Below are 72,089 nucleotides of genomic sequence, written 5' to 3'. Positions count from 1 at the left end.
TCACTTGAGGGGGGAATTCTGCTTTTCTAGCACTTAGGGGCTCTGTATTTGGATTCCGAAAACTATTCTAGGAAAATCTGTGCTCCTGGAGGCAAATAGCTCTGCGTCCCTCTCAAATCTTGCCATATGGCTAAGCAGTACAGCCACATATGTGATATTTCTACATTCAACAGAAAATGTGGGACAAAGTTTGGTGTCATTTTTACCCATTTCACAGTGTGAAAATATAAAAACGGGCCAAAACTAAATCTTGGTGGTAAAAATGTAATTACTTTTTCTTCACTGCCCAATGGTATAAAATACTGTGACACATCTGTGATCTCAATATGATCACTGCACCCCTAGATGAATTCATTGAGAGGTGCAGTTTATAAAATTGGATCACTTATGGGGGATTCTGCTGTTCTGGTACCTTAGGGGCTCTACCAATGTGACATGGCACCCTCAAACCAGTCTAGACAAATCTGGACTCCAATAAGGCGCTTCTTCCCTTCTGAGCTTTGCACTCTGCCTCAAAAGTAGTTTTTAACCACATATTGGGTATCGGTGTATTCAGGAAAAATTGCACAACGATTTTTGGAGTCCATTTTCTTCAGATCAATGTTGTAAAATTTTGTGAAGCACCTGTGGGTTCAAGGTGCTCACCACACATCTAGATAAATTCCTTGAAGGGTCTAGTTTCCAAAATGTGGTCACTTGTGGAGTGGAGTTCGTCCACTATTTAGGCACACCAGGGGCTCTCCAAACGCGAACATTCCATCAAAATCTGTCACTCCATCTTTTCTATGCCTTGCTGTACGCCCAAACAGTAGTTTTCTGCCATATATTGGGTATCTGCATGCTCAGGAGAAATTGTGCAACAAATTGTATGGTTCATTTTCTCCTTTTAATCTTGAGGAAAAAAAATTAGGCTAAAAGAAAATTTTTGTGGGAAAAATGTGAATTTTTTTATTTTCACAGCTCAACATTATAAGCTTCTGTGAAGAACCTAGTGGTTAAAGGTGCTCACCACACATCTAGATAAGTTTCTTGAGGGGCCTAGTTTCCAAAATGGGGTCACTTGTGGTGGATTTCCGCTCTTTAGGCACATGAGGGGATCTCCAAACATAACATGGCGTCTGCTAATGATTCCAGCACATTTTGCATTCGAAAAGTTAAATAGTGCTCCTTCCCTTCCAACCCCTGCTGTATGTCCAAGCAGTAGTTTCCTCCACATATTGTGTATGTGCATACTCAGGAGAAATTTTGCAACATATTGTATGGTGCATTTGTAAGCAGAAGGACCGGGCTGGAGGTACCTTTCTTGCACCTGGTCCGGAACTGTCGGGGCTATCTCCTCTGTTGTCCAGGGGAAAGTTAAAAGAACTGGACCAACCTTTGCACTTAGCAGCATGGGGCGTGTCTGAGGTAGAAAAGCAGAACCACACGCAGAAACGGGGAGACTTGGCGGGAACTAACAGCATGCAGCTGGGTGTGGTGAGTGCTCCGTCCCTCGAGCACCGTAGCAGCGCAGGCCCGTGTTCCAGCAACCCTGCTGCAACCTGCAGAGACTGTGAACTAAGACACACTGTGTGCCTGTTGGCCCCTGTAAAGCAAGGTGCCAAACGTTCCTGGCTCGTGACTACCACGTGCGTGCAGCCTAAGAAGTACTGGGTGTGTGACTGTGAACTGAATACTGACCCCCCAGTGCATGTTTGTCAGGCCATGTTGGGCTCCGACATTGCTGTGGCCTGTGCCTTACCCTCCACAGCACGCTCTGGACTAAGGACTCCACAGGAGACACCAGAGACTCACCACTGCCAGAAGGATGCAGCTCGTCGCTGTCTTCAGGACTACACTGGAATAACCCCGTGCTAACTGTTAATGGCGCCAACGCTTGTTTCGTGAACTCTTCAGTCTGGAAGTCATCGAAATGGATAAGTGATATCTTCAGAACTGCTACCTTCATTGCCCCTCTGCATTTTGTCCAAACTGCATACCCGTTATTACCTACTACCTGCATTATCCCTGTTTAACCCCCTATCTCCCTGCATGGAGTACACATCTGTTAAAGTAAACTACGTTAACCCTTGCTCTCTCTCCTGTCCGTCACTGCATCCCGCAACCTGCTCACATATTTTTCCTGTTATCCTTGTGAAAGTAAAAAAATTGGCAATAAAAGAAAGTTTTTGTGGGAAAAATGAGATTTTTTATTTTCACGACTAAAGGTTTCAAACTTCTATGAAGCACCTGGTGGTTCAAGGTGCTCACCACACATCTAGATAAATTTCTTGAGGGTTCTATTTTCCAAAATGGGCTCACTTATGTGGTGTTTACACTTTTTAGGCACCTCAGGGGCTCTCCAAACACAACATGGCATCCGCTAATGATTCCAGCAAGTTTTGCAATCAAAAATTTAAATGACGCTCCTTCCCTTCCAAGCCCTGCCGTGCACCCAAACAGTAGTTTTCTTCCACATATGGGGTATTGGCATTGTCAGGAGAAATTGCACAATACATTTTGTTGTCCATTTTCTACTGTTATCCTTGTGAAAATAAAAAAATTGGGTCTAAAGTAAAAACATTTTTAAACAGTTAAATGTTCATTTTTTTCCCACATTCCATTAATTCCTGTGACACACCAGGAGGGTTAATGAACTTTTTGAATGTGATTTTGAACACCTTGAGGGGTGCAGTTTTTAGAATGGTGTCATTTCTTTTTCTCAAAGTCGTTTCAAATGTAATGTGGTCCCTAAAAAATGGTTTTGTAAATTTTGCTGTAAAAATGAGAAATGCCTGGTCAACGTTTAACACCTAAAACTTAAAACTTCATAAAAAAATTCTGTTTCAAAATTTTTTATTTATTAACTATATTGCATGATATAACTCTTTGATTTAAAGGCATAAAAATTAACAGTTTAATAATTGCTATATTTTCATAATTTTTGCCAAATTTCTGACATTTTCACAAATAAACACAAGTCATATCGAATAATTTTTACCACAATCATGAAGTACAATATGTCACGAGAAAACAGTCTGAGAATCACTAGAATCTGTTGAAGCGTTTTAGAGTTATTACCACATAAATCGACAATGGTCAGAATTGAAAAAATTGGCCTGGTCTGGAAGGTGAAAACAGGGTTGGGGATGAAAGGGTTAAAACCCTTTGGCTGTCCTAGTCCTCAGGCTGCATCGGAACAGAGAAAGGGCTGCACGCGCCGCACTTTGCTCACGTACGGTGTATGGTATAAATAATATATTTTCACAGATTAGACTTTTACTTAAGCAGCAAAGGCAATACTATAACATTACACAAAATACATTTGTAATAAATTGTCACATATGGGAATGGTAAATTGAGTAGGAAGGTAGTGTATGAAATTTTTACCTTATATTTTGCAGTAAAAATGAGCACAAAGGATGTGCTTCCTCACAATAACAGCTAATAATAGGGGCCCAAGCAGTGAGCCCACTTTCCCTATTAGCTTACGTGTTGGATCTTTTCATCCAGATAACAACTATATTATTAAACCCATCTGTTCCATAGATAATAAACAGTGAACAGAAAAAAAGCACAATGTGAAAATAATTCTAAAAATAATTTTATTACTCCACATAGAAAGATTTTTTTACATAGCAAAAAATAACAAAAATAATAACAAGCTAAGGTAACCTCCGTAGTGGGACTCATTAAGGCTATAGGCTACTTTAAATACATCAATATCAGAAATCAAAAAGCACTAGGTACTTGCCCTTTAAATCCTAATAGCTAAGGGTTAATTGTACATCAACCTCCTTTATATTGCACAAAGCCCAACCAATGCCATAGCTCATATATAACAAAATGAAATGGAGCAGTGAGAATATCATCCCCAAAAGCTAGGGGCAAGTACCTGTGATGAGCAATTCATTAAAAAGAACTTACATGTGTGGAGCCTTATGCCACTCCCCTCACCCCGACGCACAATTTGTCCTCTTCTTCAGGGAGCGTCCTGAATTGTTCATCACGGTTACTTGCCCCTAGCTTTTGGGGATGATATTCTCTCTGCTCCATTTCATTTTGTTATATGTGAGCTATGGCTTTGGTCGGGCTTTGTGCAATATAATGGAGATTGATGTATAATTAACCCTTAGCTATTAGGATTTAAAGGGCAAGTACCTAGTGCGTTTTGATTTCTGATATTGATGTGTTTAAAGTAGCCTATAGCCTTTCTGAGTCCCATTATGGAGGTAACCTTAGCTTGTTATTATTTTTGTTATTTTTTTTATGTAAAAAATAGAATTAATTTCACATTGTGCTTTTTTCTGTTCACTGTTTATTATTTATGGAACAGATGGGTTTAATATTATTGTGTGGCACATTGATATTTTTTGGATCTTTTTGTTGATTATAACTGATAATAACTATGTAGAATGTTTGATGCAGATATTTCTGTGACTATCTTATTCAAGTAAATGAGGTTTGTTAAAATCCATACTCATAATTCAGGAAATGACCCCACTTTCTGCAATAAATCTGCCATGTGTGAAAATAATCTTACCTGTAATCATTCTTTTAGCTATTGGTACAATCTTGTAAATGGAATCTGTCTCTAGGCTTTACCTATTGTAGCTGTAACTACCACATTTCAGTCGCTTTTAAAAGCATTCATCCAATATCTTCATGAGCAAAGTAGCCTCACATACCTAAGAAAATAGCTTTTATAATTGTCCTGCACCATATCTTAAGCAGCATGCCATTGCCACATAATGTGGTACGTTCTGAGACATTGTGCCTGTTCCAAATTAAATTGTAAATTTCAAATACATGCATGGAAGAGACCCTCAAATACATTTAGAATCAAAGCAGATATCTCTTTATTACCTACAGTTGTGCTCAAAAGTTTACATATCCAGGCAGAATTTTTGCTTTCTTGGCCAAAAAAAGGCCAAGAATATGAACGATAACACCAAAACTTTTTCTCCACTAATGGTTAGTGGTTGGGTGAAGCCATTTATTGTCAAACTGCTGTGTTTTCTCATTTTAAATCATAATGACAACCCAAAACATCCAAATGACCCTGATCAAAAGGTTACATACCCCATTTCTTAATACTGTGTATTACCCCTTTATCATAAATGACAGCTTGAAGTCTTTTGTGGTAGTTGTGTATGAGGTTCTTTATTTTCTCAGATGCTAAAGCTGCCCACTCTTCTTGGCAAAAAGCCTCCAGTTCCTGTTAAATCCTGGGCTGTCTAGCATGAACTGCATGCTTGAGATCTCCCCAGAGTGGCTCAATGATATTGAGGTCAGGAGACTGAAATGTCCACTCCAGAACCTTCACTTTGTTCTGCTGTAGCCAATGACAGGTCGACTTGGCCTTGTGTTTTGAATCATGGCCATTTTGGAATGACCAAGTACATCCCATGCGCCGCAGTATTTGCTGATAACATGCCACATTCATCTTTCCTTCCACTTTGACCAAGTTTCCTGTGCCTTTGTAGCTCAAACTTCCCCAAAACATCAGCAATCCACCTCCATGCTTTACAGTAGGAATGGCATTTCTTTAATCATAGGCCTTGATGACAGCCATGTATAAAAGGCAGAAGGGCGTCGATTACGAACACAGAAGGCACCAAGCGCAGTTAGGAGACAGCCATCAGACCGGACAGCGATTATTAGCATAAGGCTTAGGAGAATGTGCACTCTTCTAGTCTGTTACATAGTTTTGCATCTGTAGATTGAGAGAATTGCATGGATATGTGGCTTGTCAGATCTAGTAATCCAACCAGCTTCAGAACCTTATGAGCATGCTCTAAAGCTTAGAGCAAGCGGTGCGTGCTCCTAACCTAGGTAACTCGCCACTTTGAGGCTACAGGGTGGCTGTTAAACTAGTTAACAACTTGTACATTAAGAATTAAAAATCCATTTTTGAGAATGGAGAGGATTTATAATAGGAGTCAAGTTGCAAAGTTTCAACTTTACAAATGTATTTATTTTAGAACTTGAGACAACCCTTAAAGGTAGTTTTTGATACCTATTTTTATGCAAAGACAGGAATGTATCCAAAATTAAAGAAATGCAAAAAAGGAAACACTTTTATACATTATAGATGTGCTCTCTAATAGATCAAATATATCAGAAATGTATATAGAGATAAAGCAAATTTGTTTTGAGTGTGTACTAAACAATCCCATATCAGCTACATGTGAGTTTATCTAATCTAATATGCATCATGTGTATGAAAGTGAACTTTTATCTTAATACCAGATCACACATCCCACTGTTAGGGCCCCATCACACATAGTAATCTCGCTAGCGAGATCGCTGCTGAGTCACAAGTTTTGTGACACAACAGCGATCTCACCAGCGAGATCGCTGTGTGTGACAGTGATCAGCGACCGGCCCCCCTGCCAGTATCGCTGATTGCTCTGGGAAACCTCTGAACTTTTCTTTGGTCGCTGGTCTCCCGCTGGCCAGCACGCATCGCTGCATGTGACAGGCGGGAGACCAGCGATCTGCTGGTAACTAACGTACACATCGGGTATCCAAGAGACGTGCGTCCCTTGGATACCCGATGTGTACGTTAGTTACCAACGCGCTGATGCAGGGAGCTGGTAACTAACGTACACATCGGGTATCTAAGGGACGCATGTCCCTTGGATACCCGATGTGTACGTTAGTTACCAGCTCCCTGCATCAGCGTGCTGGTAACTAACGAACACAGCGATGCCGTGCGCTCGGCGTCGCTGTGCTGATTGCTGGTGAAGCTGTCTGTTTGACAGCTCACCAGCGATCATGTAGCGATTCACCAGCGATCCTGACACGTTGATATCGTTGTCGGGATCGCTGGTGAGTCGCTATGTGTGATGGGGCCCTTACACTGGGATTATTCCTGGCAGCTATATATGTAATCTAAACAAATTCATATCTTTTTTCAACCTTGCTATTTTACTAGGAAAGATGAATATATATCTGGTCACATCATATGATACTGTCACGCACAGTGTAGGATAGACTAAGTGCAAACCAAAGGGATTATAAAAGAGGACCCAATTACTAGGGAAGGGGGAAGTGGAGACCCCTAGACTGATCTAACATCACCCTATCTGTACTACTATCCCTATATAGGTTCCGCACCTATCGCCGGGCAGGATACCTAATCCCTATGTGACCCTGCTGCTAAGCCGTGCACCAGGAAGGGCAGGATGACTGCTAGTCAATCCCACTAACACTAAAAGCGGTAAGAATAAAGGAGACCAGGGGGACACAGCTTGAGTAGACTCAGAGAGAAACGCAGATGCCCTCCAAACTCCAAGAGGGCACTAGCAGACTGCTACAGCTCCAAGCTTCAACAGAGAAGTGCAAATAGGAAATAACACCCGTACTGCCCAACAGGAAGTAGGGAGTTATACACACCTAGGTCCAGGTGTGGTCATTAGCACCGCAGGAGTTGGCCACTACTCTGCAAAGAAAACAAACAAGACCTTCTGCAGACAGATGCAGGGCAGTTAACTCTTAGAAAAATCATACACATAAAGGTTCACTTACTTTTCCCTTCAGCATGAATGTTTACTCATTGAAGCATATTTATTAAAACCATATACTGTATATACTCATGTATAAGCCAAGATTTTCAGCCCATTTTTTTGGGCTGAAAGTCCCCCTCTCGGCTTATACACGAGTCATATACCTGGGGGTCAGAAGGGGGAGGGGGAGCGGGGGTGTCACAGATCATACTTACCCCCTCAGCATGGTCTCTGCAGCCCCCCTCTTCTCCACGGTCTCCCTTCCTGCCTTCAGTGGTCATGTGGTACCGCTCATTAAACTCATGAATATGTGCATATTCATGAGTGTAATGAGCGGTATGACGTGACCGCTAAAGACAGGAAGGGAGACCGTGGAGAAGCGGGCTGCAGAGACCTCGCCAGGAGGGGGTAAGTATAGCGATATTCACCTGTCCCGGGTCCATCGCTGCTCACCGCTGTCTGCTACATCCTGTGTCAGTGACGTTTAGGCAGCATGGGGCACGGTGACGTGGTTAGTGCATGCTGTGCCCTCTGCTGGCTGAACAGTCACTGACACAGGAAGTGCAGACAGCGGTGAGCAGCGATGGACCCCGGGCAGGTGAATATCTCAGGTGCCGGGTCCTGAGCAGGAGAGATGAGTATGGCATTTTTTTTGCAGGAGCAGCATATGGGGGCATAATATATGGAGCATCATATGGGGGCAGCATATGGGGGCATATTTTATGGAGCAGCATATGGGGGTATAGTCTATGGAGCAGCATATGGGGGCATAGTCTATGGAGCAGCATATGGAGGCAGCATATGGGGGCATATTCTATGGAGCAGCATATAGGGGCATAGTCTATGGAGCAGCATATGGGGGCATATTCTATGGAGCAGCATATGATGCATATTCTATGGGGCAGCATATGGGGGCATATTCTATGGGGCAGCATATGGGGGTATAGTCTATGGAGCAGCATATGGGGGCATATCCTGTGAAGCAGCATATGGGGGCATATTCTCTGGGGCAGCATATGGGGGCATAGTCTATGGGTCAGCATATGGGGGCATATTCTATGGAGCAGCATATGGGGCATATTCTATGGGGCAGCATATGGGGGCATATTCTATGGGGCAGCATATGGGGGCATATTCTATGGAGCATCATATGGGGCATAATCTATGGAGCATCTTATTGGGGCATAATCTATGGAGCATCTTATTAAGGCATAATCTATGAAGCATCTTTTGGGGGCATAATCTATGGAGCATTTTATGGGGCATAATCTATGGAGCATCTTATGGGGGAATAATCTATGGAGCATCTTATGGGGCATAATCTATGGAGCATCTTATGGGGCCATAACCTTTATGGAGCATTATATGGGGCATATTATACTATGGAGCATCTTATGGGGCCATTATTAACCTTTGTGCAGCATTATATGGGGTGTATTTTGTATGGAGCATCTTATGGGGCCCATCATGAATTGTATGGAGCATTATATGGGGCTCCTGATTCAATATGGATATTTAAAAACATTTAACCTACTGATGTCTCAATTAATTTTACTTTTTATTTGTATCTATTTTTATTTTTGGAATTTACCAGTAGCTGTTGCATTTTCCACCCTAGGCTTATACGCGAATCAATACGTTTTCCCAGTTTTTTGTGGCAAAATTAGGGGGGTTGGCTTATACACTGGTCGGCTTATACACAAGTATATACAGTACTTTTGAACAGTCCATATTCACCTCAGCTCTGTAATGTGCCAAATTTATCAGTGCTGTATGATAAATTTCCAGCATCTTTAAGCTCTAAAGTCTAACTTTGCACCAATGAATTGTTGGCTGTCATCTTGCCAGAAATTTGCACCAAAATCTGGTGCACAGCTTAGTAACTTAAGCCAAGCCTTTTCTCGTCCAAAACTCTCCCCTTTCCTCCTAAGCTTTGCTCCATTGTCACGCAAAAAGTGTCCAAAACACAAAATAAATTTAATGCAACACACATAAGACAGTTTCATGGTGCATTTACCAAAGTGAATCTGTCTCAATAAAAAAAATGAACAGTACAACTGGTTGTGTTGTTAGAGTAGACTGTGTTCAATTACATAATTAAATAATATTAACACAACAATTTTTTTTAGCAATGAATGCAGAAACCCAGGTCATGCCAAAGTGTTCACTTACTTTTTCCCCCCAACCGTATATGTACGGTATATGATGAGACACAAATAAGACATGTGGTGGGAGTGGTGAAGACTCTTCCATATGGGACTGTGTTGGAAAGAGACTTGCCCCTGTTCTGAACCCTGTGGGAGACCAGGTTTAACCATCCCAAGGTAAATGTTATTCCGGGCATGGAACCCGAAGATCCAGAGTCGGGGATACCTGCCGTAGGGGTCGCTAACCTAGGGACAGAGTGTAAGATTTCCCCTAGAGGTATTGGCAGGAGAGGTCGTGGAGACCCCACCGATTCCAGAGCTGGAAGTGTCTCCTTGTAAGTTCAGGACAGCTCAGCTCCAGGATTCCACCCTTGCCCGGGCATGAGAAACTTTGATAAAGATTAATGGAGTGGCTCAGCAACCGGGTGCCGAGGCAGTTTTTCCCCACATGGCTATCCACCTGGATTTGTTATACAGGGTGGATAAAATTTGGGATGAGGTGGTGGAACAGCTGGTGGTGCCCCAATCCTTCCATCAGGCAGAGCTTGATATGGCCCACACATACATGCTCGGAGGGCACTTGAGGGCCAAAATAATGCAGGAGTACATACTGCAGCATTTCTTTTGGCATGGGTCTACGTGGAGGTCCAGAGGCATTGTGACACGTGTCTGGAGTGCCAACTAACCTCACCCACCACGAACTACCGGAGTCCACTGGTACCTCTGCCTATCATAGAAGTACCATTTGAGTGGATAGCAATGGATCTGGTAAAGCCCATAGTGAAATCCGTCCGGGGCCATCAACATGTTTTGGTCATAGTGGACTACGCCACGCGATACCCAGAGGCGACACCTCTCCACCACACCTCGGCAAAACTAATAGCCTGTGAGCTGTTTGCCATGTTTTGTTGCCTTGGGCTGCCAAAGGAGATTCTCATGGGTCAGGGGACTCCTTTCATGTCCAAAGTAACCAAGGAGCTATGTAAGCTGCTTTGGATCAAACAGCTACGTACGTCGGTGTACCACCCTCAAACCGACAGCCTAGTGGAAAGATTTAATAAGACCCTTAAATTCATGCTTAAGAAGGTGGTCTCCAAGGACGGGAGGGATTGGGACATGTTATTGCCCTGATGTTCGCTATCCGTGAGGTACCCCAGGCATCCACAGGTTTTTCCCCTTTTGAGCTATTGTATGGCAGGCATCTGAGGGGGCTGCTCGATGTAGCTAAGGAGATGTGGGAACAGGAAACAACTCCACATTGGAGTGTGATTGAGCACGTGGCGAGCATGCAGGACCAGATTGCGGCAGTCAGGCCCATAGTCAAGGAGCATCTGTTGGATGCCCAGTCTGCGCAGAGCTGCACGAATAATAAGAGACCCATAGTCAGGACCTTTAAAGAAGGGGACAGGGTTTTGGTACTAGTGTCCACCCCAGAGAGTAAGCTTATGGTCATGTGGCAAGGGCCATATGAGATACGGGGGAAGGTGGGAGAAGTGAATAATAGAGTGTACCAACCCGGAAAAAGAAAACCCGAGAAACTGTACCATGTCAACCTGCTAAAAGACTGGAAGGACCGGGAATGTTTGGTCACTGCCAAAGACACAACTGGGGGTCAGGTAAAAATAAATGATGCTCTCACCAAATCGCAGCGACGGGAGGCTCGGGTTCTGGTGCAATAGAATACGGATTTATTCTCAGTGCTGCCGGGGCGGACCTCGGTGATCCAGCATGACATAGTCACTGAACCCCGGGTAAGGGCACGGATGAAACCATACTGAGTGCCAGAAGCCTGGAGGCAAGCCATCGCTGCAGAAGTGAAGCAATTGCTTCCATTGGGAGCCATCAAGGAGTCCCAGAGTGAGTGGGCTAGCCCCATTGTACTGATACCAAAGCCACATGGGTCAGTACACTTTTGTAATGACTTCAAAAAAATTAAATGAGGTGTTACAATTTGACCTCTAGAAAGTAAAACTATTCTGGAGTTCTGTAAGAGAACCATAGAATGTAAAAAAAAAAACCTGCAAGGAGTAGGATGGGGTTGTGATGTGAAAAAGGATATCTTTCCTGTAAGAGTTTGTTCACATAACAATATTTTTGGTCTACAAGTTGTCCATAAAAAAATGGACAGCACTCTGACCAATGTTATTGAATGGAGCAGTGCAGATTAGTGATCTTTTAAGGGGGCTTTACACATAGTGATATCCCTAGCAATATCGCTAAAGCGTCACCGATTTTGTGACGCAGCAGTGATATTGCTAGCAATATCGCTACATGTGATACTTACCTCCGACCGGCTACCCCGCTGGCTATCACTGATCGCGCGAGATCGGCCTGGGCCATTTCTCATCATCGGCTTCCTGGTGGCGCCGATGAGCAAACCATGGGTGCAGGCGGAAGACGGACACCCTCGCCGCTTCTGAAAAGTAATTGCCCGCCGACCGATGCTGCATCGCTAGTGAGATCTGCCTGTTTGGCAGCTCACTAGCGACCATTTAGCGATGCACTAGCGATCCTGACTGGGTCATATCGTGGTCGGGATCGCTGGTGCATCGCTAAATGTAAAGGGGCCTTTACAGTGAAGCTTCTTCTGTAAATCAGATGAGACTCACTAATTGAAGTCTATTGGTGTGTGAAGAAAACGTTAGATTTTTATGGATAAATAGCAGCTCTGTAAGATAGGAAACTAGAAATGGTCTTGTAGATGATTAACAGCAGCTGATTAATGGATGGATGACAAGTGAGAAAAAAATCATCTAATTTTTCTGGATGAAACTCTCAACGTGTTTTTTATTTGCTTGTGTGAATCTATCCTTTAGCTTGTAGGCACAAAGCAGGGTGCAACTGATTGCGGAACAATTAGTTGCTGATGCTGAAAATTTTTTTTAGGATTGATTTTTGACTTTTTTTATTAATTATTTTATTCTTTTCTTTAAGAACCTAAGAACCCCTTTTACAAATATGTACGGGATAACACCATTTTTACATGGATTGGACTCTGAATGTTCTTTTGTACATGTTAGGATGCTGTGCACCGAGAAATCCCTTCAGAACCACCATTCTTTTTTAGAAAACATAGAGCGATTTGACATTTAGTAATTCAGATCCGTTTAGCACACGTAAGTTAGAACCATGATGGATTTCTAAAATACTTCCATTCAAGTAATTCTGGCAACCTACTGCTTGAGTTATTTTACTGTCTCTCAAGACTGACACAACTTCATAGATCTTCAAAAATGAAACCTCAATAATTTACATTAAGAATATTGCAACCATTTGACTGTGATTCTTCTACGTCCTTGTGTCAGAGATCTCCTCATTTCACTGTTCCTGAAACTGTAGACAATGGGGTTCAACAAAGGAGTGGCCACATTGTAGAAAACAGATACAAGCTTGTCGCGTTCTGGTGAGTAACTATTTTTTGGCCGCACATAAGTGAAGCTTCCGGTACCGTAGAAAATGTTGACTATTATTAGATGTGCTGCACATGTAGAGAACATCTTCTTCCTTCCTGCTGCAGATGTGACTTTAAATATAGTAAGAACAATGTAAAGATATGAGACAAGAATAAGAACAAGTGGCCCCAGTCCAACAAATACTCCACTTACTGCAAAAAGAACAATCTCATTCAAATAGGTATCTATACATGATAGTTTCAGTAAAGGGGGAATGTCACAAAACAAGTGGTTAATGGCATTATCACAGAAGGGCAGGTGACTAATTAAAAATGTGTGTAGAGCTGAGTGTAATGTACTCCAAAACATTGCCGTAAAGAGCATTTTAAAACATTTTTTCCTGCGCATAATGATACTGTAATGCAAGGGATGGCAGATGGCTGCATATCGGTCATAGGCCATAATGGCTAGAAGAAAACACTCAGCTCCCTCCACAAGAATCACAATAAATAGCTGTAATATACAAGCCACAAAAGAAATACTTCGGTTGTGTGACACCAGAATGACTAACATTTGTGGCACAGTAGCAGATATGTAACAAATGTCAATCATAGACAAATAGCCTAAGAAAAAGTACATTGGATTCTGAAGGTTGGGGTCCAGCTTTGTTAAAGTTATGATTAGTAGATTCCCAGATAACGTAATCACATAAATAGTCAAGAAACATGTAAATAGTATTATTCGAGTTTCAGCATTTTCTGGGAACCCCAAAATATTGAATTCTGTTATTCTAGTTGTGTTTAACATTGCCGTTGCATTGATTCTGCTTCCTGAAAAGGAGAGTAATGAGCACAAAAAGAATAAAGTCTACGGAACTAGAATATTAACATAGTTGGATTTTCTATATCTATATACAGTATATATCAAGAGAAATAAAGTAGTATGATGGTTATGGTGTGTTAGCTTTTTTTTTTCCACAGTGTCTGCAAAGTGAGATTCTCGTTTGGTTTTTTTGTCATCTGGCAAGGCTCGTTAAAGGGTCGATATTGGCATTTAGGATTTCTACTTCCAATAGATGGCATTAGAGTTCTAGTCCTTTTCCTCTCTGAACAGGCAATTTGCATATTTAATTTCCCTATCAGCATACATGGCATTTAAATCTCCTCACTCTGATTTGCCATGCCTGGCTTGTCACTCTCCACGAGGAGAAATGTTACCCCTTAGATCCAAGTTTTTCTATTCTAATAGCATTGTGACCAGTCACATGATAAAGCCATTTGGTAAATTTATTCTGTAAATTCCAAAGGTCCAACAATAAAATATAGTGGTGGTAGTATGATAGTCTGGGACTGTTTTGCTGCTTCAGGACCTGGAAGACATGTTGTGGTAAATGGAACCATGAATTCTGCTGTCTAAAAAAAATTCTGAAGGGGAATGTCTGTTCATTTCTTCATGACTTCAAGCTGAAGCGCACTTGGGTTATGCAGCAGGACAATGATCAAAAACACACTAGCAAGTCCACCTCTGAATGGCATAAGAAAAACAAAATTAAAACTAATTTGTTAGAAGGTTTTTGCTAAGTAAACTACAAGCATTGTCATGTTGCCACTGTTAAACTGATTGAAGTGATACCTGGAGTGAAGACATCGATTTTGTGGTTCCTGTGTAATCAGTGTTAGGCCGGGATCACACTACCTAGAAATACAGCTCTGGTCCTGAGTGCCGGTGGCAGTGACGGGTGTTGATGCTAGAGACTTGTGGGAGTTTCTCGCATCACACACGGTAGTGTGATCCCAGCCTTAGAAGTTTTCAGTTAATGATATGACTGTGCTCCTGGACGGGACTGTAGGCAGAGTCTTAACTTCCTTCTCTAAGCCAGAGAAACCAAGGAAAGACTTGCCCACTGGCCCGCCCCGAAGCACAAGAAGTGTGTCACTCTCTCTGTCTCTATAATGAGGAACATGTTTGTGCTTCATGGTGGGCCTATGGGCTGGTCTCTTCTTAGTTTGTCTCGCTCAGAGCTGGAAGATAAGACTCTGCCTATAGTTCCGCCCCACATGGGAATATCATTAATTGAAAACTTCAAACACTGATTACACAAGAACCACATGACAATGCCTGAAGTTTCCTTATCAAAATCCAGCTGACAGATTAAGGCCCCTTCTCACATAGCGAGATCGCTAATGCATCACCGATTTTGTGACACAAAAGCGATCTCGCCTGCGATCTCGCTACATGTGACATGCAGCAGCGACTGGCCCCCCTGCTGGATATCACTGATCGCGCAGGAATGTCCTGGGCCATTTTTTCAGCGTAGGCGTCCCGCTGGCCAGCGCACATTGCTGTGTTTGATCGCTGGATGGTTGCTGCGTCGCTGAAGAGATCTGCCTGTTTGGAAGCTTACTAGCGATTATTTAGCAACGCATCAGCGATCCCTACAGGTCGCATCGTTGTCGGGATCGCTGATGCGTCGCTAAGTGAAACGGGACCCTTAGCCTTAAGACTTTGGAGTGGCCTAGTCAAAGTCCTGACTTTAATCAGATTGAGATGCTGTGGCATGAGCTTAAAAAGGTGGATCATATGCGAAAACCCTCCAATGCGGCTGAATTACAACAATTCTGCACAGATGAGTAGGACAAAATTCCTCCAGAGCATTGTAAAAGCTTTGTTGCCAGTTATCACACATGCTTGATTGCAGTTGTTGCTGCTAAAGGTGGCCCAACCAGTTATTAGGTTTATGGAGCACACACTTTTTCACACAGGGTCCTGTAGCATTGGATTTCTTTTAATAATAAAGTCCTTAATTTAAAAACTGCATTTTGTGTTTACTTGTGTTATCTTTGTCTAATATTTAAATTTGTTTGGTGATCAGAAACATTTAAGTGTGACAAGCATGCAAAAGAATAGAAAATTAGGAAGTGGGCAAAAACTTTTTCATACAACTGTATACTCTTAGCAACAAGAACCCCATAAATATAAGGTGATATGGAAGCAAGGAAAAACACCCGCTCCAACACCATATGCACAAGCTCAAAAGCTAACATGAATACAAGGAGAAACATAAGAACATGTGATCAATTATATGTATAAAAATATCCGAATTTTATTAAATATCAGTAATACAAAAAAAGGTAACAAGAAAGTGCTCATAAATAGATGCGGACAGTATGTCCCATGGGACAACCCCTCAGCCTACCATAGATGGAACAGACCTGGCAAAAACACCATTAGGGGAAATATAGCACAAATGGTATCTAATATCATAATGCCCTATTGTCATACAAGGGCCAGATATAGTGCAAATGCTCATTGTATTACTGATATGTAATAAAATTTGGATATTTTTATACATATAATTGATTGCATGCTCTTATGTTTCTCCTTGTATTCAACTGTATACTCTTGTGTATGGTGATTTGTATCCACATAAGCATCCTTGAGAACTAAAGCCCCAACTCTGACCCCACTTGGTACCTCATCAAAGCCACACACAATAAAAGAAACTTATTGGGTGTTTTGCTCCCATTCATGTGACTGCTCAAGCAGAATCAGGGCTGTTAAAGGAGTTATCTGGTCTCAAACTACACGTCTGCAGTCACTCTATGTGATTGCAGTCTTGTGAATTCTCACATCTCGTGTACTGCGTGCCGTGAGGACTCTCCAGTGCTGGTGACCGCAAGTGCGCGATTTGCATGTTCCTTGGACACATTCCAACTAGATGGAGTGGCCTCGCACAATGCATGTATTGAGTAAGGCCAGAAACAGTCTAGTCAGATTGTGTCCAGTAGTATGCAGATACCATACTTCAAGCACCGGAGAATCCCCCCCAGCATGCAGTGCACAAGATATGTGGATTCACATGTCTGCAATTACATAGAATGATTTCAGACTTGTAGTTTCACACCAGACAACGCCTTTAACGATTATGCACCAGATAAAAGCAGGAAATGTAATAAGAATCTGCCAGCTTCTTTTTCCATGTTACCCCCTAGCAAATTTATACAGCGATAGCACACTTACATTCTCCGGCTGAAGAATTGCTGACTTGTTTATGGTAATTTTCGTGAAAGAGTAATTATTTCTAACAACTTTTTTTAACAAAATTCGATAGATTTACAAATCCTTGTTAACTATTTGTCTTCCCTAGTTCACACTACCTACAGTATTAGACATGTTACATTGCATCAAAGTTTTGTCATATTTTTCATGCTCACTTTAGATCACAACTTTTATTAACAGGCCACAGCCCTTTTGCAACACCATGGTCCCTTGTCAATCGAGGTGAAAAAAAATTGTCTAAAATAGAATGTACATAAATGTGGCTCTCTGCTTGTGCAACAATTGTTTTTTTTGTGTTTTTAATTAGGTTAGAATTCTTAGTAAACTCCCCCAGTGTTTTATACCAAACTGGGTCTTTAACATTGGAAGTCATGTGATTCATTAATCATGTAATTCTTAGATTCTTCTTAGAATTATAGGATTTGTAGCCTCAGCCTGTAGTATAATGAGACTTATTATACAGTAGTGATATTGATTAACAATTAAACTTTAACTATTAAATGCACAGATGTAGTTTAACCTTTAAAATCTACTCTGAATATCCTTATCCTAGTGGTAAAAAAATAAAACTAAATATGTCACTAAAAATACATTATAGATTAGCAAAGGTGTTTTTAATGAAGGTCTGATGGAGAAAAACACCAGAAACTGCTTTACAAAGTGCTATACATAGAGCATGCTGTGAATTTGAAAAAGAAAAAAGCCAAATGCAAAAAAATGTTATCAAATATCAATTGGGTATTATAGGTATATTATAATGTCTGCTATAAGAAATCCTTAAAATATGTAAAATATTTTTTTTCAGAGATTTCATGTCAATAAAAAATATTATTTTGGTTTACCTACCTTTCTTACCTTTTGTACAAAGATCGGTGTGAAGCAATTCCTCCTAAAAAAGTTACTGCAATATTAACTATAAAATATTACATAGTTTGATGTATTCAGTTCATTCCAGCAGCATTAACCTTCATATTCATATACTACATTTATATACCATAATCCTGTCTCTAGTGACTTGATACATTTGTCTCAGGAGGTGATTTCACATGGGACTAATTAAAAAGACCGATTTCTTATTAAACCATCTATTTTAATGGGAACTTCACAAAATCAAAAGACAAGTCTTAATATGCTTCTAAAAGCTGAGGAAAACTCTATTTTGCTAGGAAAACGCACTTAGATTAATGTTGGCTGAACACAACAATTACGCCAGTTCCAGATGGCTACCAATGTGTATAGGAACCTCTGGACTCTCATACAACAGATGTCTTATGAGAGAAGGATCAGGCGTGTTTAATTTTAACACCCCAATTCTTTTGTAAGTGCAGGACATAAAAAATTGTCAAAATTGTCTGGAAGCGGCTTTCTCCCTTTCATTAAAAACACACTTATGCTTAGATGAACTGAGCATAAGAGAGTATGAGGAGGACGGAGGGTCAGGAAAGATTGCTGCTGCATTAATGGACTAACAGCTATCTAGGGTGGTAGAGTTGAGTAAAAATAAATTGCAAGACTCAGGTCCAGTGTCCATGCTGGTGGCTAGAGCATTGCAAACCTCCTACTACCTGCTGAGTCCATCCCATTCTCTTCTGATTAATAGGCTCCCATGATATCATCTGTTCATTGCACTGCAACAATGATATTGCAAGGCCTACTAATCAGGAGAGGCACCAGGGATGTTGCCGGTAGTAGAAGGTTCTTAATGCTTTGGTACTGTGACGACCATCAGGGCCACTGGACCAGAGTCCTGAAAATCTTTTCCCTCATTTTTAGTGTATGAGCACATTTAGACTGGTTTACTATCAGATTTAAATTTACAAAACTACTGGTTGATTTGAGATTTGCTATGACTATTAATTTAGCAGCTTTATAATACTCTTTATTACATAAAATAAAATAATCCATTATCTGGACTTATCTGGACAACGAGACAAAGTTGGCAAATAGAAAATGCCCATTTAAATTTGTCCATGGGCTCCTTCAAGGACTATCTTTTTGTCCTACTCCAATCTGGGACTCTTTACAGCTTGAGAAGAATCTACAGTGATTTTATTGCAATGTAAGACTTAAAACGCACTTTGGCTTACTTGACGAGATGCCCACTAACAAGACACCCTCATCTGAAGGTCCTCCTGTTGTGGAAACCTCCATCACCACCCTAAGCCTGCGCAACCCCAGTATCTTCAACCTACCCCACACACATCATGCTACCAAAACCTTCATCAATCTCATTAGCAGGGAGATCCAGCTATGTAATGAGAAACATAGAGAAGGTCTCCCCACCCACCATAACCTATGTAGAGTCGAAAAACAAGCTATAGACTCACTTAAACACAATAAGAATTCTGTTCAGCTCCTAATTCTCTATACTATGCTGTCCATAGATTGGACTGCATATACAATGCGATATTTTCTCCTTAAGAATTTTTTCTGTACCTGACCTAATAAAAAAAATTGTTTCAATAAACATATGGAAAATTCTTTAGTTTGCAAATTAAGATGGACCTAAAAGAGTACCAAAGTATCCTTCAGTGGGACTAGACACAATAATGAGGTCCAAAGAGGCCCAAGACCCCCATTTGGAACTCAAATTAAGAATAAGGTTTAGACCATACAGACATGTGCAGATTATGTACATTAGTATGGTTAGTCATAGAAATGGGCAGAGAGAGAGAGATTTTTTTCTTTTCTTACCAGTTCGGGTATCCATTATTTTGAATAGGGTTCAGGTTCTGGTGGAAGTTTGGGTATTGTTCTGGTTCTTTCCAAAAATTTTGGCTCTGGTACCAGAACCCAAACTTGCACAGGTCCACCCATCCCTAGTTATTCAAACATGTGGAAGGCAGATCTAGTTAACCCCTCTGTGCCATCCGAAGTACTATTCCATCCATGTGGCCTGGGACTTAATTCCCATGGACGAAATAGTATGTCATGCCTTTTAATGCGGAAAAGGTTTGGCGTGCACTCAGGTCAAAAGTTGGGGTGCTGGTGAAACTGACTGTCAAAGTCCCCATAGAAAGAATCAAAAAATTCACCGCACTCTCAGATGGATAATATGCAAAACACAACGTGGTTTATTAGACAAAAAAAAAATCCAAGCAGATAAAATGGTGCCACAAAGTATAGGGTCAAGAGAACATAATAACACTAATAGCCAATGTTTCGACCCTCCAGGGTCTTACTCATGGGGTTACTTGGTTGTATGAGATATATAGTATAGAAGAAGTGGAAAAGAAGGCAGAGACCCTTGTCATGGGTTCCCCTGGTGCTGCATTGGTGACGTAATATGTATCCCATAGTAAAGGTTGTAATCCTTGTTAGAGTAAATCTGTATTGATAGTACATCCAGCCAGGCGCGGGAGAGCAGCTGTTATGTTCTATACCACACCACCAATGCAGACTTATTCCTGTATGGAGTACATATTTTACTGAGGAGTGCATGTCATACTACCAATACAGATTTACTCTAAAAAGGATTACAACCTTTACTGTGGGATGCAAACTACGCCACCAATGCGGCACCAGGGGGGGAACCCATGACAAAGGTCTCTGCCTTCTTTTCCACTTCTTCTATACTATATATCTCATACAACCAAGTAACCCCATGAGTATGACCCGGGAGGGTCGAAACGTTGGGTATTACAGTGTTATTATGTTCTCTTGAACCCTATACTTTGTGGCACCATTTTTTCTGCTTGGATTTTTTTTTTGTCTAATAAACCACATTGTGTTTTGCATATTATCCAACAAAGAGTGCGCTGAATTTTTTGATTCATGCCTTTTAATGCGACACTGTGACCAAATTTGCGGTGATCGCATTAAAATTACGGCACCATCTTACCTCAGGAAAGCTGGTGTCAGCATCCCTGGGGGTATACACACACACACTCACCATTGCTGTGATTGGCTGTTCAATTCTGAACAGCCAATCGCAGCTTCTCTCATTGTTTCAGCCAATCAGATTGTCTGAAACAGTGAGGTCCCAGCCAAGGATTGAGTACCAATGTAGTCGATCCTACACCATGCCTGGCAACGCCAGACATCTGCAAAAAGCTCTCAGATTGGTGCGATCGACGATCACATCAATTGTGCCACTCACAGGGAACAGCCGCGGTGTTACCGCGCTGTGCCCTGCTGGGACCAGCCTAGGATCAGTACTGTAAGAGAATGAATCCTAGGCCAGTGCCTAAGGAAAGGCCTGCAGCTACTAATTGGCACAATCAATGTAATCGCTGATCGCGCCAATCACAGGGCACTGCCGTAGTGTGATCGCGCTGTGCCCTGCCAGTGACCTGCTACTCTGTGACCTTTCTGTCACCTGTCTGTGACCGCACTGCAGGTCCTCACACTAGCTGAGGATTCCTGCAGTATGGTCACACAGCTAGATCTCCTGTGCTGGGACTTGTGGTGCCACAGAAGCCTGTGACACCACAATCCCTGTTGAAGACAGAAGAAAGAATGCAGAAGAAAGAAGAGAGACTACAACCGTAAGTGTTGATCCCTGATCCCTGCTGGATCTCACTTCATCCACCCCAATTCCCCCCATCCCCCTTACCTTTCCCCCTCTTTTTACCCCCTCCACCCCCTTTGTGCCACCTCCATGTGCACATTTAGCAGCCGCTGAGCGTTAATTGGTGATGCAGTTCACTGATGAACACTCGTGCTCGCTTTTCTTTCTCACCCCCGTTTGCGCCACCTCCGTGGGCACATCCAGCAGCCGCCGAACTTTGATAAGTGACGCAGTCCACTTATCAGAGCTTGTGCCTGCTGTTTTAGACACTTTTCTTTTCCGCCACCCCCACGCGCACATCCAGCAGCTGCCGATCTTTGATAAGTGAAGCCATTCACTTACCAGAGCTCGTGTCTGCTGTTTTAAACACTTTTATTTTCGCCACTCCCGTGCGCACATCCAGCAGCCACCGAACTTTGATAAGTGATGCAGTTCACTTACCAGAGCTCATGCCAACTGTTTTAGACACTTTTCTTTTCTGTCACCCCAGTGCGCACATCCAGCAGCCACCGATCTTTGTTAAGTGAAACAGTTCACTTACCAGAGCTCATGCCTGCTGTTTTACACTTTTCTTTTCACAGACATTTTTTCTCCCTGGTTTGTTTTTTCTTTTAGCTTTTTCTTTTCAGAATAATTTGCAGCAAGCACTATCCCCCCTACACATACACAAACAGTTAAAAATAAGGTACTTAACACAAGCACCATACTCAGAAAAAAATGTCCCGCCCGTCACGTTCGGCCCAACAGTGCTACTCAGTGGAGGAGGCATATGCTTTCCTTGCCTTCGACACTGATAGCGAGGAAGAGGATCCCGTATTTCTTTATTTTTCAGTTTCTTTATCCTCATCTTCTTCCTCCTCCTCATCTTCCTCCACGGGTCCTGCGGAACCGCCAGACGTCCCAGTGCCCACCATGCCAGAACATGAAGATGAACCGGCGCATTCCACTGCGGACTCCATATGGACCTCGCCCCCTGAAAATTAGGAGCCACTGATTCCTGATTTTGTGGCAAAATCAGGAATCAAGTTTGACACCACCCGCCTCACAGAAAAAGACTTTTTCATAGTCTTTTTCTCTGAGGATTTTGTTAACCTCATGGTGGACCAAACTAATTTATATGCTCGTCAATTTTTGGCACAAAACCCCGGTTCATCATATTCTAACTAGTCTCCTGTAGACGCAGTGGAAATGATGCAGTTTTGAGGCCTGGTCCTTCACATGAGGATTCTGAAGAAGCCAGAACTTTGGCAATATTGGAGTGTTGATATTTTATACAGCACTCCAGTATTATGAATGGTCATGGCCTGGATACGTTTTGAGGCCATCCACAAATTCCTGCATTATACTGATAATGCACAGTGTCCCCCACAAGATGACCCCAACTTTGACCGTTTGTCATCGAACACTTCAGCAAAAAGTTTGCTGAAGTGTTTGTGTCCCGAAGGGATATCTGCATGGATGAGTCCTTAGTTCATTTTAAGGGAAGGTTCAGATTCCGTCAGTACCTGCCCAGCAAGAGGGCCAGGTATAGAATGAAACTCTACAAACTGTGTGAGAGTACCTCAGGGAACACCCACAGGTTTAGAGTTTACGAAGGAAAGGACACCAGGATTGAACCCCCTGAATGTCCCCCAGTCCTGGGAGTGAGTGGGAAAATTATGTGGGATTTGGTGCACCCACTGCTGGATAAAAGTTATCATCTCTACACTGATGACCTTTATACCAGCATCCCACTCTTGAAATCCCTTTCTGCGTGAGGTACCACAGCCTGCGGTATTGTCCACAAAAATCAGAGCGGCCTCCCGAAAACACTACTTGGGCAGATGCTCAGAAGGAGTGACAGCAGAGCCCAATGTAGCGACCACCTGCTGGTGGTCAAGTACAAGGACAAGAGGGATGTCCTTCTCTTGACCACCATACACGGTGATCGCAGGGCCCTCAGCATTGTATGAGGTACCTCTACACAGGTCAACAATTCGAACTGTGTACTGGGATACAACAAAAGCATTGATCTCTCCGATTAACTCCTCCAACCATACAATGCTTTGAGAAAGGCCAGGGTGTGGTACAAAAATTTGGCCGTGCACATTGTACAAATGGCAATGCTCAATGCTTTCCTGCTGTCACGATGAGCACGCCACACTTATACATCATACCTTCAGTTACAGGAGGTAGTGGTTAAGGTCCTGAAATTTGGCACTCAGGAAGGAGTACTTTCGGAACTGAAAGTGCTCTCTATTGTACCAGGTCAGCATTTCCCGGGGGGTGGTCCTGCAAACTGGAAAGAAAGGTAAGGCGCAAAAAAGGTGCCGAGTTTGTTACAAAAGGGGAATATGCAAGGACACCATTTGTCAGTGCGACACCTGCCCCGAAAAACCTGGCCTGTGTATGAAAGATTGCTTCAAATTGTACCACACCTCCATGCACTACTAATTTACTTAGATTTACAGGAAACAGTAGATTAGTTCCAAAAAGGGGGAACATCTAGATAAGTTTCTTGGGGGTCTAGTTTCCAAAATGATGTCACTTATGTTTTTTTTGTACTGTTTATGCAAATTAGGGGCTCTGCAAATGGAATATGATGCCCGAAGACTAGTGTTGAGCATTCCGATACCGCAAGTATCGGGTATCGGCCGATACTTGCTGTATCGGAATTCCGATACCGACTTCCGATATTTTTTCAATATCGGAATTCGGCATCGGAATCGGAAGTTCAAAGTTGATTGACAGACTGACGTCATCATGATGCGCGGTGTGTGCGCATCATGATGCGCCGTCATTTCGGGCCTTCCGGGGGTCTCTGCTGGCCTGCCGGGGGGCTGTGCCGGCCTGCCGGGGGGCTGTGTGGACTGCCCGGGGTCTGTACCGGCCTGCCGGGGGGCTGTGCCGGCCTGCCGGTGGTCTGTGCACCCTGTGGGGGTCTGTACCGGCCTGCCGGGGGGCTGTGCCGGCCTGCCGGTGGTCTGTGCACCCTGTGGGGGTCTGTACCGGCCTGCCGGGGGGCTGTGCCGGCCTGCCGGTGGTCTGTGCACCCTGTGGGGGTCTGTACCGGCCTGCCGGGGGGCTGTGCCGGCCTGCCGGGGGGCTGTGCTGATGTCCGGGGGTCTGTGCAAGCATCGTCCGATGGGACTACAAGTCCCATCGGGCGATGCCTGCTACCATGACAGTGATTGACACATTAGCCAATGATGGGACAGTAGTAGTCCCATCATCCGGCTAATGTGTTAAATGTTAAAAAAAAAAAAATACTACATACATACTACATGCATGCTACATACATACTACATACTACATACATACTACATACATACTACATACATACTACATACATACTACATACATACTGCATGCTACATACATACTACATACATACTACATACATACTACATGCATGCTACATACATACTACATGCATGCTACATACATACTACATGCCACATACATACCACATACATACTACATACATACTACATACATACTACATGCTACATGCATACTACATATATACTACATGCATGCTACATACATACTACATGCTACATACATACCACATACATACTACATACATGCTACATACATACTACATATATACTACATGCATGCTACATACATACTACATATATACTACATGCATGCTACATACATACTACATGCTACATGCATGCTACATACATACTACATACATACTACATACATGCTACATACATACTACATATATACTACATGCATGCTACATACATACTACATATATACTACATGCATGCTACATACATACTACATGCTACATGCATGCTACATACATACTACATACATACTACATGCTACATACATACCACATACATACTACATATATACTACATGCTACATGCATGCTACATACATACTACATACATACTACATGCTACATACATACCACATACATACTACATACATACTGCATGCTACATGCATGCTACATACATACTACATACATACTACATGCTACATACATACTACATATATACTACATACATACTACATATATACTACATACATACTACATACATACTACATACATACTGCATGCTATATACATACTACATACATACTACATACATACTACATGCATGCTACATACATACTACATGCATGCTACATACATACTACATGCCACATACATACCACATACATACTACATACATACTACATACATACTACATGCTACATACATACTACATATATACTACATGCATGCTACATACATACTACATGCTACATACATACCACATACATACTACATACATGCTACATACATACTACATATATACTACATGCATGCTACATACATACTACATATATACTACATGCATGCTACATACATACTACATGCTACATGCATGCTACATACATACTACATACATACTACATACATGCTACATACATACTACATATATACTACATGCATGCTACATACATACTACATATATACTACATGCATGCTACATACATACTACATGCTACATGCATGCTACATACATACTACATACATACTACATGCTACATACATACCACATACATACTACATATATACTACATGCTACATGCATGCTACATACATACTACATACATACTACATGCTACATACATACCACATACATACTACATACATACTGCATGCTATATGCATGCTACATACATACTACATACATACTACATGCTACATACATACCACATATATACTACATACATACAATACATTCATACAATACATACATAGACATACAGTACATATAACATAGAGTAACATACTTACCAATACTTGTCACATTGTTCCCCGAAGCCATTGTCTTTTCCGGAATAAATATTAACATAACAAACCACAAAAATACTCACCCACGATCCGAAGCAGTCCACGAGTGTGTCCCACGACGATCTTGGGTAGAGAACGGCAGCATCAGATGATGCTGCCGTTCTCTACGGGCTGCAGGAATCCAATGACGGAAGGTAGGTATCCTTCCGCACTGTATTCCTCCGCCACTTAAAAAAAAAAAAGTCCCTAGTCTCACTTTATGCCATTGCTGCGTGGGAAATTCCCACACAGCAATGGCATAAAGTGAGACTAGGGACTTTTTTTTTTTTTAAGTGGCGGAGGAATACAGTGCGGAAGGATACCTACCTTCCGTCATTGGATTCCTGCAGCCCGTAGAGAACGGCAGCAACAGCTGATGCTGCAGTTCTCTACCCAAGATCGTCGTGGGACACACTCGTGGACTGCTTCGGATCGTGGGTGAGTATTTTTGTGGTTTGTTATGTTAATATTTATTCCGGAAAAGACAATGGCTTCGGGGAACAATGTGACAAGTATTGGTAAGTATGTTACTCTATGTTATATGTACTGTATGTCTATGTATGTATTGTATGAATGTATTGTATGTATGTAGTATATATGTGGTATGTATGTAGCATGTAGTATGTATGTAGCATGCATGTAGCATGCAGTATGTATGTAGTATGTATGTGGTATGTATGTAGCATGTAGTATGTATGTAGTATGTATGTAGCATGCATGTAGCATGTAGTATATATGTAGTATGTATGTGGTATGTATGTAGCATGTAGTATGTATGTAGCATGCATGTAGTATGTATGTAGTATGTATGTAGCATGCATGTAGTATATATGTAGTATGTATGTAGCATGTAGTATGTAGCATGCATGTAGTATATATGTAGTATGTATGTAGCATGTAGTATGTATGTAGCATGCATGTAGTATATATGTAGTATGTATGTAGCATGTAGTATGTATGTAGCATGCATGTAGTATGTATGTAGCATGCATGTAGTATGTATATGGTATGTATGTAGCATGTAGTATGTATGTAGCATGCATGTAGTATATATGTGTTATGTATGTGGTATGTATGTAGCATGCATGTAGCATGCATGTAGTATGTATGTAGTATATATGTAGTATGTATGTAGCATGTAGTATGTATGTAGTATGTATGTAGTATATATGTAGTATGTATGTAGCATGTAGTATGTATGTAGCATGCATGTAGTATATATGTAGTATGTATGTAGCATGTAGTATGTATGTAGCATGCATGTAGTATATATGTAGTATGTAGCATGTAGTATGTATGTAGCATGCATGTAGTATATATGTAGTATGTAGCATGTAGTATGTATGTAGCATGCATGTAGTATGTATGTAGCATGTAGTATGTATGTAGCATGCATGTAGTATATATGTGTTATGTATGTAGCATGTAGCATGCATGTAGCATGCATGTAGTATGTATGTAGTATATATGTGGTATGTATGTAGCATGCAGTATGTATGTAGCATGCATGTAGTATATATGTAGTATGTATGTTGCATGTAGTATTTATGTAGTATGAATGTAGCATGTATGTAGTATGCATGTTGTATGTATGTAGCATGTAATTTTTTTTTTTTTTTTTACATTTAACACATTAGCCGGATGATGGGACTACTACTGTCCCATCATTGGCTAATGTGTCAATCACTGTCATGGTAGCAGGCATCGCCCGATGGGACTTGTAGTCCCATCGGACGATGCCTGCACAGACCCCCGGAGCCTGCACAGACCACCGGCAGGCCGGCACAGCCCCCCGGCAGGCCGGCACAGCCCCCCGGCAGGCCGGCACAGCCCCCCGGAGCCTGCACAGACCACCGGCAGGCCGGCACAGACCACCGGAGCCTGCACAGACCCCCTGGCAGGCCGGCACAGCCCCCCGAAAGGCCCGTACAGACCCCAGAGAGGCTGTACAACGGCAGGAAAGGGTTTTTCTTATTCCGATACCGGAAGTCCCATAGACTTGAATGGGACTTCCGGTATCGGAATCGGCGATACCGATACTTTTTTTAAAGATCGGCCGATACCATCCGATACGATACTTTGAAGTATCGGACGGTATCGCTCAACTCTACCGAAGACCATTCCATTAAAGTCTGCATTCCATAACATCACTATTTCCCGTTCGAGCCCCGACGTGTGCCCAAACACTATTTTTTCCCACATACCAACGTACTCAGGACAAATTGGACAACAACTTTTGGGTCCAATTTCTCCTGTTACCCTTGGGAAAATTAAATATTGGGGACTAAAAGATCATTTTTGTAGGAAAAAAATAAGATTTTTTTATTTTCATGCCCGGGCATTATAAACTTTAGTGAAACACTTGGGGGTTCAAAATTCTCATCACACATCTAGATAAGTTCCTTGGGGGTCTAGTTTCCAAAATGATGTCACTTGTGGTTTTTTTTACTGTTTAGGCACATCAGAGGCTCTGCAAATGGAACATGACGCCCGCAGACCATTCCATCAAAGACTGCATTCCAAAACGTCACTACTGTACTTCCCTTACGAGCCCCGACGTGTGCCCAAACAGTATTTTTTCCCGCATATGTGGTACCAGCGTACTCAGGACAAATTGGACAATAACTTTTGGGGTCCAATTTCACCTGTTACCCTTGGGAAAATAAAAAATTGGGGACTAAAAAAAAATCATTTTTGTGGAAATTTTTTTTCACGCCCGGACATTATAAACTTTAGTGAAACACTTGGGGGTTCAAAGTGCTCACCACACATCTAGATACATTCCTTAGGGGATCTAGTTTCCAAAATGGGGTCACTTGTAGGGGGTTTCCACTGTTTAGGCATATCAGGGGCTCTCCAAACATGACATGGTGTCCGATCTCAATTCCAGCCAGTTTTAGTTTGAAATTCTCAAATGGCACTCCTTCCTTTCCGAGCCATGCTGTGCGCCCAAACAGTGGTTCCCCCCACATACGGGGTATCAGCATACTCAGGACAAATTGGACAACAACTTTTGGGGTCCAATTTCTCCTGTTACCCTTGTGAAAATAAAAAATTGGGGACTAAACGATCATGTTTGTGTAAAAATATGATTTTTTTATTTTCATGCCTGGGCGTTATAAACTTTAGTGAAATACTTGGGGGTTCAAAGTGCTCACCACACATCTAGATGAGTTCCTTGGGGGTCTAGTTTCCAAAATGGGGTCACTTGCAGCTTTTTTTTACTGTTTAGGCACATCAGGGGCTCAACAAATGTGACATGGCGTCTGATCTAAATTCCAACCAATTTTAGTTTGAAATAGTCAAACGGCGCTCCTTCCCTTCCGAACCCTGCCGTGCACCCAAACAGTGGCCCCCCCACATATGGGGTATCAGCATACTAACGACAAATTGGGCAACAACTTTTGAGGTCCGATTTCTCCCGTTACCCTTGGGAAGATAAAAAATTGGGGACTAAAATATCATGTTTGTGGAAAAAATATGATTTTTTATTTTGACGGCTCTACGTTATAAACTTATGTGAAGCACTTGAGGGTTCAAAGTGCTTACCACACATCTAGATAAGTTCCTTTGGGGGTAATATTATAAGGTACTATTGAATGTTAGCAATTAAGCCAACTTCAATTTTTTTCATTTATCTCTTATTTTTCTCAGGCAAAACTGACAGGTCAAGCAAATTCTTATCCTCTCTTGCTGACAACTTTATCTTCCAAAAGGTAGGGGAGAAAAAAAGGGGATCTGCTACCTTGGATCTAATCCTCATAAGCAGGGAGGAAATGGTTGAGGAGGTAAGAGAGGCTGTGACCCTAGGAGGTAGCAACCATGCTATTTTAGAATTTTGGATAACTAGAGGAGGAAGACCTGTGAAGACTCAGACATCAAGGTTAGATTTCAGAAAGGCAGATTTTAAGGGATTCAGAAACAGAATTGGAGGGATCCAATGGCTGGATATCCTTAAGGACAAAAATGTCCAGGAAGGATGGGAAATCTTGAAAAATGAAATTCTCAAAGCACATTTGTTAACAATTCCGAAAAGAGGGAATAATAGGAAGCATTTAAGGAAACCAGGATGGATGAACACAGAACTTAAGCACATGCTAAAAAGGAAGAAAGAAATGTTTATAAAATGGAAAGAGGGAGGCATATCTAAAGAAGAATATAATGCTGTCTGCAGAACCTGCAGGACACGAATTAGATTATCTAAAGCTGAATCGAGGCTTGAAAGAGACGTCAAAAGCAATAACAAAGGATTTTGGGGATATGTCAAAAGTACAAGAAAAGTCAAAGATGCTATAGGATTTTACAGGATGAAAATGATGAAATGGTAAGACAGGATGTTGAGAAGGCTGAACTTTTAAATTCCTATTTTGCATCTGTTTTCTATCTGAAAATAAATGTAACATCAGCTGTTCTTTACTGTCCTATTAAGGGAATAGAATAATCCAGGATATCTATAAACAGAAAGATAGTGAGGAAACACTTAGCTAACCTAAATGAATTCAAGTCTCGAGGTCCAGATGAATTACATCCCAGAGTACTGAAGGAGATAGCAGAATAAATTTTTGAACCACCCTCCCAAATCTTCGAAAATTCTTGGAGAACAGGAGAAGTCCCAAAAGACTGGAGAAGAGCAAATGTTGTTTCTATATTCTATATTCTATACTCTATATTGTGGACCCAGGCAACTATAGGCCGGTGAGTCTGACTTCTATACCAGGAAAGATATTTGAACAAATTATTAAACAACATGTATGTCAGTACCTGGATAAGAATGAAGTGATTAAACAGAATCAGCATGGGTTTGTAACTAATAAGTCATGTCAGACAAAATTAATTTCCTTCTATGACAGAATCACTGACTGGGTGCATCAGGGAAATGCTGTAGATATAGTATATCTTGACTTCAGCAAACATTTGACAAAGTATCTCACACCATCCTTATTGAAAAAATGACTAAGTATGGAATGGACAAGGCAACTGTTAGCTGGATTCATAACTGGCTTAGTGATTGGACCCAAAGAGTGGTCGTAAATGGCTGCACATCCAGTTGGAAGAATGTCTCAAGTGAGGTACCACAGGGCTCTGTCCTGGGCCCTGTATTGTCCAACAAATTTATCAATGATTTAGATGAAGGAATTGAGGGTAAACTGATTAAATTTGCTGATGACACAAAGCTAGGAGGGATAGCTAATACTAGAGAAGAGAGAGAGAATTCAAAAAGATATAAATAAACTGGAGCAGTGGGCAGCAACTAACAGAATGGTTTTTAACAGGGAAAAATGTAAAGTACTACATCTGGGCAATAAAAATGAAAAAATCATATACAGAATGGGAGGAATGGGGCTAAGCAACAGCACATGTGAAAAAGACTTGGGTATACTAATAGATCACAGACTGAATATGAGTCAACAGTGTGATGCAGCAGCAAAAAAGGCAAATGCAATTCTAGGATGTATTAACAGAAGCATACAGTCTAGATCACGTGAAGTCATTATTTCCCTCTACTCCTCTTTGGTCAGACCTCATCTGGAATATTGTGTCCAGTTTTGGGCACCACATTTTAAAAAAGACATCAACAAACTGGAGCAAGTTCAGAAAAGAGCGACCAGAATGGTGACCGGTCTGCAAACCATGTTTTATGAGGAAAGGTTGCAGGATTTGGGAATGTTTAGCTTGCAAAAGAGAAGACTGAGAGGGGACTTAATAGCTGTCGACAAATATCTCAAGGGCTGTCACATTGTAGAAGGATCATCTTTATTCTCATTTGCACAAGGAAAGACTTGAAGTAATAGGATGAATCTGAATGTGAGGAGACACAGATTAGATATTGGAAAAAACTTTTTGACAGAGTGATCAATGAGTGGAACAGGCTGCCATGAGAGATGGTGAGCTCTCCTTCAATAGAAGTCTTCAAACAGAGGTTGGACAGACATCTGTCTGGGATGATTTAGTGAATCCTGCTTCGAGCAGGGGGTTGGATCAGATGACCCAGGAGGTCCTTTCCAATTCTACGATTCTATTATTCTATTTTCAGGATACAAGTCAGTAAACTACCTATGAATTGATTTCTTATATTGAGCTGACTGTTACTGTTTGCGATAGTATATCCATTGGTTGCATAGTGTTAGTAGTCAGTTGATATTTATTTATTTTACTGATTTATATAGCGTTTTACAGACATTATTAGCACTGTCCCCATTGGGGCTCACAATCTATACTCCCTACCAGTATGTCTTTGAAGTGTGATAGAAAACCGGAGTACCTGTGTAGGGAAGGTGACCTGACGGACGGACTGACTGGTCAGATTTCAAAATGGAAAACAGCTAGGAAAGTGTAGGTGACGTGCAGTACCTTGAACTGACATTAGAGGGCAGGGAGGAGTGTGAGCATAGGACTTGACATCAGCTTAGACATAAGAAACCGGTGGTCATGGGGGGCGGAGTTACAGGGATCCGGGAAAGCTATAAATTTGACAGGAGGGTTCCAGAAAGTTCCAGTCCCCAGGGGGAGCTCAAGTGACAAGGAGACTGTGACAGTTGCTGCACTGTGCGGAAAACTCAACCAGGGGGACTGAGGAGAGAGAAAGTCAGGGGGGTGGTCCTGACATAAAGTACCGCAGTATAGACGAGGCTCCGGGTGTAGGACACCATATTTGGAACGACTTTTGACCAGTAAAATTACTGTTGGTGCACAGGCCTACGACAGCCACAGTGACGGAGCTGTCAGAAGCGTCGCAGAGTGTAAAGGGGGACGGTACGTATATATACGTCCCCAGAGAAAGTGCGGTGTTATAATGTGTTCTGTAACCGGAGAGCTGTGAAGAGAAGTGCGGTGTGCGGTGAGGCCGTCTGGCGGACGGCGAAAGAGAGAATAAACTTGGACCTGTTGCACCCGAAACTTGCCCCCAGCTTGTGTCTGTACGTCACTGCGCGGTATCCAGAGGGGCCACCCCCCAGCCCGGCCCACGACTCTACACTTGGCGTAGTCGGCAGGATCAACGTCGCTAATACAATATCTTCTGCGGCAGGCCTGCCTCTGAGGAATGGGAACGGACTTGGACTGCACTGAGTGGATTATAAACACCTGTGGATTACAAATTACCAACCTGTGGATTACAAATTGGGAGCGCTGTGGAGTATCTGCGTTGCCAGCAGAGGATCCGGGGTGGTACCAGGTCTGGAGCAAGATGGCGGTGCTGCTTCAGTGCAGAGGAGAGATCCAGGTGTTTGCCGTTGTTCCCAATGGACTGGGGCCCCCTCCTACGTACCCCTGGGGACTGCGATATGTACCAGGAGGCCGACGCTCCCACATACTGGACCCTGACAAGTGGGTGGAAAGGCCAGCCATCACCCCACCCAGCAGAGGGAGTGGCACAAAGGAAAAGGTTGGCTGCGGCTGTCTGGCGCCATTCGATTGCTGCCCACTGGACGGAATGCGACTCTGCGCTTGTAGAGGCATCGGCCGCCTGGAGTGGCGATGGCGGCGGGAGGTCGAGCTTTGCCAGAAGACCTATACCTCGGAGTCACGAACAGCCAGTCCGGTCTCGGGTGGAGGAGCGGAGCCATGGCAGATCCTATGGGAGCGGCTGCCCAAGATACCAGCAGAGAGCCCCTCCGTGGAACCTCTGAGCCTGGAGGCCAGCCCCACCGGAAGGTGGAGTGAAGAGCGGAGACTGCGGGAGCAGCCGCGGAGAGATGTAACAGAGACCGCGGCACTGGGGAAGGTGAGAGTTCCTCCGGCTCTGCCAGCGGCTCCGCAAGCGGCCCCCACCACTCAGCCGCGGCATGTGGCCTCCTGTGACCCCGAAAATCTGGCCACGAAAGACCCCACTGTTTATGCGAAGCTGAGCGGGGCCTCCACTCCCTGCCCCGAGCCACCCCGCCCGGTGACGCCGCGCCCGGTGTCGCCGGTGTGGAGCCTGTTTTCAGAAGACGCTGTTGCGTCCCCCCTGCAAGTGGTGACATCCTCCTCGAAACCAGCGGTTACTCCGGTTATGCCGGCTCCGGCTTAAGCTCCGGATGCAGTTCACCCTGCGGCCACGGTTATGCCGGCATTGGAACTGGCTGTGGCCTGTTTGTCAGGCCCTGTGGCCCAACATCAGGAAAACCTGCCTGCCCCTATCCGCCACCCGGCCCCAGCGGCTGCTGGGCCGCAGACATCATCAGCCGCCTCTGCCCTGTTTTCATCCCCGGCTAAGTCCCGCCCACCGGACACCCGGGCTCACACCGGACCCTCCGTTTGGGTCGCAGAAGTGGTAAAGAAGAAGAAAGCCAGGGAGCAGGAAGTATGGAACCTGCTTCATGCAAAGGGGAGGCTGGCATGGCAGCGACACGATCTTTGGGACGGCTCGTGTATACGAACATATACCCAGGGGGTATGGGTTCATACACGATCTGGCTACCGGCCAGAAGGTTTAAAGTATATTAATGTGGCCTCTATTCGCCATGGCCGGGCTCTACACGAGGGGGACTTGGTGTCGTACTACAAAGAGTACTGTCCCCGCGGCTACTACGCGGTAGCTGTGATTGCTGAACCCGAAGGTCACGAGCCCCCATAGAAAGAACTCTAGAGACTCTCCCTGCATCTCAGGAGCTCCACGGTGGTGGGGCCCCTTGCTACCGGCCATCAGGAGATGGTCTGGACTGTCGGGATTTCGTTGCACCGTTGTGCAGACCACGAGGACAGTTATCCATCCAGGTTACAGAAAATGTTTTTTTTTATGTTGAAGTTAGTTTGCCTGACATGGCAGGGATGCAGAAAAAAAAAGGGGAGTGTCAATGTCAAAGGAAGGGGGAGAAAACCTGTTATGTTTTTGTTTTATTATATGTTGGTTTAAAGAAAAAAAACAGTAAATGAAAAAAAATAGAAAAAGGGGAACTTGTGCTATTATAAAGCTGTTTGATGTATAATATGCAAAAGTAAAATGCAACAGGTCCGGGTACGGGAAGGTCTGTGTGACCGAAGGAAGTGTGAGACCAAAGGGGTCTACGGGTTGAGAGGGTCTGGGAGACCGAGACACCGACCATGAAGGTAACCAAAAGAAAGACAAAGAGATGGAAGATTTGAAACGGACAGGAGTCCTAGGTCAGGTCCCTGACACCACAGACACCCCAGAAAGAAGAAGTCGGGCGTTGGTAATGATCTGGTAGGTGTAAGGCCTCGATCATGGCGTACTGGATTGTGAAACGTGACAGAAGAGGAGAGTAGGGGAAGGTACACGCCAGAGGGAGAGAATCCAGGTGTACCTAGCCCAGTTTCGAAAGACATTGTCATGTGGCATGTGCGCTAGCGAGTGGCAGTAGGCCGCTGAGAGCATGGTGCTCCCGGTTTCGTTTGGCCCCCACGGATAGCGGGTATGGCCCAACCACCGGTCCGACAACAGAAAGTAGAGGAAGTTTCAGAACGACTAAGGCAGGGACGACAATTGTCCGGGATGACAATAGACAAAGGAAGGAGGAGTGTAGGGAAGGTGACCTGACGGACAGACTGACTGGCCAGATTTCAAAATGGAAAACAGCTAGGAAAGTGTAGGTGACATGCAGTACCTTGAACTGACATTAGAGGGCAGGGAGGAGTGTGAGCATAGGACTTGACATCAGCTTAGGGCTAAGAAACCGTTGGTCATGGGGGGCGGAGTTACAGGGAACCGGGAAAGCTATAAATTTGACAGGAGGGTTCCAGAAAGTTCCAGTCCCCAGGGGGAGCTCAAGTGACAAGGAGACTGTGACAGTTGCTGCACTGTGAGGAAAACCCAACCAGGGGGACTGAGGAGAGAGAAAGTCAGGGGGGTGGTCCTGACATAAAGTACCGCAGTATAGACGAGGCTCCGGGTGTAGGACACCGTATTTGGAATGACGTTTGACCAGTAAAATTACTGTTGGTGCACAGGCCTTCGGCAGCCACAGTGACGGAGCTGTCAGAAGCGTCGCAAAGTGTAAAGAGGGACGGTACGTATATATACGTCCCCGGAGAAAGTACGGTGTTATAATGTGTTCTGTAACCGGAGAGCTGTGAAGAGAAGTGAGGTGTGCGGTGAGGCCGTCTGACGGACGGCGAGAGAGAGAATAAACTTGGACCTGTTGCACCCGAAACTTGCCTCCAGCTTGTGTCTGTACGTCACTGCGTGGTATCCAAAGGGACCACCCCCCAGCCCGGCCCACGACTTTACACCTGGAGGAAACCCACACAAGGGGAGCACATGCAAACTCCTTGCAGATATAATTTAATTGTTTAATTGGAACATTTATTTTTAGATGTAAATTATGTGACTATTTCAGTAACATGGAAGTTTAGTCCATACAATTAAATCTAATATTATATAAAACAATTAGAAATATCTACTCCCTATAGATTAATTATTGAACATCAACAGTTTTCTCAATTGCCATAAAAATAACTTTGAAACTGGGACAAATTGGCGTCATGAGAGTCTGTTATATAATTAGATTTATACAGTTCTGTCTACAGAATGTGAAATATTTAGGCTGGTTATTGAAGAGCTAGAGTTTGTTCTGCCTCCTGGAGACTTGCGTTCACTTCGCTTAGAGGAGCATATTATAGACTTGATCCTGTCCCTAAGATTTGGACTGCCATTAATGAGTATGACAGATTGTACAGGAGCATAGCTATAAACAGTAACCAGGCACAAAGAGATCCAAGGACTATCCACTTTGAAGACGTCCATGATCAGCAAAGTTTCACAAACATAAAAACTGATATATAATAGAAGAAGGCAAGTGACAGTACGTGCTGCTGATACACTGGCCTCCAGACTCTGTACACTTATACCGCCAGAACTTTTTCTGAGATGTTGTACATGGCTACAGAGAGATTGTACAATAAGGACGTTAGCAATGGCCACCAAAATCAGAGGCATACAGCAGCCAATTATACTGGTAACCAGCAGATATTGACGACTCATTTCTGGGAGACTTAGTTGCATGGTGAAGTTTCCACTCATGTTTCCAGCTGAAATATCGAAATATTCCACTTTGTTAATGTTCCATGCGACTGGGACACTGATAACAATTGATAGTAACGTACAGAATAACAGCATCCAAGGGACTATTTGAGAGATGTTTTTCTTTAGACACATGAACAAGGTTTTCTCAAATGTAACAAGCATTATATAGTAGAAACCACAGAGGCAGAATGTAAACCAGAAACTGGAGAAGATTGTTAAGAGCAGAATAATGGAGAAGATGGTATAAACAAAGTGAGAGAAATAGAGATCACTCCAAAGAAAGAGTAAAGTGTCATTGGCCACCATAGTACATTGAAAGGCTATATTGATTAAACCTTGAGTGAAAAGTATCAGTTCTTTTGGATTAATGCTCCGAGCTTTAGCGCTTTCCAATCCATGGACTAAAATGATAAAGGAATTTGTGATAAAACCTATCACAGTGCTAATAGCCAAAGCAGAAATTGACACTATAACAAACGTAGGCAAAGTTTGGCCTTGATCAGATTCCGCACTTACTTCTCCTTCATCTTGCAACTTGAATATTTCAGATGTTTTCCTCAGCAAAACTCCCTGGGAAAACATTATAGAAGAACGTAAGACAAAAAGAATATTTTTGTAAAGGGATAGAAGATAGACAGCACTGACCAGACAATAAATTCCATCTGCTTTATTGTAGTAGGCATGAAAAGTGTACAGAGGCTGGGGAGGTGATGCAAGCAGCATGACAAACTGTCAAAAATTAATATAAAACTAAGTTTATGTTCACACTGGCGTATAATCCGGCAGATTATGCTAATGGCAATTCGGCTCAAAATCTGTCAAAGCTTGGGCGGAGTGTTTCTCACATGAGAGAATTGCAGCACAGGTGAGGAGAAGACGGAGAACTTAATTTCACCATCTCCTCCCTTGTCGCTATGAGCGTACACTGTATTGCAGTCAGATGACATCTGAGTACATTCTGAAGTTTCACATGCAGCCATAGACTTGTATTAGTGTATGTGATCTGATTATTGGAGGCACTCGCAGCATGCTGTGATTGTTTTTTCATGCTGAATCTGCATGAGAAAATAACTACAGATCTGCACTGCCCCATAGAATAACACTGGTCCGAGTGTTATCCAATAAAACATCGGAGGCACTGTGGACACTGTCTGGCCTGTGATCCAGAGCTGTCCGTCTTTTTAAACGTGTATAAAAGATCGGTCAGCCAGAGTTTTATGCACCACTATAAAGCCAGACGCTGCTGAACAGAAGAAGAAGGACACTGCTGAACAGTGTTCAGACAGATTCCAGAGTAACTGCTGCCTCATTATAGTGAATGGATCCCTCAGTGGTTTCACCTGAATCACGTCATTCGGAGATTTAGATGGAAACCCCAAAGTAAGTGCTCAGCGTAGAGAGCAGGATAAATGTGATCTAAAATGTTATGCAAAATGTTCCCAATAAAAGCTTCAACTCATATATATATAAAGAATTATGTACCTAATCAGGTCCATCATCTGTCAATTGAAATATAGGGTGCATCCACGTTACTGGTAGTACAAAGGCTCTGACAAAGAACTATGGCTCCTTCTGTAAGGCACATGTGGTGTCAACATGCTAACTGTACCTCTACTTCATTGAAAAGGTGTAGTTTGCAAAATAGAGTCACCTAAGGAAGGTTTCTGCTACTCTGGCACCTCATGGGGCTCTGCCAATGTAACATGGCACCTCAAACCATTTCAGCAAGAAAACAATTTGGGGCCAAAGCAACACTTTAGTGGAAAAATGGTAATTCAATTCTGTGAATTGCCTGAGGGTTAAAAATGCTCACTAAACCCCTAGATGAATTCCTCAAGTCAAGAGGTGTAACTTTCTAAATAGGGTACTTTTGGGGGTTTCTGCTGTTTTGGCATGTCAAGGCTCTTCAAATGTGTCATGGGATCATCAATCTGTTCCAGTCAAAATTGCACCCCAGAATTCAGTTGGCGCTCATTCCCTTCCAAGCCCTGCCATGTGCCCAAACAGCAGTTTTCCTCAACTACCAAGTTTCCCCCTTGGTAGTGAAGGGGTTAAAGCAATGTGGAAGGAAAAAATGAAAATTTTACTTTTTCCCACAAAAATGTTGCTTTAGCCACAAATATTTAATTTTCACAAGGATAACAGGAGAAAGTGGACTTTAAAATTTCTGTTAAAGTTTCGGCGCATGGTAGAGCTCAGAAGGGAAGGAGCGCCGTTTGACTTTTACAATGCAAAATTGGCTGGAATTCAGATCGGATGCCATGTCACGTTTGGAGAGCCCCTGATGTACCTAAACAGTGGAAACCCCCCACAAGTGACCCAATTTTGGAAACTAGACCCTATAAGGAACTTATCTAGTTATGTGGTGAGAACTTTGAACCCACAAGGGCTTCACAGAAGTTTATAACGTACAGCGGTACAATTAAGAAGTCATATTTTTTCCACAAAATAATCTTTTCACCCCCAATTTTTATTTTCCCAAGGGTAACAGGACCCTAAAAGTTATTGTGCAATTTGTCCTGAGTACTCTGATACCCCATGTGTGGGTGTAAACGACTATTTGGGCACATGGCAGAGCTCGGAAGGGAAGCATCGCCATTTGACTTTTTTGGCTGGAATTGAGATCAGACACCATGTCGAGTTTGGAAAGCCCCTGATGTACCAAAGCAGTGGAATCCCCCCACAAATGACACCATTTTGGAAACTAGACCCCCCAAGGAACTTATCTAGATATGTGGTGAGAACTTTGAACCCCCAAGTGCTTCACAGAAGTTTATAACGCCCAGGCATGAAAATAAAAAAATCATATTTTTTTTCCACAAAAATGATATTTTTGCCCCCAATTTTTTATTTTCCTAAGGGCAACAGGAGAAATAGGACCCCAAAAGTTGTTTTGCAAATTGTCCTGAGTAGGCTGATACCCCATATGAGGGGGTAAAACACTGTTTGGGTGCAAGGCAGAGCTTGGAAGGGAAGGAGCACCATTTGACTTTTTCAACGTAGAATTGGCTGGAATTGAGATCAGACGCCATGTTGCGTTTGGAGAGCACCTGATGTGCCTAAACAGTGGAAACCCCCCAATTATAACTCCAACCCTAACCTCAGCACACCCCTAACCCTAACCCTAGCCCTAACCCTAGCCCTAGCCCTAACCCTAATGGGAAAATGGAAATATATAAATTTTTTTAATTTTATTATTTTTCCCTAACTAAGGGGAAGATAACAGGGGTTTGATTTACTATTTATGGCGGTTTTTATTTTTGGCAGCTGTCACACGCTAAAAGACGCTTTTTATTGTAAAAATAGTTTTTGCATCACCACATATTGAGAGCTATAATTTTTCCATATTTTGACCCACCGAGTCATGTGAGATCTTATTATTTGCGGGACGAGTTGACGTTTTTATTGGTACCATGTTCGGGCATGTGACATTTTTTGGTCGCTTTTTATTTCGTTTTTTGGGACGCACAATTTACACAAACCAGCGTTTCATGAATTTCTTTTGGGGGGGTGCGTTTATGCCGTTCCGCGTGCGATAAAATTGATAAAGCGGTTTTCTTCTTCGGGTCAGTACGGTTGTAGCGATACCTCATTTATGTTTTTTTATGTTTTGGCGCTTTTATGCGATGAAAACAATTTTATATAAAAAATAATTATTTTTGCATCTCTTTATTCTGTGAACTATAACTTTTTTATTTTTTCGCTGATGATGCTGTATGATGGCTCATTTTTTGCGGGACAAGATGCTGTTTTCAGCGGTACCATGGATATTTATATGCATCTTTTTGATCGCGCGTTACTCCACTTTTTGTTCGGCCGTATGATAATAAATCATTATTTTTGCTTCATTTTTTATTTTTATTTTTTAAGAGGTTCGCTTAAGGGGTTAACTAATGGGACAGTTTTATAGGGCGGGTCGTTACGGACGCGGCGATACCAAATATGTGTATTTTTATTGTTTTTTTTTATTTCCAAAAAATGAATTTATTGGGGAATATTTTTTTTTTTAATTTATTTAGCGATTTTTTAAAATTATTTTTACACTTTTTTTTACTTTATTACAATGTCCCAGGGGGGACATAACTGTCATGTGACAGATTGCTGATCTGTCACATCACAGATCGCTGTGACAGATCAGCGATCTGTCACAGGCACTGCTGCAGGCTTCCTCATGCCTGCGCTCTGCGGGCAGTGAGGAAGCCAGCTTCCTGCAGGCCCCCCGGAGGTCCCCGCCGCCATATTGGATCCGGAGACCTGCAGGATTGGAGCCCCCCGCAGCAGCGCTGCACATTGCGCTGCCGTGGGGGGCTCAGGGAAGCACGGAGGAACCCCCTCCCTGCCGATGCTTCCCTTTAACCCCGGGACACGTGATCGTGTTTGATCGCGGAGTACAAGGGGTTAACGTGTCAGGGGCGGTCTGTTACCGCCCCTGACACATTGTGCCGGGTGTCAGCTATGATAATTAGCTGATAGCCGGCCGCGATAAGCGGCGCTCACCACGTGGGCGCCGCTTATCGCTATGACGTAATATTCCATCCATGGTAATTAGGGCCCAGGGCACATGGACGGAATATTACGTCCAATGAAGGAAAGGGGTTAATTCCTAATAGTAAAAATTATGTTTGAAAAATGATGCTGATATATAGTAGACATGTGGTAAATGTTTTTGTTATCTTCTTATATAACTATCTTGTTTATGGGCATATTAATTCAACGTTTGAAAAATGTTCAATCGTTTCATAAATAAACGCAAATCATATTGACTAAAATATACCATTAACATAAAGTACAATATGTCACAGAAAAACAAACTCAGAATCACTGGGATATGTTGAAGGGTTCCAGAGTTATTACCACATAAAGTGACCTGTGACTAGTTCAGTAGTGTCCACTTCTTGCTCTCATTTTATTCTTGCTGCTCTCCTGAGTATTCCACGTTTTTCTTTTTTTTTTCCAAGCCAGCCCTATGGTTCCAGAGATATGAGCAATATATGGGTTGCTCTTAGGGTAGTAATGTAAAGCAGTCCAAAGACATGCCCCGGAGAATCCTTTGGGCCAAGCATCCTTGTAAAAATTCACTCTAAATGAAGACGCTCATGTCTCTGGGACTGTACGACAGATTTAAATAAAAGAAAAAAAAACAGATTTCTCAGGGGAGCAGCAGGAATTAAATGACTTCTTTCAACTGGTGGCAGATCATCTTTAATGATAACATTTTTGGAGGAAAATTTATTACCTGCTGATACTGATATATTAATTGGATCATCATAATTACTAAGTGTGATGGTTTTTGTAGATCTCCAGCCAACGGCACATATATTTGTGAAAAGCTGGCCCCTAGAACATATCTTCTAGTATATTTGTTCCGGATGATGGAATCATGGAGTGGATGACTTGGTATCTCGTTCCAGATGACACTGAGCTGTAAATGTTCTGATTCTAGACTTGCAATGCACCAAATGGTGTCACAGACTGAAACTATCTGAAGAGATGTTGGATTCTCTCTATTTGTATAACTGCATTTAAAAGAAAAAAATAAATGTATTCATTTTAATATAAATAATTATCCTTTAAACTTGTATTTTACGACTATAAAGGAAAGACAGATCTTATACAGGGTCTGATGCATGACAGCACAGAATAATAAATATAAGGTATCACAATTTGGAAGCAGAAGAATATGCCTATTTTACATCTTAAAAACCCCCAAACATAGATGTCTGATTTAATCCTTTAATGACCTGTAACATACATTTTCATTAGAGCTCACTGGTGTATGGAGCATGCTCAGGGGTTACATAGACAGCATCTACCTGTATTAGTAGCAGCCGGAGCCAGCTCTAATAGCTGCTATCCATTTAAATGGTCTCCTTGTGGGGGCACTAATCAGTTAACATATGAATCTAATTCAGCAAGCCTTGTGCATCTCTTAATGTATTAGGCACATAGTACTCCAGCAAGGCCGTTCATTAAGACTGATGTACGCAACACCAAGTAGACTCCTATATGTTTTGCATTCAGGGCCGCCATCAGGGCATTACTACCCTGACTGGCAAATGGGGCCCGATCAGCAGAGGGGGCCCGCATCGGGCCCTGTCTCTTCTGCTCATTGGGCCCCAGCTGCAGGATTCTGCAGGTGCAGTAACTGAACCTGTGTCCGAGATGCAGGTTCAGTTACTCTATTGCCGCGCAGGCCTGTACCACAATAGTTAAAGCAGCCAGGCTGACAGCTGACGTCAGCGCGCACATCGCCGGCATATGATGTCATTGTCATCGCCGGTGAGTGCACGCTTGAAATGCCTGGAGGGATCATCATGGCAGGAGTGTGGCCAGGAAATAGAAAGGTTTTTTTAAAAATTTTATTGAAAGCAGCAAGCCACAATATGTTTCACTGTCAGGATGGAGACACATGGACCATTTGTCTCCATCTTGCCCAGGGCCGAATGGAGACATGAGGCAGAATGGAAAGAAGAGGCAGGAAGGGAGACATGTAGGCAGGATGGGAGACACAGGGCAGAATGGAGACACGGGTTCAGAATGGGAGAGACAGGGGCAGTATGGGAGTCATGGGGGCAGGATGGGAGACATGGGGGCAGGATGGGAGACACGTAGGTAGGATGGGAGACACGGAGGTAGGATGGGAGACACCGGGGCAGGATGGGAGACACATGGTGCAAGATGGATACACATGGTGCAGGATGGAGACAGATGAGGCAGGAATATGGGGCAGGATGGAGACAGATGGTGCAGGATCATGGGGCAGGATGGAGTCAGATGGGGCAGGATCATGGGGCAGGATGGAGACACATGGTGCAGGATCATGGGGCAGGATGGATACAATGAAGGCAGATGGGGCAGGATCATGGGACACATGGGGCAGGAGGATGGGACACCACATGGGGGCAGAATGGATACTCATGAGGGCAGGATGGGAGAACATATGGCTGGAGCCAGGAATGAGACACATGGGGGCCAGGATGGGAGATATTATTACCATAGAGGCTAATTAAGGTATATTATTACTACAGTGATGTATTCATTTTATTTTTTGAGGATACTATTTTAAATGGGGGAGGCGGTCCTGTTACTGTGCAGAAGGACACTGTCGCCTCTTTTTCTTCATCTGGTGTAGTTTAGAATTTGGGAAAAAAATAAGTAATGTGTTCTGCAAGTGGTGCTCTAGATAACTGTGTTATTTCCTGTAGAGACGAGCCCTGGCTGGAAGAAGTGACGGCGATCTGTGCTGGATGAAGATGAAAAGCGAAAATGAAGTACTTCACCTAGCGACGTCACTGGTGAGTCAGTGTGTTACCTCTACACTGACACTATACACTGTATACTACATACAGCGGTCCTGTGTACAATGTCACCAGTGATCACTGCATTACCTTTACACTATACACTATATACAGAGCTTCTGTGTATAATGTCACTGGTGATCACTATATTATCTGAACACCAACACTGCATACTAAGTACAGATCTCCTGTGGATAATGGCACTTATGGTGATATTAGTATTCAGTCAATATGTGGTGGTAATATGTGGTCTGGTCATGGTGTGGTGCTATTTGTTCCTTGTATGTGCCATTATTGGTCACCATTTGGTGGTAATATTTGGTCTGGACATGGTGTGGTGGTATTTGTCCTTTGTATGTGATATTATTCGGTCACTGTGGTGGTAATATGTGGTCTAGACATGGTGTCGTGGTATTTGTTCCTTGTATGTGCTATTATTTGGTCACTATGTGGTGGTAATATGTGGTCTGGTTATGGTGTGGTGGTATTTGTTCCTGGTATGTTGTATTATTGGTCACCATGTGGTGGTAATATATGATTTGGACATGATGCAGTGGTATTTGTCCCTTGTATGTGATATTATTCGGTCACTGTGGTGGTAATATGTGGGCTGGACATGGTGTGGTGGTATTTGATCCTTGTATGTGCTATTATTGGTCACTATCTGGTGGTAATGTGGTGTCTGGTCATGGTGCGGTGGTATTTGTCCCCTGTATGTGATATTATTGGTCATTTTAAAAATTGAAAAATAAAAATATACCTGAATTGTATTGGATATTTTAACAAATATTTAATAGGCTAGAGCAGAGTAGGGCCCGGCCAAAAGAGTCTACCTTGTTATAAAATTTTTGGCCAAAACCAGAGCTGCTGGCTATATGTGTGATCTGGTGATGGGAAGTGTTAATGTGTGATTATGAGAAGTGGAGTTTTTCCAAGAGAGAGTGATGGGACTGTGGAGAGTTCAAGTGGTGGAGGTGGGGCTAAGGTGAAGTCTGCGTGGAGTCTCAAGGGGGCCCCAAATATTTTGCACTATGGGGCCCTGCTTGCATTGCTCTAATCATGTTGACCTAGAGAATCATATTGTCATGCCATTTTTCCGCTCATTGAACTCAATGAAAAGAAAACAATGGTGGAATTGATGTTAAATTCATTACTTCACTGTACTTTTTATTTTTTTCCCCATTTTTAGTACATTATATAGTAAAATATATTATTTAATTATTTTACTTCTATAGCACCATCAAAATCCACAACGCTCTACAGACTTTTGCAACACTGCACCTTTTGGTGCTCACAATCCAAATTACCTATCGATATGTTTCTTGGAGTGTAGGAGTTAACTCACAGACACAAACATCAGGAGGTCAACACATCAGCAATACCATGCTATAAAATGAATGGTGTCATTCAAACCATCGTTCTACAAAAAAAGCCCAAATATGTTTATGTCGATGGAAAGATAAAAAAGTTTGGTAATTTGGAGTAGGGTAGGAGAAAAGGAAAGTGTAAAAACTAAAAATAATCAGGTACTTTAAGAGTTTGAGAGGACCTGTTACTTTCTATAAATATGTCATTTTTTTACTAGTCTAAATTGTCACTGTTCTCCTGAATCTGGTGATGTTGTCAATTTTTTTTTTTGCTCCTGTACCTCTTACTTTTTGTGCCATGCATATAAATCTAGTCTTCTTAGCCAACAGGGCATGATCCTTAAAGGGATTGTCCTGTAAAGACAAGATGGCCTTGGCTTTTTCCGGCAGCCTTATAGAATAGAGTGGCAGTCCATTTTCTAGGTCTACTATATAGTGAGCAACACACATTTTACGTAACTTCTCTGGCCAAACCAGAGCATGTCATAAACAGTACACTGCATGTATTACATGGTGCACGTCACCCTTTTCTTTGGTTTACCCTAAGCACTAAATGGAGAAGTTCCAAGGCCCAGAAACGGAACACTAAAAACTTTAACATTACTTAGGAAGTGCTCTCTTGATGCATGTTTCGGAAATTTTCTACATATCTAATTTCTAAAGTGTTGCAGAATTTGTTGGCGCTATAGAAATCAAATAATTGTTATTACTTTCTAATGTTGGTCTTCAAGTTCTAAGAATCCATATAGGACAATTTCAATAGGCAGCTCACCAATGATTCGGTGGATGTAGTGTAGACTGGATGTTTCCATTTGGGAATAGACTCTGAAGTATCAGCATTTCTTTGCAGTCGCTGCCATAACTGATGTCTGTTAAACCTTTATCTGTTAGATCTGGAAACTGCAATAAGACGAAAAGTAGGAAAAGTATCTGCTGTTCAAGGCCCTTGACAGATAGACATTGATAGCATCCAAATGTCATCCTGTTGACCACATTGACTCTTTGGCTTAGAGATAAATAATATATGAAAGCAACACACTGGATGGAAAAAAATATAAGAAAGAAAAATGATTCACATGAAGACAACTTAGGAACTGAAGCAATATAGATACATAGATGATAGATAGAAAGATAGATAGATGATAGATAGATAGATAGCTAGATAGCTAGATAGATAGATAGACAAAATCTTCATTTGTATTGATGAACACAAGTGCCCAAAAGTCCACAAAGCAATGTCTATGTTGGGCTGTGCTTTATATGTGCAGTGATCATTGAAGAATTAATATTTTCCATATCATACAAGCATGCTTTATTAGTTATTATGCTATCAATATTATGACACGTTTACTTACTCAGGATGAATGCTAGAAATCTTTTTTCTGTTACGACTGGGACATCTATAAAGTCGTGAAACGTAGTCCCTATATATAACTCTACCTCCCAATGTCCAGTCCAATTAGTCTGATGTTTCAGGTGGCATTCCATGTCAAATTATAACTTGTTCCTCATAAATTACCCCTTAGCCTGCAGAGTGGATGCATATAATTATTACAGATCTTTAGGGAATGTTCATTATGAGTATTCTCCAGGTATTCTACTTCAGACCTCAAGATTTACACATGGCCTTCTGAACTTTATGTTAAAACATTTTCAGTGTCATCTTAACCCCTTAAGGACCAAGTGTCACGTCGGACGCTATTCACACCACAGCGTCCGGCAGGCAGCAGTAGTTCCATCTCCGTCCACTATAGCCTCAGTGGCGCCAGCTTGATTTTACTCAGGTTATCAGGGGTTAATCTAGCTGGAGATCAGGTGGGATGTTTGGTCACGCCCACGGTCTTTAAATAGTCGTGCTGGCCTGTGGGCGTCGCCGATTATAGCTTGTGTTTTATGCCAAGTGGTTCCGGTCTGGAGAGGTGGTGTTGGAGAGAGAAATTCATATCTGGTGTCGTATGATCCGTTGTTACCTTTTCGGCTTCCTATATTTGTGCTTTGTTTTGCCCTGTTCACATTACAGTATTGTCCTGTGTGTATGCGGCGCGGTGCGGTTTAAGTTCTCCCTGTCTGTCATTACTGTGTGGGCTTTGGTGGTTTGACAACTCACTAGGTGGAGGGTGGAGGGTTCAGCTTAGGGCTGAGCAGGAGATAAGGAAAGGTTGGAGGCTCAGGCATTTGCAGCATTAGCAAAAACCCTGGGTTGAGGGTCAGACAGGGTTTTCCCTAGTTTGAGGGACTCCGCAGGGGCCCCGGGTATTTCAGCCTCCTTTGACCTAAGCCCCGCATAATATTATAATCGGCCCAACATTTTTCCATGGATTCCATGACTTCTATAAACCGCCAGTTGGCGGCGCTGTCCTTACAGGTCACCGAGTTGAAGGGGGCAGTTCAGCAGCAGGGCCTGGTTGTAGCTAATGTGCAAGCGGCTTCTGCTGGTGCAGGTGCAGAGCCAAAGATTCCGCTGCCTGAACGATTTTCTGGGGAACGCAGCAAATTTGTCCTCTTTCGGGAGGCCTGCAAGTTATACTTTCGCATGCGCCCGGTCTCCTCAGGTAATGAGGCTCAGCGGGTGGGTCTGGTGTTATCATTACTGAGTGGGGACCCCCAAGCATGGGCGTTTTCTTTACCAGCTGACTCTGCTACCTTTCATTCGGTTGAGAATGTTTTTTCAGCACTCGGGCTCATTTATGATGATCCCGACAGATTGGCTTTGGCGGAATCTAAAATCCGCGCCCTCCGTCAGGGGGAACGTATGGCGGAAGACTATTGTTCAGAATTTTGCCGTTGGGCAGTAGACACACAGTGGAACGACCCAGCGCTGCGGAATCAGTTTATTCATGGGGTTTCAGAAAGAGTTAAACAGGCCCTCCTGATGTATGAGACTCCTGCATCATTAGAGTCTGCCATGAGTTTGGTTATTCGTATTGATCGCCGTTTGTGGCAAGGCGCGCAGGAGACGCTGCCCCTGGGGGAAAGCAGGGGTGCAAATGTGGTTGCTGCAGGTGAGCCCACGGAACCTATGCAAATCGCTGGGGTATCACATGTGCAGCGTCGCGTTCCTGGGTTCAGGAAGCATGGAGCATGTTTTTACTGTGGTAAAAGAGATCATTATGTAAATGCTTGTCCTGTGCTACCAAAGAAAGTCGCACCGGCGGAAAACTGGTAAGCTCAGAGGGTATGGAGGAGGCCCAACTGAGCGTATGCATATCCTCCATGATGGTATCTCAATGTATGCTCCCTGCCAGGGTTATTATTGCGGGCAGAGAGCTACCCATATCAGTGTTTGTGGATAGCGGTTCCACCACCAATCTCATGGATGAGGAGTTTGCACGCATGGCAGGTTTTAAGATCGAAAAACTCCCTCATCCTATTCGCGTGGTTACCATTAATGCCGCTCCCCTCCCACAGGGGGAGATTATTGAGTTTGTAGCTGAGGTTAAACTCCACATTGGGGTCCTACATTCTGAGTGGGTTACATGTAGGGTACTCAATAATCTCCCAGCACAAATGGTCCTGGGTTTCCCATGGTTGTCCAAGCACAACCCGGTGATTGACTGGAGAACCCAGGATATAGTTCAGTGGAGCGGTTTCTGCCAGGAAAACTGCTTGGTCACATGTTTGTCCGCCGTGAAGTCCAGCCTTCCGGAGGCGTTGCTGGATTTTGCGGACATATTCTCTGAGAGGGGTTGCTCAGAACTACCTCCACATCGAGCCTATGACTGTGAGATTAGGTTAAAGCCCGGGGCTAAATTGCCAAAGGCGAGGATGTTTAGTATTTCTGGTCCGGAGAGACAAGATCTTAAAGACTATATCACGGAGAGTTTAAGTAAAGGGCACATCCGGCCTTCATCCTCACCTGTAGCAGCAGGGTTTTTCTTCATTAAGAAAAAAGACGGGGGGTTACGCCCGTGTCTGGATTTCCGGGAGTTAAACCAGATTACGGTCCGTGATCCCTACCCGATGCCTCTGATCCCTGATTTGTTCAACCAGGTGGCTGGTGTGAAGTGGTTTTCCAAACTTGACCTCAGGGGGGCGTACAACCTCATAAGGGTCCGTCAGGGGGATGAGTGGAAGATGGCATTTAATACCCCTGAGGGTCATTTTGAAAGCCTAGTTATGCCATTTGGGTTGACAACCGCGCCTGCTGTTTTCCAACATTTCATAAATGATGTATTCGCTCATGTGCTGGGGAAATTTGTGATTGTGTACCTGGATGATATCCTCATCTATTCGAGCGACCAGGACACTCATTTAGAGCATGTCAGGCAGGTGTTACAGTTGCTCCGTGAGAATAAGCTCTAAGCTAAGCTTGAAAAATGCGTATTTTTTGTTCAGGAGTTGCCTTTTTTGGGTTATATTGTATCCGCCGCAGGGTTTAAAATGGACACCGCGAAGGTGCAAGTGGTGCTGCGATGGGAACGGCCTGATAATCTAAAAGCGCTCCAGCGGTTCCTTGGGTTTGCCAACTATTATAGGAAGTTTATTAAGAATTTCTCTACTATCGCCAAACCGCTCACGGACATGACGAAAAAAGGTACCAATCTCGCTATCTGGTCTGATGATGCGGTGCGTGCATTTGAGCTTCTGAAAAACCGTTTTGCTTCAGCCCCCATTCTGGTGCAACCGGACGTATCTAAACCTTTTACGGTGGAGGTCGATGCGTCTGAGGTGGGAGTGGAGCAGTACTGTCACAGGGCTCGTCCTTGAGCAATATGCGTCCATGCGCCTACTTCTCCAAGAAGCTGTCGCCTGCAGAACGGAATTACGACATCGGCAACAAGGAGTTGTTGGCCATCAAATTGGCTTTTGAGGAATGGCGACACTTCCTGGAGGGGGCGGCCCACCAGGTCACGGTCATCACCGACCATAAAAACCTGCTCTATCTGGAGTCGGCCAAGCGTCTGTCTCCCAGGCAGGTTCGCAGGGCATTGTTTTTTACACGTTTTAACTTTCTGGTGACTTACCGTCCTGGGGCTAAAAACACCAAGGCGGATGCCTTGTCCAGGTGTTTTCCGGGGGGAGAACCTTGGGAAGATCCGGTACCCATCCTCCAGGAAGGTGTAGTGGTTTCGGCTCTCACGACTGAGGTAGAGGCGGAGATTGCCGAGGCCCAGGAGGAGGTACCGCCAGGACTTCCCGCTAATAAGTCAGTCGTACCCCTTCATCTTCATCTTAAAGTGTTGGGGGAACACCACGACTCTGTCCTGGCCGGTCATCCAGGGTTTAGGGGCACCTTGGAACTGGTATCGCGCCGCTTCTGGTGGCCAAAAATCCGGCAGGACGTGGTCTCGTACGTGACAGCTTGCATCACGTGCGCCAGGGCCAAGTCGCCCAGAACCCGTCCTGCTGGCACTCTACAGCCTCTGGGGATACCTAGTAGGCCATGGACAGAAATCTCAATGGACTTTATCACGGACTTGCCTGCCTCGGCGGGGAACACGGTCATCCTGGTGGTGGTTGATCGATTTTCGAAGATGGCGCATTTTGTGTCGCTGCCTTCCTTGCCCAACGCGAAGACGTTGGCTCAGGTCTTTGTGCAGGAGGTGGTCAGACTACACGGAGTTCCGTCGGACATAGTGTCTGATAGGGGGACCCAGTTTGTGGCAAAGTTTTGGAAAGCTTTTTGCTCACGATTGGGGATCAAGTTGTCTCATTCATCGGCGTTTTATCCGCAGTCAAATGGTCAAACTGAGCGCATGAACCAAAATCTGGAGCAGTATTTGCGATGTTTTGTGTCTGACAACCAAGAGGAGTGGTCGACGTTCCTTCCCTTGGCCGAGTTCGCATTAAATAATCACCGCCAAGAATCATCGGGAGAGTCTCCGTTCTTTTGTGTTTATGGGCACCATCCTCAATTTTGTACTTGCGTCAGGGGGGCTCTGGGGGCATCCCAGAGGAGGACCGATTAGGAGTTCAACTATCATCGGTCTGGAGGAGTGTGAAACAGCGATTGCTGAGCATGAGTGCAAGGTACAAATGTGTGGCTGACGCTAGACGCGTGCCAGGTCCGGACCTGTGTGTGGGTGATTGGGTGTGGTTAGCTACTAAAAACATAAAACTCAAAATTCCATTATTGAAATTGGGTCCAAGGTTTATTGGCCCTTTTAAGATTGCTGCCATCATTAACCTGGTTGCTTATCGGTTGGAACTTCCTGCGGTATACAAGATACACAACATGTTTCACAGGGCTTTATTGAAAAAGGTGGTAGGCTCTGTGGACACGACGCCGATGCCACCTCCAGTCATGGTAGATGGCGATTTAGAGTTTGAAGTCTCCAAGGTGGTGGACTCTCGAGTACTGCGCTGTTCTCTTCAGTATTTGGTACAATGGCGGGGGTATGGTCCGGAGGAGAGGTCTTGGGTACCAGCCTCGGACATACATGCGGATCGGCTGGTCAGTTCCTTTCACCGCCGTCATCCGGACAAGCCGGGTCCTATGAGTCTTGAGGGCCCTGGGGTCCCTCGTAGAAGATGGGGTACTGTCATGTCAGACGCTATTCACACCACAGTGTCCGGCAGGCAGCGGTAGTTCCATCTCCGTCCACTATAGCCTCAGTGGCGCCGGCTTGATTTTACTCAGGTTATCGGGGGTTAATCTAGCTGGAGATCAGGTGGGATGTTTGGTCATGCCCACGGTCTTTAAATAGTCGTGCTGGCCTGTGGGCGTCACCGATTATAGCTTGTGTTTTATGCCAAGTGGTTCCGGTCTGGAGAGGTGGTGTAGAAGAGAGAAATTCATATCTGGTGTCGTATGATCCATTGTTACCTTTTCGCCTTCCCATATTTGTGCTTTGTTTTGCCCTGTTCACATTACAGTATTGTCCTGTGTGTATGCGGCGCGGTGCGGTTTAAGTTCTCCCTGTCTGTCATTACTGTGTGGGCTTTGGTGGTTTGACAACTCACTGGGTGGAGGGTGGAGGGTTCAGCTTAGGGCTGAGCAGGAGATAAGGAAAGGTTGGAGGCTCAGGCATTTGCAGCATTAGCAAAAACCCTGGGTTGAGGGTCAGACAGGGTTTTCCCTAGTTTGAGGGACTCCGCAGGGGCCCCGGGTATTTCAGCCTCCTTTGACCTAAGCCCCGCATAACACCAAGCCACTTTGTAGGTTAATGACCAGGCCTTCATTTTGAAATCTGACCAGTGTCACTTTATGAGGTTATAACTCTGGAACGCTTCAATGGATCCCACTGATTATGAGAATGCTTTTTCGTGACATATTGTATTTTATGCTAGTGGTTAAATTTCTTCAAAATTTCTTGTGTTTATTTGTGAAAAAATGTAAATTTGGGAAAAATTTTGAAAATTTCACAATTTTTATGCCCCTTAACCCCTTAATGACAGCCAATACGTCTTAAAACTGACCTGAGATAAAAGAGAATATCATTTCCGTACAGGTGACAATCCAGGAGCTGTCGGCGGTACACTATAGCTGACAACTTGCTGTATCACCAACGATCAGTGTTGGCACCGTCCATACCTGTTTAACCCCATAGTTGCTGCTCTCAAAAGTGACTACATCAAATAAATGGTTACTAGATTATGGGGGCTTCCGCTTTAATCTAATTGACACACCGAGATCATGATTGTGTGGTCCTGATGTTTGCCATAGCAGTTCATGGCCAAATAGCAGCCTTAGGGTACCGTTACACTTAGCAATGCACCAGCGATCCCGACAACGATATGGATCGCTGGTGCGTCGCTAGTGAGCTGCCACACAGGCAGATCTCACCAGCGACATAGCAGCGGTCGGGGGTCGCTACTTACCTGTCAGACGCTGCGATCCTGACGTCTTCCCGCCTGTGTCCACGCGTCGCTCGTCGGCGCCACAAGAAGCCCAGCAGGAAGCGCCCGACGAGAAATGGTCCAGGACGTTCTCGCGCGACCAGCGATGAGCAGGGGGGAGCCGGTCGGAGGTAAGTATCAGAAATAGCGATATCGCTAGCAATATTGCTGCTACGTCACAAAATCAGTGATATTACAGCGATATTGCTAGCGATATCGCTATGTGTAACGGGGGCTTTAGAGTCTCCCGGATATAGTGGTCAGTTCAGAACTTAGCGACATTTAGGTGGTAAACAAACACTTTTTCATTCCTGGTACACCACTTTGCATTAATTCCTGAAAATCACCTGAAGGGTTAATAAACTATCTGACAGCAGTTTTCAATATATCAGGGGGATGCTGTTTTTAAAATGGCATTACGTTTGGGGTTTTCCAATATATAGGACCCCCAAAGTCACTTCAAACCTGGATAGGTCCCTCAAAAAATAATTTTTGTACATTTCCTTGAAAAAATGAAAAATTACTGCTACATTTTTAAACCTCCTAAAAGGCTAACAAAATAAATTAGCATTTTAAAGATGGTGCTGTTGTAAGGCAGACATGTCAGAAATGTTATTTATTAATGTTTTTGTGTGGTATGACTATCTGGATTAAAGGGATAATCATTCAAAGTTTGAAAATTGCAATTTTTTTACATTTTCGTCAAGTTTCTGATTTTTTTTATAAATAAACAAAAAACATATCAACCTAAATTTACCATTATCATAAATTATAATGTGGCACAAAAAAACAATCTCAAAATCATTGGGATTTGTTGAAGCGTTCCAGAGTTATCATCACATAAAGTGACATTGGTCAGAATTTAAAAAATAGGCCCAGTCACTAAGAGGTTAAATCAGAGCATTAGGTCACAGAAAATAGTTAATAAATAACATTTCCCTTATATCTACTTTACATCAGCACAATTTTTTAAACTTAATTTTTTTTTATAGGAAGTTATAAGAGTTAAAAGTTGACCATTGATTTCTCATTTTTACAGCAAAATTTACAAAACCATTTTTTTAGGGACCATCTAACATATGAAGTGACTTTAAAGGCCTATATTACAGAAAACACCCAAAAGTGACACCATTCTGAAAACTGCACCCCTTAAGGTGTTCAAAACCACATTCAAGAAGTAATGTGGAAGGAAAAAAATTAACATTTAACTTTTTTCACAAAATATAATTAAAATTTTAAATTCTAAATTTTCTTAACGGTATTAGGATAAAATGAACCATAATATTTGTTGTGCAATTTCTCCTGAGTACGCCGGTACCTCATGTATGGAGGAAGACCATGGGGGGGTGGGGTTAGAACAGTTAATAATTTAAGAAAGAATAGAGGTACAGAGAGATACATAAAGTGTATGTACAGTTAGGTCCATATATATTTGGACAGAGACAACATTTTTCTAATTTTGGTTCTAGACATTACCACAATGAATTTGAAACAAAACAAGTCAGATGCAGTTGAAGTTCAGACTTTCAACTTTCATTTCAGGGTATCCACATTCAAATTAGATGAAGGGTTTAGGAGTTTCAGCTCCTTTGTGCCACCCTGCTTTTAAAGGGACCAAAAGTAATTGGACAGATTAAATAATTGTAAATAAAATGTTCATTTCCAGTACTTGGTTGAAAACCCTTTGTTGGCAATGACTGCCTGAAGTTTTGAACTCATGGACATCACCAGACACTGTGTTTCCTCCTTTTTGATGCTCTGCCAGGCCTTCACTGAGGTGGTTTTCAGTTGCTGTTTGTTTGTGGGCCTTTCTGTCTGAAGTTTAGTCTTTAACAAGTGAAATGCATGCTCAATTGGGTTGAGATCAGGTGACTGACTTGGCCATTCAAGAATATTCCACTTCTTTGCTTTACTAAACTCCTGGGTTGCTTTGGCTATATGTTTTGGGTCATTGTCCATCTGTAGTATGAAATGATGACCAATCAGTTTGGCTGCATTTGGCTGGATCTGAACACACAGTATGGCTCTGAATACCTCAGAATTCATTCGGCTGCTTCTGTCCTGTGTCACATCATCAATAAACACTAGTGACCCAGTGCCACTGGCAGCCATGCATGCCCAAGCCATCACACTGCCTCCGCCATGTTTTACAGATGATGTGGTATGCTTTGGATCATGAGCTGTACCACACCTTTGCCATACTTTTCTCTTTCCATCATTTTGGTAGAGGTTGATCTTGGTTTCATCTGTTCAAAGAATGTTCTTCCAGAACTGTGCTGGCTTTTTTAGATGTTTTTTTAGCGAAGTCCAGTCTAGCCTTTTGATTCTTGATGCTTAGGAGTGGCTTGCACCGTGCAGTGAACTCTTTGTATTTACTTTCATGCAGTCTTCTCTTTATGGTAGATTTGGATATTGATACGCCTACCTCCTGGAGAGTGTTGTTCACTTGGTTGGCTGTTGTGAAGGGGTTTCTCTTCACCATGGAGATTATTCTGCGATCATCCACCATTGTTGTCTTCCGTGGGTGCCCAGGTCTTTTTGCATTGATGAGTTCACCAGTGCTTTCTTTCTTTCTCAGGATGTACAAAACTGTAGATTTTGCCACTCCTAATGTTAAAGCAATTTCTCGGATGGGTTTTTTCTGTTTTTTGCAGCTTAAGAATGGCTTGTTTTACCTGCATGGAGAGCTCCTTTGACCGCATGTTTCCTTCACAGCAAAACCTTCCAAATGCAAGCACCACACCTCAAATCAACATCAGGCCTTTTATCTGCTTAATTGAGAATGACATAACGAAGGGGTTGCCCACACCTGTCCATGAAATAGCCTTGGAGTCAATTGTTCAATTACTTTTGGTCCCTTTTAAAACAGGGTGGCACATGTTAAGGAGCTGAAACTCCTAAACCCTTCATCCAATTTGAATGTGGATACCCTCAAACGAAAGCTGAAAGTCTGAACTTCAACTGCATCTGAATTGTTTTGTTTCAAATTCATTTTGGTAATGTCTAGAACCAAAATTAGAAAACTGTTATCTCTGTCCAAATATATATGGACCTAACTATATACTAATGCCAGAAGCCTCGCCAACAAAATGGAGGAATTAGAATCAATTTTGTTGGAGCATAATTATGACATGGTGGGGATATCTGAGACATAGCTGGACGAGAGCCATGACTGGGCGGTTAATTTACAGGGCTATAGTCTGTTTAGAAATTACCGTACAAATAAGCGAGGGGGAGGAGTGTGTTTATATGTAAAATCATCCTTAAAACCCATCCTGCGTGATAATATATATGAATCTAATGAAAATGTAGAGTCCCTGTGGGTGGAGATAAGGTGAGGGGGAGAAAATAATAAATTACTGATAGGGGTTTGTTATAAGTCTCCAAAAATAATGGAAGCAACAGAAAATATCCTCATAAAGCAAATAGATGAAGCAGCGACTCAAGGAGAAGTAATTATTATGGGGGAGTTCAATTACCCTGAAATACATTGGGGAGCCGAAACCTGCAGTTCCAGCAAAGGTAATAGGTTTTTGACAACTATGGTTCAGGACCCAACAAGAGGGGAGGCACTGCTAGACCTAATATTAACCAACAGGCCAGACCGCATATCAAATATGTTGAGGGTCACTTGGGTAATAGTGATCACAAAATAATAAGTTTTCATGTATCCTTTAATAAGATGTGTAGTAGAGGGGTTAGAAGGACACTAAACTTCAGGAAAGCAAATTTCCAACGGATGAGAGATGATTATGGTGCAATTAATTGGGATGATATCCTGAGACATAAAAATACACAAAGAAAATGGGAGACGTTTATTAGAATCCTGAATAGGACCTGTGCACAATATATACCATATGTGAATAAACATGCGAGAAATAGGAGGAAATCACTATGGCTAAATAGAGCTGTAAGGGGTGCAATAAGAGATAAAAATAAAGCATTTAGAGAAGTAAAGCAAGTAGGTAGTGATGAGGCATTAACTAAATACAGAAGATTAAATAAATTCTGTAAAAAGCAAATCAAGATAGCTAAGATTGAGACAGAGACTCATTGCCAGAGAAAGTAAAAATAGTCCCAAAACATTCTTCAACTACATAAATAGTAAGAAACTAAAAAATGATAGTGTTGCCCCCCTTAAAAACTGTCTCGGTGAAATGGTGGATGGGGATGAGGAAAATGCCAATATGTTAAATGACTTTTTTTCAACAGTATTTACACAGGAAAATCCCATGACGTATAACATGATCAGTGATAACAAAAATTCACCATTAAATGTGACCTGCTTATCCCAGCAGGAAGTACGGCGGCGTCTAAAAATCACTAAAATTGACAAATCCCCTGGCCCGGATGGGATACACCCCCGAGTACTGCAGGAATTAAACACAGTCATAGATAGACCATTATTTTTAACCTTTAAAGATTCCATAATAGCAGGGTTTGTGCCACAGGACAGGCGTATAGCAAATGTGGTGCCAATATTCAAAAAGGGGACAAAAACTGAACTTGGAAATTATAGGCCAGTAAGGTTAACCTCAATTGTGGGTAAAATCCTGGAGGGTTTTCTAAGCGTTACTATACTGGAGTATCTGAAGGAGAATAACCTCATGACCCAATATCAACATGGGTTTACACGAGACCGTTCCTGTCAGACTAATCTGATAAGCTTTTATGAAGAGGTAAGTTCCGGACTGGACCAAGGGAATGCAGTGGACGTGGTGTACATGGACTTTTCAAAAGCTTTTGATACGTTGCCACACAAAAGGTTGATACATAAAATGAGAAGAATGGGGATAGGGGAAAATATGTGTAGGTGGGTTAAGAGCTGGCTCAGGGATAGGAAACAAAGGGTGGTTATTAATGGAGCACACTCGGACTGGGTCACGGTTAGCAGTGAGGTACCACAGGGGTCAGTATTGGGCCCGCTTCTTTTTTAACATATTTATTAATGATCTTGTAGGGGGTATAGAGAGTAGAATTTCCATATTTGCAGATGACACTAAACTCTGCAGGGTAATCAATACAGAGGACAATTTTATATTACAGGAGGATTTATGTAAACTAGAAGCTTGGGCTGATAAATGGCAATTGAGCTTTAATGGGGATAAATGTAAGGTCATGCACTTGGGTAGAACGAATAAGATGTATAATTATGTGCTTAATTGTAAAACACTGGGCAAAACTGTCACTGAAAAAGACCTGGGTGTATGGGTGGACGACAAACTCACATTTAGTGGCCAGTGTCAGGCAGCTGCTGCAAAGGCAAATAAAATAATGGATGCATTAAAAGAGGCATAGATGCTCATGAGGAGAACATAATTTTACCTCTATATAAGTCACTAGTGAGACCACACTTAGAATACTGTGTACAGTTCTGGCCTCCGGTATATAAGAAAGACATAGCTGAACTGGAGCGGGTGCAGAGAAGAGCAACCAAGGTTATTAGGTAACTGGGGGGTCTGCAATACCAAGATAGGTTATTACACTTGGGGTTATTTAGATTGGAAAATCGAAGGCTTAGTGGTGATCTTATTACAATGTATAAATATATGCGGGGACAGTACAAAGACCTTTCTAATGATCTTTTACTCTTAAGGCCCTTTTACATTTAGCGATGCACCAGCGATACGACCAGCGATACAACCCGGTCAGGATCGCTGGTGCATCGCTAAATGATCGCTAGTGAGCTTTCACACAGAAAGATCTCACAGCGATGCAGCAGCGACGCAGCGCACGATACTCACCTTTCACACACAGCGATCCAGACGTCCTCCCGCCCGCCTCCAGCGTCGCTCGTCGTCACAGCAGGAAGCCCCAGCAGGAAGCTGACAACGAGAAATGGAGCCAGACATTCTCGCGCGATCAGCGATGGACAGCGGGGGAGCTGGTCGGAGGTAAGTATCACACATAGCGATATCGCTAGCAATATCGCTATAACGTCACAAAACCGGTGACCCTTTAGCAATATTGCTAGCGATATCGCTATGTGTAAAACCCCCTTTAGACCTGTGACGGGGACAAGGGGGCACCCTCTACGTTTGGAGGCAAGAAGGTTTAAGCATACTCACAGACGCCGATTCTTTACTGTAAGAGCAGTGAGACTATGGAACTCTCTGCCATATGTTGTTGTAATGAGTGATTCCCTACTAAAATTTAAGAAGGGACTGGATGCCTTTCTTGAAAAGTATAATATAACAGGGTATGTACACTAGTTTCCTTAATATTGCGTTGATCCAGGGAGCTAGTCTGATTGCCGTATGTGGAGTCGGGAAGGAATTTTTCTCCCCAATGTGAAGTTTACTGTTTGCCACATGGGTTTTTTTTGCCTTCCTCTGGATCAACATGTTAGGGCAAGTTAGGATAGGATATGGGTTGAACTGGATGGACTTAAAGTCTTCCTTCAACCTTAACAACTATGTTACTATGTTACATGGCACGGCTCGGAAGGGAAGGAGCACCATTTGAGCTTTTGAAAGTAAAATTCCCTGGAATTGAGAGCGGACCCCATGTCGCGTTTGGAGAGCTAAAGATGTGCCTAAACAGTGGAAACTCCACACAATTGACCCCATTTTGGAAACTAGACCCTTCAAGGGATTTATTTAGATGTTTGTTGAACACCCTGAACCCCCAAGTGCTTCACATAAGTTTGTAACATAGAGCCATGAAAATTAAAAATCAATTTTTTCCCACAAAAATCTTCATTTATCACCAAATTTTTGATTTTAACAAAGGTAGCAGGAGAAAATGGACACCAGAAATTGTTGTGCAATTTCTCCTCAGTATGCAGATACCCCATGTGTGTAGGAAAACCACTGTTTGGGCGCACCGCAGGACCCGGAAGGGAAGGAGCAAGGTTTGACATAAAATTGGCTGGAATCGAGAGCGGACATCATGTGATGTGCGTGAACAGTGGAAACCCCATCAAGTGATACCATTTTGGAAACTAGACCCCTCAAGGAACTTATGTGTGGTGAGCATCTTGAACCACCAGGTGCTTTACAGAGCCACCAGGTGCTTTACAGAAGTTTCTGACAGAACTACCACAGAAGACAGTAGTTTCTTGAACCACCAGGTGCTTTACAGAACCACCAGGTGCTTTACAGAAGTTTTTGACAGAACTAAGAAAATTTAAAAAAATCACATTTTTCCTGCAAAATTTTTCTTTTAGCCTCAATTTTTTTTTATTTTCTCAAGGGTAATAGGAGAAATTGGACCACAAAAATTTGTTGTGCAAATTCTCCTGAGTGCACCAACACCCCATGTATGAGTAAAAACTACTTTTGTACCCTTTACCTTTAACATTATTTGTATATATTGTACATGCCATGTAAATGTCTATTTATTGTATCTGTTATATGTATTTAACATTGGACACTGTTATATAGATAAGGAAAGTGTAGCACCCTAGTTTGCCCACTAGATGGGGTTAGAGATGCTCAGCTTGTAAATAGTTAAAGTAGGAGGGGCTAACAGCTGTTAAGCCAGGGAGCATCTGGAATTTGAATCAGTTGTGTGGGAGCCCCCTGACAGGGCTGTTGCCTCTGTAACGTTAAAGTGAAGAGCCCAGTCATACAGAATTCAATGTTGCTGCTTGGCTTTGGCAGTGCTGCAGTGCTTACAGCTTGTGACTGATTTGCTCATTTCAGAGATGGAGGCTGAAGAGGGGGAAGTGCAGGAGCTGTGCACAGTGTGGGCAACCCTGATTGACCTAGGGCCCGCAATCCTTGGCATCGGGAGGACATGTTCCATCCTATGGTCTGACTGGGTCCTGGCTTCCACTATGTTAACCCAGTGTGCCGTCCGCGAGATGTACTGTCCCTGGCCACAAGCACTTATCCACGTGTCCGTGGATAGGTGTACTTTCCCAGTAACTGCATTGTTGAGGGCATGGGTAATGTTCTGGGACACGTGCTTGTGTAATGCCGGGACGGCACAGCGGAAGAAATAGTGGTGGCTGGAGACCGAGTACCTTGGGATGGCCGCTGCCATCATGTTGCGGAAAGCTTACGTCTCCATGAGCCTAAAAGGCAACATTTCGAGCGCAAGCAGATGATAAATATGGGAATTGAGTACTGTGGCCTGTGGGGCATTGGCTGCGTATTTCCGCTCCAATGACTTGGGTATGGACAACTGAAGGCTGCACTGGGACAAGGACGTGGGCATGCTTGATGATGGTGCTTTTTGACTGTGGGCAACAGCAGGTGCAGGGCAGGAGGCATCTTCGCATGCACCATGGACAGGGGATTGGCTTGCACGCACAACAGTGGAAGAAGCTGTGGTGTCACCAGCAGACACTGTTCCTGCAGCATGAGGTTGGGCCCACAAAGTCAGGTGCTTTGCTGCCATGTGCCTGATCATGCTGGTGGTGGTAAGGCTGGTAGTTTTGCTACCCCTGCTGATGCTAGCATGACAGGTGTTGCAAATGGCCTGTTTGGGGTTATCGACAGAGGGCTTCCTGAGTCTGGTTATTTTTTAAAGACTAACAGTTGGACTGGCAACTTCCATCATGTTGGTGTTACGGGGAACGGTTGCACGCCTTCAGTCTGCAGCCACCACACTGCTTCTTCCTGCCTGAAGTGGTGCAACGCCTACCTCCGCTTGTGTGCTGCTGTCCTCGCTCTGCATGTCCTCCTGCCAGGTTGGGTCTGTTACTGTATCATCCACCGCCTCATCTTCCACTTCCCCACCCTGGTCCTCCTCCTGACTTTCCGGCAATTGTGTCTCATCATCGTCCACCTCTTGTAACCGTGGCTGCTCAAATATTTGTGCATTGCTACATGGAATAACATCTTGCCCCTCTTCAAGTGAACCGGGCGAGAGGCACGAATCTCCAAATGGAAAACTGAACAGCTCTTCGGAGTGTCCGAGTGTGGGATCAGTTGTCTCAGGGCACTCAGCATGGTGGGAGGAAGGAGGATCAGGGTAAGGAATATGTGGTCCAGATTCACGGCTATTGTGACTTGACCGTGTGTAAGACAGGGTGCTGGTGGTGGTGGATGGATAAGTAACTGGAAGTATTATCCGCTATCCAACCAACAACCTTTTCACACTGCTCTGGCTTCAATAATGCTGTCATGCCGCGGTCCCCTAGGACTTTGGACACTAAGGTCCAGCGAGAAGATGTGGATGCTTTGGTGGCCCAATTTCAGCTTGCCCACGGCCTCGGCCTGCACCATCACCATCACGTCCACTTCCCCGTCCCTTGCTATGTGCCTTGCCTTTTGTAAACGGACTAGAATATTATACACGTTCACTACAAATGGCTGATTTGGGAGGTAACTTGTATTTGATACGTGTGCTGGAAAACCACACTTTTACCTATCTGGACTGTAGGTAAAAATGTGTTTTGCCTTATCAGATTTGTGTCAATAAGTACGTTAACAGACTGCAAAAAAATACAATATGTAGGCCTAAAATGAACAAATTTTTGGCACTGATAAATGAGGACTGTTAGGGAGATACCACATCGACAAATGTGTGGCCTGTTTTTTTTTGCTTTTTAGGCTCAATAGTGCTGTATATAAATACAGTGACACACAGGACAAAAGAGGAAAACTGGCCTAAACTGGCCAAACTTTGAGCACGCACAGATATGAGCTGGAATGGAGATACCACACCGATAAATGTGTGGCCTGTATTTTTTTTATTTTTTGGCTAAATAGTGCTGTATGTAAGTACAGTGACACACAGGATAAAAAATGAAAACCGGCCTAAACTGGCCAAACTTTGAGCACGCACAGATATGAGCTGGCATGGAGCTACCACACCAACAAATGCGTGGCCTTTTTTTTTTTTTTTTTTTGGCTAAATAGTGCTGTATATAAGTACAGTGACAGACAGCAAAACAAAATTGAATTTAGGGCTAAAAAGACCAACATTTTTAGCAGACGGATAGATGAGGCATGTCCCAGATATACCGCACTGTAAAATGTGTGGCTTTTTGTTGGGGGTGGGGGGAGGTTCAGCAAAATAATGTCAAGAAATTGTGTAAGACACTCAAAAAAAAAAAATCTACTCAACCGTACCACAAACAAATTAAATATTTCTATGCGCAATCAAAAGTGATTTTTGGGACCCCTTTAAAATTGCAGGATTTTCACCCTGTGCTAGGAAACAGATCTGGCTGTATTGTGCACTGTCAAAAAGCAAATGGAGAAGAAAGTAGGGCTCTGGATTGCTTTGAAATAAAAAAAGCTCTATTATCCCTGGCCAAAAAATTTTTCCAAGCCAACTACACCTGGGGCTAGGTATATACGGTCAATATATCCTACAGGTAGCAGCAGCAGCACAAGAACACATGAAGGGAATGGACCCTCTTGATGTATGCAATTGGGTCGCCCTCCCAGGGCCGTGGGGTACTCGGTACCGGGCCGGTGTCAGTGGGATGTGTCACAGCAGCGGTGACCCGGTCCATGGCCCTGGGCACCCAAGTAATGGGGGAATTGAAATGGTGGAATGTAGTTGATTAAATGAATAGTTCGTGACGCCACCTGTGGTATTCGGCAAGTGAGATGTTAAGCCGACGCTGCATGCAGATCCTCTGGGACTGGTGGTGTGTTGCAGCCAAGATGGTGAAGCCCCCACAGGTGGAGCTGTAGTCCCAGGGCAGTGTAGATGTAGGGGTAGAGGAGAGGCACAGGTGGTGTAGAAGCTGGTACTCAGATGTAGTGGTACAGGGTGTGTTAGCGCAGGAATAATTGGAGGACACCAGAGCATGCAGTTCCAAAGCTTTACTCACAGTCTCTAGTACACACAGGTGCCTGCCTCCGTGCTGTGTCCTCCGGGTCAGGACCCAGTCAACCTCCAGGTCAGATGGAACGCTCCCTTCCAACACGCCGCCAACATGTGCCTTTCTGAACGTCTCCTCTTATAGCGCCTTTGGTGTGAAGTACTCCTAGTACTGAGTTCCTCCTGACAGATGTTCCCAAGAACAATACTTGTACGGCAGACAGCTGTAGCCTGCTTCGGGAACTCCTTACTCCTGAGTCCCGGCTCACTATCCAAGTTGCTGTTGTACCCCAAGTCTTAGATGGGAGTAGTGCATTTACAGGTCACTACTCCACCGGTGTCTGCTGTAGGACCATTAATATCCATACAACCTCGGGGACCGGGCCCCGGCCTTGCGCTTAGAACTTCTAGGCAGGGTTCTCTTCTAACCCACATCCTCTGTTCCCTTTTACTCCTACGTTCCGTACTAGTCTTTCCTTCCCATGGAAGATCAGGTTTCTGTTCAATGTCGTTCTCTTTCTTTCCTTTTCCGTGCCAGCAGACCCAGGTCACTGAGATCTGCTGCAGCACCTCCTTCCTCCATATCTCTCCCAGGGATCTTCTCTCCTCACTCTCCTCCACTCAACTCAGCTGTAACTCAACTCCTAAACCTTCCCGCTCTTTTATGTATTCTAACTCCACCCACCTCCCAGCACGTTTCGTGTTCCAAGCAGGGAGCCACCAAAGGTGCTCTGCTATACTCCAAGCAGGGAGCCGCAATGTGGCTTTGCTGAACTACTGTGCTGTGTGGGATGCAAGTGTTGGAGCGTGGTCAGGAGCCTCCAACCTACCTGGATGGTGGGGTACCACACCTCAGGAGGAGGTGCAGTACCTCTGTGGCAACTGAATCCTCAGGGGCGCCACACTATGATATGTATATACACACATACAGTGCCTTCAGGCCTTGCACTGATATGTATAGAGCAACGTACACTACCCTGCCTACCTAACACTAGAACCTATATACTCCAGAATTAGTCCTTAGAAGGACTGTTGGTTTAGCTGGATTTGAGTAGTTTAAGATGGTAGAACCCCACACTGACTATTAAATCCCCAAATCTGACCCTATCTCAGCAGCAGTTCTCCCTACACTATCTAAATCCGGAGCTGAATGCGCCGAGCAGGGCAGCATCCGGTATCGTATACCCCTGATGATGCTGTGCGGCTAGCCAATCACTTCATGACCACAACAAAGATGGCTGCGGCATTTCATTGCCTGGCAGACAATCCCTGCATCGTGATTAGGTCTCTAAAGTCTGCCAAAAAAGCTGGGTGGAGACCAGAGTTCCCGACGACTAATCCCGGAAATGCTCGGTGATCGCCAAGTACACTGAGTACCATGATACTCGGGCGAGTAACGAGTAGTGGCGAGCACGTTCGCTCATCACTAGTGAGGAGCAAATAAATGTGGAGGAGAGAAGGAGGTCTTGGAAGGACTGGAGATTACATGAGGGAAGATATTAGGAGATTAGTTCAGAGATATATGGAGGAGACAGGTTATAGATGGCCTTGTAGGTCAGTATTAGTAGGAAGAATACTTGGATGGTAATCCAAATTTGTGAAGAATGGTGTTTGCTTGGTTGAAGCATTTTGAAAACTGCTGTATGAAAATTCTCCCATAGGAAGTAAAACAACCCAGTCACCTTGAAAATGGCAAATATCTGAGATGATGCTCTAAGGTTTAGTCTGTGCTTTCAGTCTGACCATTAGATTGGGGATAGAGCGCAGATGATACGCTGACATAAATGTCCCATGCTGTGCAAAAATTCTTCCAGAAAATTCTTTCACAATGTATATTGTGCTCCATGATCAGAGACAACTTTGTCTTGAACTTCATGAATATGAAATACATGTTGATCAGCAGTTTCTTTAGCTGAAGGCAAACCAGTGCAGGCAACAAAATGCATTGCTTTGGTGAGTCAGTCAACCACTACTAGGATGGAACATTTCTTGTTTGAAACTGGTAGTTCAAAAATTAAGTGTATAGATATAGAACCCCAAGGACGAGATGGACTTGTCAGAGGCTGCAATAATCCCATTTGTGATGTTCGGGGAGTTTTATATATGGCACAGGTGCTACAGGAAGCTACCAAAAGGTATCCTGCTAACTTGGAGTCATGAATCAGTTTTAATACACTTAATTTCATAGTTTCTGGAACATAGATGAAGCGATTACAGTTTATACTTTATTTCCAAAATTTAGAGATATATCATCTGGTGGATGCAGAAGAATTAGGTCTGTCTCGTATGCTTCCCGTATATCTTCAAGCTAGTCTTTGTTATGGATCATTCTCAGGAAGTTGGGATCAGGCAGAATAATTGTTGGTAGTGCTGTTGGAGAAGAATCTTTGGAAAACATCCCAAATAAAGCATCAGCCTTATCATTACGAGAGCCAGGTCTGTAAGAGATAAAAAAAAAATTGAATCACTTAAGAAAAAGACTCCTTTGAGCTTAGTGGACAAACTTTTGGCAGATCTAACAAATTCAAGGTAATGATGGACAGTTAAAACAACAATTTGTTGAGCTGCTCCTTCTAGATGATGTCTCCATTCCTAGCAAGCAGCAATGATAGCTAAAAGCGCTTTGTTCCCCACATCATAATTCTTTTGTGACTGTAATGAAAGTAAGATATGTCTTCTCCGGAACATTCCAGAATCTTCCATTCTCTACCCACAGAGGAGACTTTTCGCCTGTCAGCCCCTGCGACCCCCCTTCTTCACCCATGGCTCACACACTGTGCAGCTCTGTGTAATCTGAGATCCCAGTGAGGATTCCCCCTTCTCCCTACTCAGCTCACACAAAAAAACAAGTCTAACCTGAATTCCCAGTGTGAGCTCCTTCCTGCCTCACTGCAGGGGGTCCCTTTGTCTCTGAAACATGTGCAGCTTCTCATTGACAGTAATGGGGATTTAATCATTTGGTCATAAAATGCCTGTGCATTTATGGTAAAACCACGAAAATTACATTTCTGCAAAATGTGTCGACCCAGCGTCCTAGCCTATGTTTTTCACGGTTCCAGCGCCGACAGAATCCAAGAAATGGATTTCTCCTAAACGGTGTGACATAATTACTGCATGTTTGGTCTTGAATTATTGCCTTTGACAGGCCAGAAAAGATGATACTATGTGCGTGTTTATACGAAGTACCCTCTGCGAGATATAGTTATTATAAGTTTGGTAGTCGGATTCTAACTCCAAGAGCAAGGGGAAGGACCATCACCAGACAGCCCCTTTTATGGTGTCATTACCCTGAACTATAGAGTACACTCACTCAGTTGGGAAGTAATTCGAGCTGGAGATTCCATGCCAAAAGAAACTCAGAGTGGAGACGTTTGGCTCTGCCTTCTCCCCACATGGTTAGCCTAAGACCATCTAAGCACATGTAAGTGTTAATTTCTGTTTTTTAAACCTGTTTATTTTATATTTGTAATGTACATATCTAATGTCTCAATTTTTAAAATCTTTTATCTCTGTAATCACTGCCCATCTTTTGGGAATAAATTATAACTTTATTAGTCTGTCTTAGAGTTGAGCGAAATGGATCGGTCAAATTCAAAAGTCCCCGACTTTTGTTAAAGTCGAGTTTCACCGTTCGAAACCCGACCATAGCGTGAGTTTGACCATGCGCTCGGCGACCCGAGCGCCAAAGTCGCGTTTCCCATAATGCTTTCAGGCGCCTTTTTTCTGCCAATGAGCAAGGACGCACACTGTAGGCAAGGCTACCTTTTCTGGGAGTAGGTAAACCGCTTTTAAAGCCAGAGCATCAGGAACTGGTTTTGGCTTACATTGCCGAAACAGCCTCCAGCTCTATTGCGTCCTCTTCTGAAGTTTCAAAAAATGCAAGCACTGAGTCGTCAGTGCAGGCTTCTGGTCAGTAACAACCCCTTTCCTTGTGTCCTTCACCACCACCAAAAGTGAAGGATGTGGCAGGCCACACTTCAGATTACTCCATGGAGCTCTTTTCACATACCATGCCTGGATTATCAAGACAAATCCTGAATTCCCCAGTCCAACATGAATCTGACATGGAGTGCACTGATGCACAGCCACTGCTTGGTGATTCTGCTGGTGCATTCACCCACAGCACTACATTTCTCTCGCACTTTACAGAGCCAGAATCTGACCCTGATGAAACTCAGATTCCCCTTCCCGCATACTATACCACCTTACACGTTGACACAGAGGAAGGTGCAGATGAAAGTGTCGGTTCCCTGAGTAGGTGGGGGGGCATACTCGTGGGCGACAGCACTGTCACAGGGCCCCTCATAGTACAATAAAGTGTCTCTGACGGTGGGGAGGCCCACTCGCCGTCAGACACACCGTCGTACTATGAGGGGCCCTGTGCCAGAGCCGTCACCCACGGGTGGGCCCCCCTGCTTGCTCAGGGCCACAGCACTTGCAATACTTACCACTCTCTGCTCCACCACCGTGATGTCTTCCACGTTTCCTGACAGTGACATTCAGGTCAGAGATCGCAATGACATCACGTCTGTATGCCCTCTGCCTAAACAGTCCAAGTGCAGAGAGCTGGAAGATGGCGACGCTGAGGAGTCCAGAGTAGAGCAATGCCCAGCGAGGAGAGGTATTTTTATAAAGGTTGGGAGCAATTTTTGGGGAGCACTATACACTGGAGAATGATATATGGGGCCCATTATATATGGAGCATTGTGTGGGCCCATAGGACACTGGAACATCATTCATGGGGCCCATCATATACTGGGGCATTCTAAATGGGGCAGATCAGACACTGGAGCAGCATCTATGGGGCCCATTATACAATGGAGCATTCCAAATGGTGGACATCATACACTGGAGTAGCATTTACGGGGCCCATTATACACTGGAGCATTAGAAATGGGGACCATTATATATGGAGCATTATTTGAGCCCATAGGACACTGGAACATCATTCATGGGGCCCATCATATACTGGAGCATTCTAAATGGGGCAGATCAGACACTGGAGCAGCATCTATTGGGGCAGATTATATATGGAGCATTATTTGGGCCCATAAGACACTGGCGCATTATCCATGAGGCCCATCATATACTGAAGCATTTCAAATGGAGGACATCAGACACTAGAGCAGCATTTATGGGGCCCATTATACACTGGAGCATTAGAAATGGTGCCCGTTATATATGGAGCATTATTTGGACCCATAAGACACTGGAGCATCATCCATGGGGTCCATCATATACTGGAGTATTCTAAATGGGGCAGGTTATATATGGAGCATTAATTGGGCCCATCATACACTGGAGCATCATCCATGAGTCCCATCATATACTGGAGCATTCCAAATGGTGGACATCAGACACTGGAGCAGTATTTATGGGGCACATTATACACTGGAGCATTAGAAATAGGGCCCATTATATATGGAGCATTATTTGGCCCATAAGACACTGGAGCATCATCCATGGGGACTAACATATCCTGTAGCATTATGTGGAGCTCATCATATACTGTATGGAACATTATATGGGACCAATTATTCTGTATGGAGAAATATGTGGGGCTCATTATTCTGTATGGCGCACTATGTGGTGGCCATAATGCTGTGTGGAGTAATATACTGTCCATTTTTGGAGCTATTGTAGAATTTAAATCAGATATCAGTCATGTCATGTAAGAAGTGAAATATTTTTCATTGTACTGTACCAAGATTTCTCTGCCGTATCGAAGCATCATGAATTGTGGTATGTGTATTACGCGCCCCGATGCTCACCTGGGGTCCCCCTCCTCCCGGCGCGTCCCTCCTTCATCCTCGCGCCGTGCCCTGTCTGGCTTTGCAGGGTCACGGCGCGTCAGAGGCACGCACATGCGCACTCGCTCGTTTCTCACCGCGGGGCATCCTGGGAGCACGTGACCCGGTGGCTCCGCCCCCAACATGGCGGCGCCCACCGGGTATTTCTGTCTGGCGTCTGGAATGGTAAGACGCCTGTTTGTCTTCCTCTGTGGCGCTTAGCGTTCCTGCGCAGCGTCGCACCCGACTCTCAGGTCCCCCCTCTCTCTGGTCTGCGCTCTGCTCTCCGCTCCATAGCCCCGACTGGACTCCCGCTCAGCCCCCTCTGCTGCCTCCGTGCCTGTACCTCGCCTGGTCCTTCTCTGCTCCTGTCACCGGTGGTTCCTTAGCTAGGGTTCCGTCCTCACCCCTAGGTCAGTCCCCCCTAACCTTTCTTCCTTCTTTCTTCCAGCGTTCCTGCTCTGGCTCCATCCTGATCGGTCCTGGTTCCCTACGTTCTGTCTCCCTCCTGCTCCGGGCCTACTCTAGTCAGTATCCTTTGGCCTTTCCCTCTGTACACTCCCTGGGTCGTCCCTTTGGTTCCGGCTGTCGTGGTCTCACCCCCCTTGGGCCTGCCCCTAACACTCCCTGTATAGGGGGTGGTCATCACCTGGGCCGCTCGCCCTCGGGGGCTCTGGAGCCACGACCCAGAGGGTCCACTCTCCGGTTCCTACTAGAATCGTAACAATGTGTTAAAGGGGCCCACTGACACTCTTTCGCCTGGGGCACACGAAAACCTGGAGCCAGCCCTACCCCCCCACAACTTTAGCCAAATAACCCCCAGTTTTCAATGCATAACTATTATTATGAAGTAAATTAAGGTTGACAAGCTTAAGTAATAAGAATTGATGTTGTTGGCATTGAAATGGGCACTGTAGGTGTGTTTACTGTCCTCCACTCCCTGTCGACTTTGCTTCCCCATTGACTTGCATTGGGTTTCGTGTTTCAGTCAGACACCCGACTTTTCCCTATAGTCGGCCGATTTTGTTTGACTCGAATTTTGAGAAAGTCTGGTTTCATGAAACCCGACTCGACCGTAAAAAAGGCAAAGTCGCTCATCTCTAGTCTGTCTTCATGCTCTAAGAGGAATTTACGTGCCTTTAAGATAATTACACTACTGAATTGGGTTGGCTTCGAACCCCTCTATTAAGTTTATAAATTAATAAGGGAAATCTGGAGCTGGTGGCAGTGAAGTGTGGTCTGGGTCCCAGGTACTGCTGAGTGTGACAGAAAGGGATTTTATAAGCTAATTGGGTGGCTGCGGCCAGAGCATTTTATAATTCCCTCACTGTAGCGTGGCGGGTGGCCAGACCTCATTGAAGCAGATGGCCGACAACCAATTATCCCAGGTGTAGTTCCCTGACTGACCTGAGGGTAAAGGGGCGCTAGAGAGCTTCGTGTTCCAAAGTGGAACTGAAAAGTTTTGTGAAGTATTGTGGGCAGTGGTGGGACAACCAAAATAAACCCTCCTGCGGTAAATTGTTAGGGCAAGACTAGCTTGCTGTTTTTTTATCACATGGTGCCAGTGGTGGGATAACTGAGATAAGCCCCCCTGTGCCTGTGATAGCCGTGTGTTGGCACGTCCCTCCGTCTGTGACATACCGGTGTCAGCGGTGGGATCGTGACAGTGACACAGTCAAGGTCCGTGAGAAATAGGCACAAGGATGTAGCAAATCTTTTGTTCCTGTTCTTTGTGATAG

At 43.7% G+C, this 72,089-nt stretch overlaps 2 protein-coding genes across 2 annotated transcripts; both read right to left on the bottom strand.

The window, feature by feature from the left end:
• Window positions 1–12,891: 12,891 nt before the first annotated feature.
• On the bottom strand, window positions 12,892–13,836 carry LOC141089225 (olfactory receptor 5V1-like). The gene has a single exon (XM_073575547.1). The coding sequence runs from the start codon at window positions 13,834–13,836 to the stop codon at window positions 12,892–12,894; it is 945 nt and encodes a 314-aa protein (XP_073431648.1).
• Window positions 13,837–36,873: 23,037 nt separating this feature from the next.
• LOC141089224 (taste receptor type 2 member 40-like) lies at window positions 36,874–66,747 on the bottom strand. The gene is made up of 5 exons (XM_073575546.1): window positions 66,691–66,747; window positions 46,827–46,954; window positions 42,626–42,905; window positions 38,035–38,118; window positions 36,874–37,959 (listed from the first exon to the last, which is right to left on the bottom strand). Exons 1-5 carry the CDS (start codon window positions 66,745–66,747, stop codon window positions 36,874–36,876), a joined length of 1,635 nt encoding a protein of 544 aa, XP_073431647.1.
• Window positions 66,748–72,089: the final 5,342 nt, after the last annotated feature.

Source organism: Dendrobates tinctorius, unplaced genomic scaffold (assembly GCF_039654945.1).
Source record: "Dendrobates tinctorius isolate UK_male_01 unplaced genomic scaffold, ASM3965494v1 ptg000044l, whole genome shotgun sequence".
Lineage (NCBI taxonomy): Eukaryota > Metazoa > Chordata > Amphibia > Anura > Dendrobatidae > Dendrobates > Dendrobates tinctorius.
Note: the sequence above shows the minus strand (reverse complement) of the source record. Positions and strands in the feature narration are given on the sequence as shown.

What these genes read in the sequence shown, in the direction of transcription:
- LOC141089225 (XM_073575547.1), bottom strand. Translation starts at nt 13,836, where the DNA reads ATGTTAAACACAACTAGAATAACAGAATTCAATATTTTGGGGTTCCCA.
- LOC141089224 (XM_073575546.1), bottom strand. Translation starts at nt 66,747, where the DNA reads ATGAAATTAAGTGTATTAAAACTGATTCATGACTCCAAGTTAGCAGGA. An exon ending in AGTTAGCAGGATACCTTTTG is followed by an intron (nt 46,955 to 66,690) that starts GTAGCTTCCTGT and finishes GTCTTATTGCAG; the next exon opens with TTTCCAGATCTAACAGATAA. An exon ending in CTACATCCACCGAATCATTG is followed by an intron (nt 42,906 to 46,826) that starts GTGAGCTGCCTA and finishes TTTTAAATGCAG; the next exon opens with TTATACAAATAGAGAGAATC.